Source organism: Ostrea edulis, chromosome 3 (genome assembly GCF_947568905.1).
Source record: "Ostrea edulis chromosome 3, xbOstEdul1.1, whole genome shotgun sequence".
NCBI classification, from domain to species: domain Eukaryota; kingdom Metazoa; phylum Mollusca; class Bivalvia; order Ostreida; family Ostreidae; genus Ostrea; species Ostrea edulis.
This window is the reverse complement of record NC_079166.1, coordinates 59,499,082-59,571,170: the sequence shown is the minus strand read 5'-3', so window position 1 is coordinate 59,571,170 and position 72,089 is coordinate 59,499,082. Positions and strand designations below refer to the sequence as shown.

Here is a 72,089-nt window from a genome sequence, read left to right as displayed (position 1 = left end):
CCAAGCGCCAGGCTGCCGTCAAGCTGGAGAAAAATAGGGTAGGTCGTGTGTAACTTTATTATGAAGATTCCATCGGTAAGAAAGTTGATAATTGTTATTGTAGTCTGTGACGTTTATTAACTTTTTCCACTTTATAAGTTACAATACACGTACCATATGACGAGTTTCTAACATGCCCCCATCTGATCAGGACCCTGGATTAGATTGCCGTTTAAACATATTCTGTCATATATATCCACTGACCTATCTTAGTAATGTTATCAAGAACTCTGCATAATTTAAATATACATATATTTCTATTACTCTTTTAGTGGGCAATATTATTTTTCCAACACGATTAAATGTTAACATTGCAAAGATACCAATTCTGATCAATCAAGTGAAGGCTGAGGGGTGTAGAGTGGGTGGCCTGTAACCCCTGTTATAACTCCTACATGTACAACCTTTGGATTTATACGTTAATGAAAATTAAATTAAATTATTTCCAAAAATGACATGTGATGGAAACCCCTCTTCACTAATTTAATTTACACAAATCATTGGCAGATCCAGGAATTTTGGAAAGAGGGGGGGGGGTTATACCATTATTAAATTTTAGTTGTTAAAGGGGGGGGGGGTTCCACCATCTATATGTGTGGGTGTTTTTAGCAACATTTTCTGATGAAAGGGAAGGGTTCCGACCTTCGGGATACCCCCCTCTGAATGATCAGGACCCCCACTGCAAATTATTTCAATATTTACATGGGGACATTTTATTTCAAAATAATAAAAGAATTACAGTAAATACATTATAAAACAATATCGTAACAATTATTTTATCCTTTTTTATTGGGAAAGGTTGATGATTGCTGCTCTACATTTTAAAGGACACATGACACAAAAAATTATTTGTCTGTAATCATTGTCTTTGTAATCCTTAAGTCAGATTCTCACACTGAATCTGTTAAACAAGCATCTGATAACAAGGCACAGCTGGAAATAGTAATCTGTAAACACCAGCCGAAGCAGTTCTCCGAGCAGTGCCGACAGTTAATGAGATAAGAGTCACGTGTGTGTTATATACGTCAGAGGTGAGCTTCTTGGAAATTCTCACCGTAACGTATTCAATACAATGGCTGAAGACTTATCAGAACTCTGATTTATTTAAGAAATAACAAAATTCAATTGCAGTAAAATATTATTGGAAATCATGTAATAAACTTAAACTTTGATATTCACATTTGCAGCAGATTTAGGTTGTTGATCCTCCTTCCCCCCAAGCTCTAAATTGCTAACCATATATAAATATGTACCAGTATGTATATCATGTATATATTGAAAAAAAAAATCAACAAAAATTCCGTATATGTCTAATGAATTGACATCATGGCATTCTGAACCCCTTATCTATAAAAATGTATGTCACATATAAATAATGTAAGAAACCTACCATAAAACGAATGTAGGAAAAAAAGTCACGGGAAAAAAGTCACGGATGAAAAATCACAGGAAAATAAGTCACAGGAAAAACAGTCACAATATATATTTTGTATAAAAATCACATAGATGTATGAAAAAAAGTCACAATATATATTATATTATATGTATAGGGGAAAATTCATAGTATATATTTTGATAGAAAAGGGTCACATATACAAAGAAAGGGGGAGAAAGTCACAGTATATATATTTTGAAAGAAAACTATATATATATATATATATATATATATATATATATATATATATATAGAAAAAAGTCAATTATTATATAAGGAGAAAAGTTTTACTTAAATTTGATTCAAAGTTAGAAGATTCCATGGTTTTTTTTAATCGTTTGCAACAAACAAATAACCCCAATAAAAATTAACTTTTAAGTATTTACAACAGTTGTTGAAGGGACTGTTGAGATTAATTAGTGGCTTCACAAGGCACCTTTCCCCTTTTCTAGACAGTGTATTCCCTGTATAAGTAGACAAAATGGCATCAGTTTACAATCTTTGAAGCCATACATAGGATGAAGGAAAAAATATGTTTGTTTTTTTTAGCAAATGTTAACTATTCATCGGTGCTTTATTTTTTCTACGTATGGTCAAAGTCACTCTTTATAAATATTGTGACTTTTTTTCCTTAGTATAGGCAAAAGCAATCAAAAATTTTGAACAAAAGAAATTGTGACTTTTTTTGCTAGGTGTGGTCATAGACACTCTTTATACATATTGTGACTTTTTTCCTGTGACTTACTTTCCAGTGACTTTTTTTCCTACCCAGATTGTGACTTTTTTTCCCTGTGACTTTTTTCCCGTTTACCCATATGACAGGGATTATAAAAAATGATCTTTGTTTTCTTTTGGTAACAATTTTCTCTAGCAAATTGTACCCCCTCCCCAAATTTAAATTTGAATCCTGATACAAAATACGAATAGTAAAAAGCAGTTAACTTGCAGCACATATGTAATCATATTGTAAAAAAAATCAGTTTTTTTTTACCTGAAGTTTTTGTCGCTTTCTATATGCACCATACCCAGATGGGTTTTTTCTCTCAGTATTTGATTAAGTTGAATATTCACCTTGGGTAGGCCACTCAGCATCGGGTACAGCATCATCTTTTAACTGAGCATGAGCATTATCATAACCTAATTCAGCTAACCGGGGTGGGTAACGAGAATACTGATCTGGCGTAAAGTGTTTCTCACATATTTTACTGTATTTGGTTAATGTAAGGTCTCTTCTACGACAGTAATGTACCCATGCTTTTTGAAGACCTGCATCTTTGGGGAAGCGAAAAAATGACACATTTTTGTCCACTTTTGAAGAGGTTGAACAATTATAAACAGCACAATACGGCATCCTTACAAACTATATGACTACAGTGTAACTCTTTAGATACAAAGAAATATGAGTGTGCATGTTCTTTGTTTATGATAGCATTTAACCCATTACTGGTAATTAGGGAAACTGTTTGTCTTTGATCAGTGATAAGAAAGATTTATAGTATCTCTTCTGTAGAAGCATATAGCATCTCTGTGCTGTAGCTCATCTCTGACGTCACCCCGACTGTTTCCGATCTCTGGGGTTTAGAATATGCATATTGAGGTCATGCTGCTTATCAGTACAGTGTTACAGCTTTAGCTGTGAAACGGATGCGTGTTTAACAGATTCAGTGTGAGAATCTGACTTAAGGATTATAAAGACAATGATTGCAGATAAATAATTTTTTGTGTCATGTGTCCTTTAATGAGAATTCCTCAAGGCTGCATGACATAACGAAGGAGGGGGACCAACAATTTAAAATCAGCTTCCCGAAGTTCAAGTGTTCGTAGGAAGCCTGTTGATCCAACAATTAGTAAGAATGTACTTCTAAGATAACCCACTATCATAATTCATATCAAAATTAATTAGCATGGCATTTTTACTATTTTTGCATTTGTCGCTTTTCTTACAATCAAGTTTAAAACAGCAATAACAAAGTTAATGATAATTTTTATTACAAATGTATTTATCAAAATACAATACATATAGTAAAGAGCAATTTATTTATAAGGATATAAAGCATACATAAAATTTTAAATAGTGTCCATTTATTCCAGCCCATCACATGATCAGTCCTGATGAAGGAGACGTATTTGGTTTTTCAAGGGTCATCAGAACCATTACCATGCTCATTGCCAGCTCAACCACCTGCACAGTGCAGTGAATTTTTCCATCCTGATAAAGAAGAAGCAGTGCTACATTTTACATCGAGGTTCAGTCGGAAGGATATATCCGTGTGAATGTGAACAAAACGTAATACTAGCTATTTGGACATTCTAGCAAAGCAGATAAAAAATATGTTGGTCATACAGATGTGCTCTATTTTAATCTTGTTTAAAAATGTTAAATCATTGTGAAACACTTTTATCTTTGGTTTTGTTTAAATTTGAACCAAAGTCATATAGAGTAGTAGGTTGTGAAAACAAATTTTGTTATTTTTTACAAATAAAAAAGACTGGGAACAACAATGATATAGGGTCTGACCGTTGGGTAACAATCTGTTTGGTCTTGCATGCAACAGTGTATTTTTGCAAATAATTTATATAATGAAATATTAGCATAGTATATGTAGTATTAGCTTTATAGTATATATAATAGTTGTAAGAGTTAAAAAATGGGAACATGAAAGCAGGGTCCTCGTCCCGTTCCTGGGTGCGGACACATTTTATTTGAAATATTGTTTGTATAGCTGATGCTTTCTAGAAAATTGATGTATTATTTTTGGGCCATTTCTCTTAGAATGTTGTGATTGAATGTTTTTGTATGCATCATGTATGAATCGTACATTTGTTTTTTAAAAAGTTGCTTCAACTAAATCATACAATCACTCAGGTGCATTGAATCCTTGATACTCTTCAGAGGCAAAGGAATTCCGTCACAGCACATGAGGGTAGAGGGATTCGCACCTTGTGCCCTAGGTATCCTTAGCACCATCAAACAAATTGCCAGTGTGTTATGTATCTGTTACGTCTGTAATTCCGGGAAATGTTTGGAATTATTCACTAATGATAAACTAGTAATCGGACCCAATGGTCATGTGAATTTTGTATTGATTAAATCAATAAAAAAATTGACTTGCTCTTCAATTGTTTCCCTCATTTCTCCATACTGTGTATTGGTATTTTGCCGTCTCGATCTCATGCACATCTAAACACACTGATGAAAACCCAGGGTGTTCAGTAAATCAGGCCAGTTCCTTGTTGAATGACTCCCCTCTTCTCATCAACCCTTGGCAATTCAGTGCAGCATACACTTTCCTTGGCAGCTGACATATGGGAATAGAATCCACATTGACACCTAAAATGTTTTGTAAACCATGTGAATTTGTGAAAGAATAGAGAACTCAATAATGGGGAAAAGATAAGACAATTCTCCTCTAGATGATAATTTTTCAAAATTCTTAGAAAAATTGTAAGTACAGATATAACAGTATAAAGGGGGTGTCACATGAGAGGATATAAAAATCAATGTTATTTTTCAGCTCTTTCCCAATGAAGTAATGAGCAAACATGCACCACAGGAACAAATAATTCTGTCTGTAATAATAGTAGGCCTATTGATAATTGAGGGTATATACCATACCACTCCCTAATTACTAAGGGGTGGTATGGTACACACCAGTGCGACCACTAACATTGTTATTACAGACAAAATGACAGATTCCTGTGAATACGACGCGGACAGGCGTAATATGGTGATTGGACATCTGTAATTTTATCATTAAAGTAATTAAAAATGATGTACAGTTAAAAATGATTGATCAATTTCGTATTTCCCAAAATTTATTTTATAAACAAACAGTCTAACGGCGCCTTGTCATTCCATGCTTCCGAGGCGAAGTTCAAGTTGTTCACGTTCAGCATTCTCCCCATTTAACTCGTCGAAATAATCGGAATCTATTGCAGCTGACTCTTAGTGGTAAGGGACGATGTCCTCGTTACGATAATCTTAAAAGGAAGACGCTGCAAATGATATGTGGAGGTCGATTTCGTCCACAGAAACGGAGGTATCGCTCGCATTTACCATACTGGCCTGTTTGAGACTGATGGGTTGTGACGTCACACGTCATTATGGCTAAATATAGTAAAACCGGAAGTTCAGTTGATTGGTTTCGGGCAGGTGCAAAAATAGCTAACTTTGACGGTGAATATCTCGGTATGGAATGCACGAACGATCATAATTTTTTATTCTTATATTTTGAAATGTATTTCTGAACCAATTTACCATTTTTGCACCCATGACTTCCGTGGCACTTTAACAGAATTATATATCAACCCCAGAAAATTGCCATTTTTCTTAAACAGCATTATCAAAACAAACAAAAAATATTATAACGATTTGATAGTATTCATAACTATTTCATGAAACTGTTTCTTAAAGAATATACAAAATATCGCATAATGGACTTGGTAAAGGATTCAACAAGAAACATTAGAACGGCTACCCATGTCCTAAATCATAATGTAACGGTTATGCAAGAAAATTCGTTTGGAGCGTTTCCGGTTATGAGTTAAAAGAGAACAACACGCCGCTTCGACAGGTAGGTAGATCTGAGTTTTTCTTGTTTATGATAATTTAACCACTGTTGACGAAAATCGGGGAAAGTAGTCAGCTGTAGAAATGATTAAAGTACACGAAATAACCACAATTATCCATATCTAAAGCGCCAAGACGACTCGAGATGATTTTCCGAGAGGAAAAAGGGATTGAACTTTGAATATTTCTCACGATTCTCGATTGTCAGGGTCAATATCGTCTCAATCAACTAACCACTCGAAATAAGTTGACCACTCTAGGGACGATTTGTGCAAGTTAAAATTAAAATATTCTACTTTTTTGATGTTGGTGTTTGTATTTTGCCAAAATTTCTATCCAAACAGGTCCGGTAATGCTTTAAGGGATAAGTTATGATTTAATGGATTGGTTAAGATGTAGAGGAACAGTTGGTTAATACACACCCCGCTGCATCTTTTGTTACCACAAAAGAGAAGCAACGTGTAGTGTCCAATTTTTTGCTATTTTCAATGATCTGGTTTTAATATCAAGAAACCAATTGTCATGCAACTAAGATAAAGTTTATATTACTCAATACCGGAAACATTTGAAAACCAAGTAGTATTTCATGTAACACTGCGTCTGTGTTTATTAAACAAACTTTTTGTGTGCGAAGAACACTGTTTGTCAATTACTTCTTAGACCCATTTTCTACAAAAACAGGCACCTGAAGTATGGATATTACTACCCCCCTTTTATGATAATTTTTTTTGTGGCAATAATTTCTCTTTTTATACCATAGACTCTTGTTTCATACACGAGTCCCCCTCCTTAATAATACCACAGACACTTGCTTCATGCATACATGAATCCCCCCTCCTTAATAATACCATAGGCACTGGTTTCATACATAGGTAATAAGGAGGGGGGAATCATGATGTATGAAACAAGTGCCTGTGAAACAAGTACATGTGGTATTGTTAAGGAGGGGGACTCGTGTATCAAACAAGTGCCTGTGTTTTATAGGTATTTTATTATACCGGTAGAAGACCAATCTCTAAAGTTTACAACAAGCTTTGAAACGATTATATGAATCGAGAGAGGGATGAGATAGACCGGGAATTCACACATTTCAGAGAAATGATTGGACCCCCCCAAAAAAAAAAATATCAAGTGGGGTGGGGGGTGGTAGTATAATATCCATACTTCAGGTGCCTGTGGAAAAAATACATGCAAAAATACAAGTACTGATACTATACTAAAGTTGCTTTACCGCTAACTTCAGCTGTTCCTAAGCAGCAACGATTCATTGAGCGTTTTCATTTCCATCCCAATACAACATACACTATTTATCCTATTATTTTGTATTTTACCGATGGAAAGAACTCAGCACCGGTGTGAATATAAAGAATGTGACAAAGTTTATCATCGATTAAAAGGGGAAACTGACTTTGCATATGAAAATTCAACAGAGCTTTATTGACATCGGTCACTTACTTGTTTTGCTTTTGTTGTTTTTGTTTAGTATTTAACATTAAAGAGATATTACTTGAGTATGGTCTCTGGTTATACCTACTTTCGTTCAGATTTATCAGCATTTTACAATCTGAGAGTTGTCCCTTCTTAAGCTCTCTTCTAAAACATTTCAAAGCAAACGTTACAGTAGGTAAGACACTTCACTTTGTATACACGGATGTTTCGAGTGATGTTTGTGTCAACATAATGTTTTACGGGCCGTTATTTCTTTGCATAGAAAAAACCGGTATCAAATTGCAGGTACCTTTCTTAATAGCAGTTTAGAGAGAAAGCGTTTGCTTTGTTTTATAGCAATGTTTTATGATTTTTGAGAAAGAAGTAGGTTTTGTAGGGCATTTACTCTCACAGTTATCTCAACGAATCTGATTTAGAGAAAACAGCAATTCTGGAAGAACTCTACCCCGTTTGGTTAATTTTCATTCAGTGGTTCTCATGTGGAATATAGTTAGTGGACAAAAGACGCCAAATGGTGACAACAATTAATTTGATATTATTGGTCAGATGAGGAGTATTCCGAATGTCCATTTTTGTTAGTTTAGAAATTATTCTACCACGCTCAAAATTAACTAGTATTTTTATTACACATTAGATTCTGACATGTAATCAAAGTTTAGTCCAAGTCTCTGCGGCTGCAACAGCTTAGAGTCGTTTATTCTGTAACCATCATGTTGCCTAATGGGTTGTTCTCTGGCATGTCGATTTGGTGCATTCGATAAATACATTTTTTGGAGGCGATCTCTGTCTAAATGGTCCCTGTGAAGTAGAGAAAACGCTATCATAAGCACAAGACCATATCATGATAGCTTCAATGCTTATAAATTCCTCGAAAAAGATCGACACCTACATGTATATAGTGTATCCCCCTCCGGTAATCTGACTATGGCCTATGACCCCTTAACCAGTTTACTAGAAAATCAATAGATTTCTATATCCTAATATGAACTAATTCCTTATAGACTTTAACATTTGGTGTTCTGAATTTGAAGTAAAGTACTAGATCAGAAAATGCAAAGTAACAACATATTATGTGCAACATCATGTAGCGATTGGTGGACCATTCTTGGCACACTGATTTTGGCTGCGGATAACTCCGTTTGCCTGGGGCTCACGGCGGGTGTAGCCGACTGACGGGGGATGATTACTCCTCCTAGGCACCTAATCACACATCTGGTGTGTCCAGGGGTCGGTGTTTGCCCAACTCTCTATTTTGTATTGCTTATAGGAGTTATGAGATTGATCACTGTTCGTTATCTTCACCTTTCATCAAGAAAGCATAAGCTTTACCTAAGTATTTGACAATCAAACGTCATGCATAAGTATTCGACATTTACATAATCCGTTAATTTTCTACATAGTCATAGATAAGTTGCTTATACACACCTTAGAATATCTTCTTCAATTTTCTGCACCTACTATACGTACAGTTGACATACTATCTGGGTCTAGTCTTAATTGCCACGTCTTTGGTTCCGGATAAGCAGCATCTTTATTTAGTTTTGGTGAATATGTTCCTGAATAAATATACATATACGGGTATGCATGTACATTGAAGAAAAATATCTAAAACTTATACATTTTTTTTGTATGGGAATGAGTAGAGGTGAATTCGCAAATCGAAAACGGTAACAATCTTTTTCTTCCTAACACAACTAATATTTTTCAAATACCTTCGTTACAAGAAAAAAAATTAATTTCAATAAATCTTAAGTCATGCATTAATGGTTATTGCAGATCCAGAATCGTACATACTAATATAAATTACGTCACGTAATACAAACTCATTCAGGTGCGTAATAATACTGTATCTATCAGCGGGGTGTGTATTAACCAACTGTTCCTCTACATCTTAACCAATCCATTAAATCATAACTTATCCCCTACAACATTACCTGACCCGTTTGGATAGAAATTTTGGCAAAATACAAACACCAACATCAAAAAAGTAGAATATTTTAATTTTAACTTGCACAAATCGTCCCTAGGGTGGTCAACTTATTTCGACTGGTGAGTTGATTGAGCCAATATTGACCCTGACAATCGAAAGTTGTGAGAAATTTTCAAAGTTCAACCTCCTTCTGCTCTCAGAAAATCATCTCGTGTCGTCTTGGCGCTTTAGATATGGGTAATTGTGGTTATTTCGTGTACTTTAATCATTTCTACAGCTGACTACTTTCCCCGATTTTCGTCAACAATGGTTAAATTATCATAAACAAGAAAAACTCAGATCTACCTACCTGTCGAAGCGGCGTGTTCTCTAACCGGAACCACTCCAAACAAATTTTCTTGCATAACCGATACATTATAATTTAGGACATGGGTAGCCGTGATTAGTGCAAGCACCAAATCTATGGGCCGGAAATATTTTGAGGTGTAAGAACTAAATATTTTAAGAAAAGGTGTTCCAAAGAATTATAGCGAGCAATAATTACTACACGACGGCTGGAAAAATTTAAAGTAATTTCGATCAAATCTGGAGATGAACGAACTAAATGAAAAGAATAGTTAATTATATGAAGTCACTAGGTTTTGCTAGCTCAGTAATACAGCTAATCTTTTATTAGATTTTAACTTAATTCGCAATACCAAAGTCAACAGCAGGCTATATAAACAGTTCACGCTTGTCCAATTTATCGATACAAAAGTACGTTTGTCCGATCAATTGCTATACATGTACTTAGCCTCGATGAAATATCAGGATCAAGATATCTTTGGTATATCATCAATACTTCATAAGCCACAGTATATGGTAAAAGATTTAAACTACAATATCAGTGGCGGATTTAGAGGGGGCCCCCCCCCTCCTAAAATTTTAAAATTTAAGGTAAATCGCGGTATCTTGTTTCGGAAAATGTACTAAACGATAAAAGAAGCAATAATTTCTTCCACTCCCCGAAAAATAAATGACAAAATCCTTTGATTTCCTGAATTACTTTATTGGGAGAACCAAACATTGTCCAAACCCCCTTAAAAGTTGGGTCATTTTATTAATTTCACCTTATTAAAATGATAGAAAATAGTACAAATGACTTAATAGGAGAAATATTTCAAGCCCCATAAAATCTGTAAAAATCCAGGAGCTTCCGGGGATGTCGCCCCCTGGAACCCCACCAGGGCTTCCCCCTGGACCCACTGCCTCATAAAGTGGCGACCCGCATAACCACAATTCCTGGATCTGCTGCTGAATATAACTTATCATAGTATGCGATATTGTCGCCAATTAAACCTGACAAACTAAAGTACATATGTATGTACGCAATATTACAGACTGCAATGGGACATGACGTCATCTGTTACAGTGAGTAAGACAATCATGACGCATTTTATTCTTCGATAGGCAGATGAAGCATACATTCCGAAGTTAAAACATAATCCTTGGACGAATTTGGCTCCACTTTTTTTGGCACGCTGTTTTTGGCTATATTTAGCTCTAAAACTTCATAGTTTTTTCGGATTTCAAACATTTCGGTTGAACATCACTGAAGAGACATTATTTGTCGAAATGCGCATCTGGTGCATCAAAACTGGTACCGCATAAGTTTTACATTATGACCCCTGGGTCGAGGCCTCTGCTGGTGGACTGTTAGTCCCCGAGGGTCTCTACAGCCCAGTAGATAAGTACTTCGTTACTAGCTTGAAAATACGGATGTATATTTAATTGCTGTTACAAAATTTTGAAATTCATTTGAAAATTAAGGATTATCTCCCTCATGCATAGCTCTTATCCTTGGACGAATTTGGCTCCACTTTTTTGGCAGGATGTTTTTGGCTATATTTAGCTCTAAAACTTCATAGTTATTTCAGATTTCAAACATTTCGGTTGACCATCACTGAAGAGACATTATTTGTCGAAATGCGCATCTGGTGCATCAAAATTGGTACCGTATAAGTTTTCCATTATGACCCCTGGGTCGAGGTCTCTACTGGTGGACTGTTAGTCCCCGAAGGTCCCTACAGCCCAGTAGCTAAGTACTTCGTTACTAGCTTGAAAATGCGGATGTATATTTAATTGTTGTTACAAAATTTAGAAATTCATTTCAAATTTAAGGATTATATCCCTTATACATAGCTCTTATCCTTGGACAAATTTGGCTCCACTTTTTTGGCACGCTGTTTTTGGCTATATTTAGCTCTAAAACTTCATAGTTATTTCGGATTTCAAAGATTTCGGTTGAGCATCACTGAAGAGACATTACTTGTAGAAATGCGCATCTGGTGCATCAAAATTGGTACCGTATAAGTTTTACATAATGAAACAGTAATTTTCCTAATACTTGATATACCGGGTTTTTTTTATGTCACATATGACATCGTTGTACAGATCGAATTTTTCTTCTTCTATTGTTTACTGTAGATGTTGAATGCAACGTTACTTGAAAACAAATACTGGATGTTTTATTCAAATAATGGGATGGGGGTAAGATAATACAATATTCTAGTGTGCACATTTAATTCCGTTGATGTTCAATTTCATACCTCGAAGGTCTATCAACGTAATCGTTCTAAATACTGCAATATAAAATTAGAAAAGAAAAAGTTGTCAAGAGGGTGTACCCTCACACAAAGTTACCTTTATACAATATGAATGGAGTTTTATCAACGTGCTTAGCCAATCAAACTGAGTGTTATTAGTAAACTTGAATTGTTAACATATAATATCTTGTCAATGCCTTCATTGGCAGATTTAAATGGGGCGGAAACTTGCCCACTTTTTCGTGAGAAAACAAACAGTGGAGCAACTGTAATGTTGAGATTATACATTTAAAAAAACGTGTTTAAAATAGTGAATTAATCATTTGTTATTTATTGATTTTATTACGAATCATGTATAGCTAGAATAAACAATAAAGGTAACCCAAATAGCCTCAATTAAAACCCTTAAGCACGCAGGTCGTCACCCTATTGCGGCTGGGGTTTGTTTTTATTTTTTTTATGCTTTCTTTTTTATTTTGTTTTACAAATTCTGGATCCGCCACTGGCCTAATGTGACAAGGAACATCGGTTGTACTTCGGAGATTGATGAAGGAACAATACAACTGATGTGAAACGTCCTAGTTGTGACGTTTGAATTCGAGACATGAACTCGCGACCTCCCGTTTGGAAAGCCAGTGTTATAATCGATTGGTCATTGCGAACGTCATATGTTTATTTTATGAGTTTGAAATAGGTTTATAACGTTTTAAAGACATAGATTCTATATAAAAAATTCATGAAAAGTTTAACTAGACGGAAGCTAGCAGCATCAATACCAATTTGTGGAAGATGTGTGCCGGTGAAGGGCTGCAAAATTTAGGCCTATGCTCGGCGCTTACGGCCTTTTAGCAGAGAGGGATCTTTATCGTGCCACACCTGCTTTGACACGGGACCTCAGTTTTCACGGTCTCATCCGAAGGACCCCCCATTTAGTAGCTTCTTACGACAAGCAAGGGGTACTGAGGACCTATTCTAACCCGGATCCACAGAAGGAAATATTTGATAAGTTAACGATAAAACGGCATTTTAAGTAAGATATACGTACCGTAACACACACCTATCCTTAATAATGCATGTAATAATGCTCCAGTCCGGAATTAATCTAGATAAACAAACGACCGGAAAGTAAATCTATACTGTTAAGGATTTTAAAGTCGTAATTATTCGAAATATCAATCCATGTTTGCCCCATTTATAGATATGCACGTTTTATTTAGAACTATAAGTCATGTTGATGACATACCTAATCAATGGGAAGAACGGCAATATTTCACGGATGTAATACTGGTTTAGCATCGTATTTCTTTTTTTTCATGTATTGACTAAATGCATCACTGATTTAGCATTTTATTTCTTTGTTGTGTATTGACTATAGAAACATGCTTTTTTTTTATATCAACTGATTTTTTGTTTTCAAAATCATGTCATTGAAGTATAAGACTTTGGTTTTTTTCCTGCAATATAACAAAACGCGCAGTAAATTCCAAGAACACAAACTGGGGCCTTTCAATGTTTCCTTTTTTTCTATATATGTTATACTTTTATTTTCATCGGCTCTTTTGATTGTACCCGTCCTTCAAATGCCCCTCATAAAGAACATGTGCTTATTGTGCCAATTCCTCGTATTAAACATTAAATTTCGGACAACGTAAGGTAAAAATGCAGATTGTTCCACTTGAGTTTTCGTCGCACCATCTATTCAGATTGACATGACTAGGAATTAAACAACAAATTAAGCCCACAACCGTCTTATTCATTGAAAAATAGTATTAACTGTAGCGGGAACATTTACAGATGTTCCTTAAACGCACGTTACTAAAAATAGTGCTGATTGTTTTTAGGAATTTTCATTGAATTGTTCACTAGCTGTACACATTACATTCGTAGAAATACCCTTATTCCCCGTATTTAATTAATAACAAGAACAGCTAAAAACAATAGCCAATCAAATTCAATCCAACATACATATACTTCCTGATCAGCTTTAAACATGTCTATCCGTTAAACGCCTCATTATATTGTTGATTCTTTTACGTTTGTAAACCTATTTTTTTTTCTTCTGAGAAGTCCAAAAGTTGTGATATATAAGTGAACAGGTAACGATAACGAACAGTGATCTATATCATAACTACCATAAGCAATACAAAATAGATAGAGAATTGGGCAAACACAGACCCCATGGCATACCAGAGATGGAGCCAGGTGCCTAGGAAAAGTAAGCATTCCCTGTCGACCGGTCACACCCGCTGTGAGACGTATACCTTGACCAGGTAAATGGAGTAATCCGTAGCCAAAACCAGTGTGTCAAGAACGGCCTAATAATAGGTATGAAGCACACCAGACAACTTTTGACCAAATGATAGATTACATTAGCAAACTTGTGAAAAGTTGACTCTAAACAAGTCGATTGAAACTGCTGTAACATCAATTTGTTTGTCAGTAGCTGTCTCCATTTAAACACTGACCTTGCGCAACTTCCGTCTATCTGTTCCTGCATTCTGTTCTGCCGAATGCAATTTCTGCTTAAGCTGCATTTTTCAAAAATAATTTTAAAGAATAAACTTCACCAGTACTTGTTTAGTTCAAGTTGCTGCTGCGAGTAGATCTACACAACTGTTGATTATATGACGTCAAAATATAAATTAATAGACGTCACAATACAGAAAAAAATACTTCTCAGGCAAAATTGGTGTCGCGGATCAAAAAGGAATAAAGAGAAAATATGTGTACATAAAGTATCATTGCTATAATAACCCGATTTATTCTGTAAAATTCACATTATTCATACATTTCTAATTGAAAGTCATCATTACCTTGAAATTAATTGAAAGTCATCATTACCTTGCTCTTGTGTACTTTGATTTATTTTGAAGGGGGTGGGCTTTTCTGGGATACTTCTTTTAAAAGAAATATCACTCCACAAATGTTACACTAAAACACATTTTAATTGTTTATTGGATAAATGTATTTTAGTAACATGCGTGTGCGGTATGATTTCGAAAGTGCATCGGATTTGGTAGTAAGCCATGTATTTAGAGGTGAAATTATTTCCTTTACAAATCCATTAACAAGATACTGTATATGTGTAATACATTCTGCTGGTATGCATATTAATTATACATGTATAAATGTTCAAATTATTCTGTGATATCGAATCAAATTAAAAGTACATGTAATACACACATGCAATAATAATAGGAAATCATAATATGATATATCATGCATATCGTCAATGCATTCGTGTAACAGGTGACATGACCTAAAAGTTGTCATACTTTTTTTTTTTAAAAGACCTTTAGGTAGTTTATAAAATCATTTCTATTGTAATCTAAATATGTACATAACATTATGCTGACATGTGAAAAACTCAAGGAATCAATATTTGCTTCCGATATTACACCCACGTGTACTGAGTTCGTCTTCTACACAGTGTAATATGACATGTATTACTTTAACTAAATAACGTAAACATTTTCTTCTCATTAACGTCTATATCTTTAAACATGTACTTATGCCCATTCAGACATTTAAAAAATACACTGCCCCTACTAAAACATCCACTGTCATTCCAATGAAGCATTCATTCCTTATGTCTATCCATCTTACACCACATTATGTCCATGCGGAATTCATAGATCACTTCCGAATGAAAGATTTTGGTACGAGTTAATGTTTGCTGATATATTGAGTTCTTGATATGTATGTGTATCATCAGTTGTTACTGTTGTCTGATTGCCGTGGCTCACATATTGTGGGGAACACTTTTCGCCTTTCCTCGTGTAATGCCTCCTTCAAAATATTTATAAAAACACTACAACATTTATTAATTGTTTTTGCATTTAAAAAGTCGTGCTTGTAGTGTTCTTCCCTTATTTTCACGTTTGTTGATGAATTGATTCATTTTATAGACAAATAAGACTTTACAGTATTAAAACCATAATTATAAATGTACATAATATTTAAGTTGGGAACATGTACACTATAATATACATGTATCTATTTTTCTCTAGATTCGTGATTTTATAGTATTCAAACTACAATTAGACATGTACAGAATATATTAATTCGGAACATGTAAACTATAATATATCTATGTTTTCCACATTGTATATGTATTTTTAATCTCACTATATATGGAATCCACAAATAATCATTAAACGTTTCGATGTGGTCTTTAAATAGAAAATTGCATTTATTCATAATGCATTTTTATCATGTTATAGGTGTTTATAAGTACTTGGGTATCATTACCTTTATTTTACGAAATATACAATTTTGAAATGATTGTATAGATACCTTGTAGCTATTAATACACCACATAGAAAGACGTTGAAGATTATAGATACGACAAGTCCAGCTATATAACCGTATGGGACATCACTCGCTGAGGAACCAGAGGGAGCTGTCACTAAAATAGTTACAAACAGATAGAATGGAATAATAATCTGATTTTGAGGCATTTCCATTCTAATTTCAATTGTATCTTTAAAAAGAAAAATACATTTAAAATCTTACTATTTACAGTATGAACATAAAGAATATTAGCTATAAAATCGCAGTTTAACTAAACCTTTAGAGATTATTTTTACATCATCTAGAAACACTATCAACAAATATTCAGTTTAGAATACGCTCATAGTTAATAGTTTGTTCCAATTAATACAATGTATAGACGGTAATTTTTTCTATATCTAAAAATAAAAGTGTGTGCAACCAGAACATTTCAGTTATATTCAAACAATATATGTCTTAGGAAGACGTTATAGATTTATTTTATTCACTTAAATCTATGAGCAATAGTTATAACTATGATACGTTTACTTACATTCAAATTCCTTCAAATGTTTAACAAACAGGGGCCACATGTAGTGTAGGAATAAGCACAAATATGTTGTTGTACACGAGTGTACTATTTCAAAATTTAGATTTATCTGCCGAATTCATCAACGCGTTCCTATGATTCGTCTTTGGAAATAGTTCAAAAGTATATCCAAGGGTTATCATGCATAAATATACATCCTTGAGTTATTTTCATTTAGAAAATTAATGTTAGAGTTGAATGTTCATTTTTTTTTTAAAACCATGAAAGTACGAATCGCTTTAACACTGTCATTTATCTGAAGATACTAGATAACAAAATGTTAAATTAGAATGCTTTATTAATTCAGCCTATTCAATAAATAACCGTACAAGTTTGGTAACTTGAAACTGTGCAACGTTAGGGGCATTCATTCATATATGACAGTTAGAGACTCTGATATCTATAAAATTCAAATTTATTCAACGACAAAGTATCTGCATCTCACCATCGATACGGGTTGTTATATATGAAACATTACGTAGGAAGAAGATTATTTTAAAAAATTATATTTTAAAATCATAATATTTGTCGAATCTTGGACTAGAATTATTCCAATTCAACATTGGGTCTCAAAAGGTAAAACTGAAAATGTAAATATAACAAACAGTGATCAATCTCACAGCCTGTAAGGAATACATAATGAGAAGTTGGGTATACATGGACTTCTGGACATAACAGAGGTAGGATCAGATGCCTACATGTAAGGGGGTCAACCGGTTACATCCACCAAGAGTCCTATACCTTGATAAAATAAACGGAGTAATCCGTAGTCGAAATTAATTTGTAATGAAGGGTCCAACAATTTACATGCACCACGTCAGACAGCAATCGACCCAATGGCAAACTGTTTTGGCAAACTAGATCGTTATAACTACCATGGAATTTCCGAAATGTTGACTTAACACGATACTGGTGAAACCTCTATAACATCAACTGTTTTTTCAGTAGCCTGTCTCTATCTAAAACTGATAATATGCATAACAAGCTCTTGCGTATCGAATCAGTTGAGAAACACAAACATCCGATGTAGGTGATAAGGAATATTGTTATTTGAATATGGGAAGCCATCTCATTTGTCCTTTAGTTGAGATGTTAGTTTGACTTTTTATCATAAGGTAACTGGGATTTAAACCTACAGCAGGATATCAAAATTCTGTTCACAAAAGACAGAAGTATTTAGATTCAAAGGCTATAATATTCTAGAAAATGAAGCATATTTAAGTAAAATTGTATCTTCCATTCAATCTTAAATTTCTATATGAGTGACTGTAGAAAAGGAACTTTGACCAATCTCCCATACAGAATACAAAATTAAGAGAAGGGCAAACATGGAACCCCGAACGAACTAAAGGTGAGATCAAGTGTTTAAGGGGAGTAAGCAACCCTTGTTGAATGGTCACACCGCCACGAACTATATATCCTAAACAGGGAAACAGGGAAATCCATAGTCAAAATCAATACGTAAATAACGGTGTATCAGTTAATCCGCCTTCTCTATATCTCCGCCCAATTTTGGACCACACTGTCCTTATATGTCCGCCTACACAATATGTCCACCCAATATTTTTTTCGAAAGTGTCATTATACGCGTTTGTCCGCCTGCACAAAATAATGTCTTCCTTAGTACTTTTTTAACGAACTATCACAATATGTCCATCTACATTTTTATTTATTATTTTGTTGTCGTTGGGTAATATTTCTTCATAAAACAATCGTCAAAACGCGTCTACATTATACATGTATATGCATATAAGCATGAATTAAGTTCGCTTTCAAAAATCGTCGCAATGTGTCAATGTTCGTAAAACCTTTACCAATATGGATATCTAATGCTCATTTTATATTCATATAGGCACTACTTCGGAAACGTGCCTAGAGAAGGAATATTTTGAGGATGCCACTCCGTACTCTTCTGTCACTCCCAGTTCGAATCCAGTTAATTGCATAGTGTGTGGATATTCGACACATGATATCATGTATACGCCAATGAAATAACACTAACTTCCATTGAGAGGCTACATGTGTGATTTTTTTTTCTAAATCGATCATTTTGCTGACCCCCGTCGGTTCAAGATGAAGAGGTGGCGAGTAGCATAAGTATGTGTTAATAACATTTAGTACTCTAAAAATATTGATTGATTAATATGAATTCCCCATGACACTGTTTAAAGACATGAGCTACAAATCTTATGTTATATCTCTAAACAGTAATAATTATTCACAAGTATGGAAATTAAGTAAAACATAAGTATACATTTCTTTTATTGCGTTTAAACGCACTAATCATCATTCATTGCGTTTAATTGCAAAATATTGCGTTTAAACGCAACCAACCTTGCAAACAACATTGCAATTAAATGCAATAATTATTGAGTCTAAACTCAAAATATTGCATTTAAACGCAATTTTTTGTGTTTATTTGCAAACGTTTGCGTTTTGCGATTAAACTTAAGAAAAGAAGGTTCTTTCTGTGTAATGGCCTCAGCAGGCTTCCCTACTATATAAATGTCGAATTATGTCTTTTGTACGGATATAATTCGAAATATTACGTTTTTTTCACAGACGTTATATAGTAATGAAATTCGTATATAGGTGGACATAAGGTGGACATATTGTGACACTTTGAAAAACAATTGGGCGGACATTATAGTGCAGGCGGACATATAGTGACTCTTTGAAAACAAATTGAGCGGGCATATTGTGCAGGCGGACATATAAGGACAGTTTGGTCCAAAATTGGGCGGACATATAACGAAGGCGGACATATTGTGCAAGCGGAAATGTAAGGACTCAACACACGTCAGACAGCCTTCGACTACATGGCACTTGTATATACAAATTAGATCATTATAACAATCACAGGATTTGCGAAATACTGACTTTAAACAAGATTGTTGCAACCACTGTCACATCATTTTATTTGTAGGTAGCTTGATACGGTTTATAAATGAATATAGATAGAACATGATCTGAATTTTCGAATCGGTTGAGATACATAAAAGATAATGTGCTGGTGATAATGGAATAATGCTACACGAATATGTGCAGTTGACGATAGAGAAGCTAAAGTCATAACGTTTGTGATCAAAGTTCAACATCTATGTTCAATAAAATATGCATGCATGAAGCTAAAGCATGCTTCATTTCTAATTTGGACGATTTATGTTTCCATAATAACCATTTCTAGAAATAATGATAAAAGTTGAAATGTTCGAAATAAATTAGCAAAATACCGATATTTCTGTCACATTTTTCCCCGGTGAATGACGTTTCACATCCCTCCGGACAAGTCCCGTTAAATCTGTTGCACGTTGTGTTTTCAGCACAGTTTCCACTACACGCCTCTAAGCAATTTTCCCCATACCATCGGTATGTACATTCTTCATGAAATATTAAGCACAAATAAATACAACAATACATGTAACCTCATGAAGTGGAAATTCATATCTGAAAATGAAATATATGAATTATTTAGTTAATCGCTGATACGTTTTCGCAGCAAACGTTTTATTCCCATCTTTATTGAAGTTGTAATACTTATATTTTAAATACGACTTTGCATAGTATTTCAATTCTAAATTTACATATGAAGTATATAGACAATTATATATCCAACAAACACTCGAACATGTGTAATTATTGGCTGACCACACAATACTGCAAATCACTAAGGAATATATGCATTTATTGGGAAGTTTCTAGTATACCGGTCCCCAGAAGCACGCGTCTGTGTATGGACAGTTATTTCCCTTGCCGTTGCTTAGCGGAATGTAAACACGCCGCCATTTGCATTTTCGCCTCGGATGCCGAGCAAAGAAAATCGTGCGATAAAAATAAAAACCCAACGGCGTTTGAGTATACTAAGCGGGGGCTTCGGAGCGGCAGCCCCCGACTAGTCAAATATAGTTAAAAATTGTCTTACCTTACGTCATGATATAGGGCTCACGGCGGATGTGACCGGTCGACAGGGGATGCTTATTCCTCCTAGGCAATTGATCCCACCTCTAGTGTGTCCAGGGGTCCGTGTTTGCCCAACTATCTATTTGATAACTGTTCGATATCTTCACCTTTCTTACAACATAAAACCATCTAAGCTGTTGCATTAATCAGATCGAGGGGTTGGAGAACTAGTCGTTGTATGACAATCAAGGGTGCCTTTGGCTTTGATGAAGTAAGGTTGGGTACGAGTATCGAGGGGTCATATACAGATTTAATGAGTTTAGAAATTTAAGGAATGGATCTTGGCAGTCTGTAAGATATTTTTTTTTCGGATGCAGTACTGACTAAAATAAGTATCGTACAGAGATGTAACTGCCACTGACCAGGAATGACTTTTTAAATACACGCCAAGTAGATTCTATAGTATTGGTGTGTGTCCCTGTATCGGGATCTACAGAGTTTACAGAATGATTTACTTTTAAATGTTCGAACCCTTCTTTATCAAGAATATCATAAGCTTTCCAGCAATCGCTAATTATAGTTGTGCCGGGCTGTATGTTGGCTTTTATTCTTTCAACCAGAGTTTCTCGTGTTCGACAGTAGTAGATCCACTGTTGTAAAAAAGCACCTTTTCGTCTCTCTTTCAATGCCCCCCACCCCCACCCCCACCCCAACCCAGACACCGTCAACTTTCCGTCCCTTGTGAGATATTCTTTTACCAAATTTACTTTCGTCAATTTCAACAAATGTTCCCACTCCTCCTATTTTTTTTTTAAATTCTTTTCTAAAATGCAGATACACACTTCTCTGGAATAATTATACCAATCAACAACAGTTTGACTCGCAATTTCAAGTTCGTGTCTCACGAAACTTTCACTAGCTTTGTATACCCAGAAATATGTTATTAACAGAACTTTTTCAAGCGTTAATTTGTGCTTTTCAAACCAGATACCAGTCTTGATGGAAATTTTTATTGTTGCAGGTTTTGTTAGAACATCTCCATACAAATCCGTCGCTTGAATATGACGAATCCTTTCTTGGTCCGTTGTCACAGCTGCCACATATTTTGCCGTCCAAATTTATCAAAACAGATAATCCTATTAACCATTGAATCAGCTCTCTTACATCAATACAAATTTTAAAAAAATCAGTTTTAGGGGCATTGCATCGCCAATCAGCTGTTCAGTTTGTTTACATCAACACCAGTGACGTCGTATCATACGAATATTCATGAGAATTACGTATATAAAGCACACGTGACCATTTTGCTCAACAACGGATTCCATTTATTTTGGAACAAAAAATGTACGTCTTTTTGCATCATTTTTCATTTCGGATTTAAAAAAAAATATTTAAAAAAAACCCCAGTTTTTTAAACTTCATTTTAAAGAAGGAATTCGAATTTGGGCTTATTTTTTGTGATTTTTTTTTTCCGTTTTAGCAATTGTACTGATTCCTAACACGATCGTATATATATACTAAACCGCCTTCGGCGACACACATTTTAGCGCCATATTTTGCGGACCGGTATACTATAAGTGTTCCTATTTTTTATGATTTAAGTTTACCCGTTGAACAGTTAAACCCCATCCATCCAGCACTACACCCATGTGTACAATTACAATATCTATGGTCACATGACTTGACTTTACAGTTCCCACTGCATTTTTCAGAGCAGTTTTCACCAAACACACCAGAGTCACAGACTTGAAGAAGTAATGATCAAAACATCAGTCTTGATGAAAGGTAAAGCGTAATTCTGCAAATGATAATTTTTATCCCCGAGAATCCCCTATGATGATATTCAGGATGAAAACTCCATGATACAATAGTTCAATACTATACAAAAGCGGGCAAAGTACGACTGGTAGGTAATGGGAAACTTCGTATATATAAAGGTAAAAATAACAGCGATTGATATCATGTGTCGTATAAAGAATATACAATGGAAACAAGGAATTTGGACCCTTGGAAACGCCAGAGGTGGGATCAGGTACCTATGACGAATAAGCATCCCCTATTGACCGGTCACACCAGCGTTGAGCTTACTACTTTGATCAGAAAAATGGTGCAATCCAAAGTCTATATCAGTATATTAGAGATAAAGAACGGTCTAACAATTGGTATGTAACCGGGGCGACAACGATCGACCTAATTGTGACAGATTTTATTTGCAATGGAGATCATTAACAACGAATATAGAATTTGTGAAAGGTTGACGTGTGATGAAACGTTGTTTACGACATAAGATAAACGTAAGTTTGCTTAAGATAAAGTGAATGGTCAACTGAACTATCGTAAAAATACATGAATGAGTGTGTACGTTTATCACATCGTTGACCTGTGCATCCATCGTCACATCGTCAACAGGATCGCATTTATCGTCTAGACAGGAGGAACATGTGTAAGAAAAGTGTTGAACAGAAAATCCATCCACACACATAATCCATGTAACAGATATAGAATTTCAACATATCTTTTTAAGTTTTCAGAAAACTGTATTGATAATAATTTGATTTCCCTGAAATATTGTAGGTGCTGTAAGAAAAAAAAATAGGTGTGTTTCCGATTATATTTTGAAAAACAAAACTAGGGTCGGGGGTAGGCAACACCTTGTTTTAAATTTTCTTTTCTTATTAAGTCAATATTTGCCTTGTATCACTGGGGGAAAAACTGTTACATGATACATATAATTGGGAATACTGACATGTAGCATCAAGTGTTCAATATTGGGTAAAATACTAAAATAAAGCAAAAATTATATTTTGACAACTGATTTTATCCTATTTCATACATGATTGTATGTACATCTGTGTTGATCTACTTGTAAAAAGCATGCAAAACGTCATTTTGAAAATTTCGGATAATTTTAATATCAGGCCCGAACTTATTATTTTTTTCTCTGAGAAACGAAGTGTACGTACATTAAGGACTGGAATTTATCCAGAACATTAGGGTCGGGATAAAAAATTAGGGTCGGTCTAGTAACAGGAAACAAACCTATTTCTTTGTAGGGGTATAGAAGATTTAAAAAATGTTCCTTTTGAGCAGTTCGTTCCCGTCTAGCCAGATTTACAACCAAACGTACATTCACCACGTACGTGATCATATGACTGGTTTACACAATTCTCGCTACATTGCATTGAACATTTTTATCCTTACCATTGATCGTCGCAAACTTTAAAATAAATTTTAAATCTGAGTTTTAGTCTTTTATCAAATCAGTTTGAATTGCTCCGTTAACAGGATTACATTTATCGTCGAAACAGGAAAAACATGTGTAAGAGCATGTGTTTTGACCATAAAATCCTTCCAAACATTCTGAATGAAATATGATACTATATAATAATACATATGAGTAAGAATGGAATTTCTAAAGAAAACGTTAACTTTTCAGAAAATGTATCGAGATTAACTTCATCACCCTGAATTTCACGGGAGCAATTTTGTACGTGCTGCAAAAAAGATAATGAATGTACCTTGTGAGCAGTTCTTTCCCATCCAACCAGGTGTGCAACCACAGCTACATTCACCATATATATGATCACATGACTGGTTTACACAATCTTTGCCGCATTGTATTGAACAATTTTCGCCATACCATTTATCGTCGCAAACTTTAAAGTAAATTTCAAATGATAATCTAATTTTGTTTTATTTCATCAAAATCAGCTACTTCACTTTTGAAATTTGTTACTTTGAAAGTTTTGCATTTATACTTTCTGAATGATATTTCTAACTTACTTCTATCGCATTTAGACCCAGTGTATCCGCTTCTGCAGCCGTTACTACAGTTTCCATCAACGTGGTTACAATCAGTATCGACTTTGCAAAACTCACTGCAGGTTTCTGAACAGTTAGGACCATACAATCCCTTATCACAGGCTACAAAAATATACATTATATATACATGGTACCGACATGTATGATCTTCTAATGATGAAAGTATTATGATGTTCTGACTAATTTTGATAAAAGACATATTTCCTTTTCTTACTATTGTTGATAAAAAAAATATCCTTTTTTTAAAAAAATGTGTGTCCTAAAGAGATATCTTGATTTACCTTGACTACAATTTGATCCTATCCAACCGGGTCTACATCCGTGTTGGCATTTACCCGTGATATGATGACAGGATTTGTTGACACAGTTTGTATTACATTCCATAGAGCAGTTCTTTCCGTACCAGCTATAATCACAACCTTAAAGAAAATGAAACAAAATTGTCAATACTCAACTTCAAATGTAATTAGAAGATTGAAGTTTTATGATTGAATGTAAACAGTATGGTATTCAGTATATCGATATTTTGTTTTTACTTGTTTCATATTTCATTTTATTTACGTTCTCTACACGGTTGCCCTTTGTACCCATCCTCACACCCAGAGACACAGATACCGGTCACATGGTCACAATTGTGTGCTACACAATGAGAGTTACAGGTGTCTGAACAATTCACGCCGTAATGTATTAAATTCATCGTAATAGAGTAGTATTTCATTAAAATTAGAGGTATTAATAAAAAATAATATCCTTAGACTGAACATACACTAGAAAGGGTGATGCGTAAAGTTTCATTTGAAAAGCTAGATACACAGGCTGGTAATGGTAAATTGAATTAAACATGCGTTTTTGAAATGAGCTATCTGCTTTTACATTAAATAATTCATTTCTCATAATTTCAGTTACATGCTATACATTGACTGCAGTTTGAACCTATCCATCTCGCATTACACATATCACTGCAGTAACCCACAATATGGTAACAGGAATTGTTTATGCAGTTAATACTACATTTTTCAGAACAATTCCCACCAAAGAATCCTTGATAACAACCTTTCATAAAATTGATTAGAATTCAATATTATTTTAAACAGATATCGTTATATTTTGCACTATAATTTTTCCCGTGTAAATTAGTTTAAAATTCTAATTGATTTCAGAACAAACCTCTAAGGATGTTTTCGAAATAGAAACTGGTAAAATGTTTTCACTGTGATTGATATTTCATGTAAGAACTACATATTTGCAAATATGGAATCACCATCAAGTGTTTTTATCACAAGTTGGGTCCTATGGTAGCATAATGATAAGCAAACGTTCCAAAGAAAATGAAATAAACTACATGTATGTACAGATAAAGGTAGATGAATAAGTTGTAAATATATGTTTAAATATTTCATGATCCGTGATAGAATATCATAAAAGTTGAACATACTTTCGTTACAGAATGGTCCCTGGTATCCGTCCTTACATCCATTGTTACACAAACCACTTTCATGGTGGCACTCGTTATTTAGGCATTTATCATTGCAAGCCGTGGAGCAATCATCTCCGTAGAATCTTTCAGGACAGCCTGCAAATAATGATGCAGTACTATACGATGGTAAGTATACCTATTTATCATTCTAATCTTTATTAGAAAGTTCTTTACATTCTGTAAATCTACCACTTTAAAAATTAAGGGATCGTATCAAATCTTACTGGTTAAAACATTTTTGATGACAAGATGTCTTCATTTTGAAAAGTGTTGAGATTGATATTCGTTACATAAATTTATTGCATTGAATGGACACCTACTATTGTTACAAAGGTTTCCTGCATACTCAGGTTTACAGCTCTGACACGTTCCATTTGTTTTATCACAAGGTGCGTTATTCCGACAGTTGCCACTGCATGTGTAGATACAATTAGGACCATACCATCCGTCTAAACACGCTAATTGATTAAAAACAAGCCTTACACAATATCGAAATAATTGAAAATTCAAGACAAATATAATTCAAATAATGCGGTTTTAAAATCAAGTTATTTGTTTGAATTGTTACCAAAGAAAGAAGGTAACGAACAGTGATCAATCTCAAAACTCCTGGTAAGGTTGCAAAATTAATAGTAAGTTTAAAATCGATACGATAACGGAGAACATTTAATTAAACTTCGACTTGTCATACTGTATTCCACCTAAAGTTTCATATCAATTCAGTAGTAAAACAGAGATATAAATTCAAACAAGAAATCTTTTCTAAGAAAATTATGTTCCTTTATAAGAAATATCAATATAATATGCTTCCCGACCCAATAACTGTTCGAATCTTAAACTGTATATGCTGCCAATCTCCATACTCACGCATTTATTAAAACATTTATTGATTTATTACCATCACTTTCATGTAAATACTAAATATATGTATACAATTGTGTAATTGTGGCGAGATAAATAAATTCAGTTCAGTTCAGGCCCTATAATTTGAGGGGTTTGTATAAATATTTGGCTCTAAAGACTGCACCCTTTAATACAAGATATACATGCATGAGAAAACCGGCACCTTGATCACACTTTGCTCCTTGCCATCCGTCTCCACATCCATTGTCACAATTACCACTTGTGTGATTACACGATACTCCGTCCCTGCAATGTCCCAGACACTCAGACTCACATTCCATACCGTAGTATCCATTGGGGCAAGCTGACGAGGGAACACATTGCATATACGTTGTCTGAATCATTTAGTTTTTAAACTGCAAGCAGTGTAATCAAGGTTATAAAAGAAATTGGAATGGTAATGAGGCCATAATGAACGGATGAGTCATGATATATGCGTACAAAAACTCTTGTTTAAGATAAATTTTAAAAAGATACTCTAAACCTTTGTTAATGTTATGTTTAAGATAAATCAAATTTCCATGATTTTACATGCATTATAGCATTATGATTAGAAATAATCTGGTGCAGATGAACTGTTGTTTGTCTGGAATTCATCTCAGAAAAGCGCTTACTATGCACATATTTCAAAGATGACATGGAGATGTCAGCTGTGAAACGGTGAAATTGAATTTAAAAAAATCAAGCTTAATTTCTTGGAATTATGGTTAATGACGCAGGAATACTTGACACCAAAGTTGTCAACAATCAAATAGACATTGACCACTGTATTATATACATTTACAGATACAATGTATATAACAATGTCAAGATTATGTAACATACAGGAAAAGTAAACTTGGAATATTTGATTTACATTTAATGTAACACCCTACTATCCATTCTTTAAACGAATACAAAACGATGCTGACAATATAAATTCCCGAAAACATTCTCTTAACATTTAATATGTGTTTGAGGTCATTTTTATACATTTTGTGTTTGCAGTATAGGTATTCACAATATAATATTGCTATTTACAGATATGGATATTATCACTAAGAATATTAACTTTCCAAAGAATGATATATTACCAAATTTTTCACATCTCTAGAGATTCACAAATTTATGTGTAAGGTATTTGTGATCAATTTTAAATTAATAATTGAGGTACCGAGTTGATAGAATATTTGAGAAATTCACATATTGTGAATATATATGGAAGGCGAAGATAACTAACAGTGATCAATCTCATAATTCCTATAAGCAATACAAGATAGAGAGTTTGCAAAACACGGACCCCTAGATATACCAGAGGAGCGGTCACACCCGCTGTGAGCCCTATGTCTTGAGAAGGCAAATGGAGTTATCCATCGTCAAAATCAGTGTACCAAGAACGGTATAATAATTTGACCCGATTTGAAAAACTGACCATACGCAGAACAAGCTTTTGCGTATCGAATCGGTTGAGAGATATTTAACACCATATGCAGGTGATAATGAAATATTGCTACATGAATATGGGAAGTTGATGATGGAGAAGCTTAAATCATCCCTTCGGGCGTTATAGGATCTGATCACGTGACCAACTTCATGTCATATCCCAACAACATTCAAAAATGATATCTTATTTCTTAAATAGCAACAATACATGCCGTTTGCAATTCAAAGGACAGTTAAAACTAAACAAAGTCAATCAACAAATTCAAAATTGTAAAAAAAAGTAAGCGTAATTATATTGTATATTTTTATCTAAAGAAACTCAGAAACTCATTCATCTATTTAGTCGTATTACTGCTTTTCTTTTTGATGATTTGTTAAAACCTGTAACAATGATAACTATACCATTCATATTTAACAAGCTGAGTATTTGGATTACTAATGGCGTTTGTCTTGTATTGTTGGCATTCAAAATTAAAAGACGAAAAATTGTAGAAGCAACAAAACAAAATGGCGGCGCCCATATGGATCACAAAATTTTCAGTGAACGTATGTAGAGATTATCTCTATTAATTTACTGATTTTCTCATTTTTTCTTTTACATGTGTGTTACCTTTAGAGCCTTATTCTGCGAACAGGCCTTCGGCCCGTCCGAGTTTCGCTTGGTATGAAGTACCAGGATGGGTCTCATCAGCACGGAACCTTAACTTCTGATTTAAATATCGTATTTGGAAAAATCGTGTTGAAGGAGCGAAAGGGGTTCCAGGCGAGTATAAATGATGTGCATAACAATTGATCAAAGTCTGACAGCTGATTAATATAAAACAAGTAAGGGGACTCATTCACTTATTTTACAACTAATTATTTGCCATGCAAGTGAAAACCACTGTGTGTTGTATCCTCGCACCCAAACATGTGATTTATCATATAATATATATACATTAACGGTCAAAATATATATCTTTATTACATATAACACCTAAAAGATACAACAAGGTACCATTAGTTTGCTGGCTTTCAAAATGCAATAACAATGATAATAATAATAATGATAATAGTAATAATAATAATCATAATAATGATAATAAAACTTAGTGTTTGAAACATTCCTCGAACTTTTAATTGGGCTCGATGTCCGCGTAAGCTATTTCGTAAAAAAAAAAAAAAACAAGTAGCAAAGCTTAAAATCAATCTCAATGTTTTTATGCCACAAGAAAATGTTACCGGAAAGTATTGACATTGATACATGCACGGGGCGCGCCGAATACAACTTGTTCTATTTCGTCCATCTAGCTGATAAGCGATGCCATTTTTTCTTTCTCGTGTGGAACTAAAATCACTACCGCGGATATTTACTTAGGAAACCTAAAGTGAAATAAATGCCAAATCTACCCCATGTTAGAAGATATTCTGCTTACATATAATTACAATAACAAAGTCTCAAGTTCACAGCTTTATACTCTTTTAAAATGGGATACACATTATATACATGAATGTTTGTTTATATGGATGTATTTTCATTTTCATCATATTGGGAATTTGCTATTTTTGTTCATCGGAACTGCAGTCGTATTCGATACATATTGTGATAATCTATATTGACTTTGGAAAGATTACTTTTTAATTTCAATCATGACAAAACGCAATAATAATATCAAATTCCATAACCAATTACACCACTGAAAAAGGTAATACGGAAAGCTACAAGGCAAGTCAAATGCAAAATGGACAAAACTACTGGAGGCAGAATTAAGGACGTGTTTAGAAAAGCTATGGGTATTCCGAAAATATTATATTAATAATGCAAGAGCAAAAAGATCAACAGCTTTTGGATATATGTGTTTCAGAGCTGGTCAAAGATAAATTCTGCTAAAGATAAAACCAACCCAGATTTTTATTGTGAACATATTTGTTATAATCCAAATATTACTATTGATGGAAGATCAGTATTGCTTAAAGGTCTGCATGATTTAGGGATTATATTTATTTATGACCTGACGAAAAAAGTAACTTGTACAGTTTTGATTATGTACAAAATGTTTTGAAAGCTAAAGTGAATTTCGTAGAATATGTAGGATTGAAGAAAGCAATTTAACAAAGACAAGTTAATATACAAGACCATACAAGAACTACAAAACCACTTCTGCCTATTATTCCTTCTATTATTTCAATATATTTCAAAGATGAAGAAAAGGGTTGTAAAAATATGTATAAGCAATTGATGATCCTTAAAGCATCCACGATTAAATCCATATCAAAGTGGGAAGAAACGGGAGGTTTTGAGGGGTTAGGATGGAAAAATATATTTGAACTTCCTTTTAAAGCAACCCAGGAATCTAAATTGCAGTGTATAAATTTTAAAATCTTACACAGAATATGTCCATGTAATTACGTTTTACATAAACTTATAATTGTTGATTCCCCAATCTGAACGTTTTGAAAGAGGGGTTTTGATACTATTTTTAAAATGTCCATCTGTGAAAAAGATCAGGTATGGGATTTGAAGAATGACTTTACGAAAAACTGTACAGACATGTTAGTTTTGATAAACAAGCAATTCTTTTTTGGAACGTTTGCTATTAAGACTATACACAGCAGTGGCAAATTTGATAATTCTTCTGATATAACAACATATGTAATACCAGTAAAACATCAAGTATAAGTAAGATAAGTATATAGCTGTATCCAGTAAAATTGTCATTGATAGAATTACAGTCGAAACATTTTTGTTGCTGAAAAACTACAGGTATAGGGAATTTGAGAGATACTGGCTAAATATTTGCGATAAATTATGACTGTATTTGTGTATTAAAGATTTTTTAACCTAGGATTGTGTAAGATGTCCTACTATACTTTATATGCTCTTTCTTTCTCTCTATATATTTATGAAAATGGTTTTCGTATATGAATATTGATGATATTACTGTGTGTATTGTTAAATTACATATATGTATATAATGTGAAAGTCAAATAAAAAAAACAATCAATTACAAAATAACCGAAAGTTTCAAAGATAAAAAAAATCATCAAATAAAGTAAGGCACCACTCGTGAACCAACAACAGGGACGGATCCAAGAATTGCGGTTAGAGGGGCACAACGTTATGATGCAGAGGGTCTGGGGGCTGTCTTGACGATCCTTGACTTTAAATATTTTATAATCATTTTTATTGTTTTCTGTCATGTTGATAAGGTGAAATCAATAGAATGACGCTTTTAAGGTCGATCGATCCTCATGTGACTTATCAATAATAATGGTTAAAAGTGCAAAATCTGTATTAATTTCCATTCAATATAGTTAAATTTAAACAATAACCATAGAAAATGTGTATGTTGCCACATTTTTAAAGATGTCAGACATAAAAAAACGGAAGTATATGTTAACATCATAAAATCACACATTTTCGTTGTACAGAATAATTAAAATAGATAAAAAAAAATTGAAATGACAAATTTTAAATGTCAACAGTTTAAGAAAACTGTTAATTCATAAATATGTATAAATTAATTGTGGACATTGGGGAAATCATGCATAATAGACATGCAGTAGAAGAAATAGCAGTATAGGAGTTATTGCCCTTGACAACATTTTTTTAATTATAAAGAATTGATTATCAATAGAAAATATACACTTTTTCAATATCAATAGTTTACCAAATTTTTTATTTTATGTAGTAAATAAAATTCCTCTGAAGATATATTTCTTTCAGGCGCAAAGTTTAATTTGATAAAGATTTTGCAAAAACCTATGACATCACACGAGGATCGATTAACCTTAATGGTTTTTAGAAGAAATCTAAGTTATCCCAATAATTCAATAAATCAAAAGATTTTGCCATTCATTTCTCCGAGAGTGGAATAAAATAATTCTTTTTTATCGCTTACATTTTCTTTAGACAATTCATCTTAAGTTTGAAAATGTTAAGTGGGTGCCTGCTGCGCTCTTCCCCATAAATCCGCCAGTGAGCACACATTCCTAAGATAATGATGTAAACGTTTATGGTATTTCATCGTGGTTCACGTTTAGCTATCATAGCAAATTATTAAATAAAGTTTAGAATTTCTATCAAAAATAGGTATTTCTGCTATATTGCATCCGGTTTCAATGCTTTTGATTACGCTCGTTCTGTTTCTTGTGAAAAACTAATTCATTATATATTATCAGTGGAATGAGACATTTTTTTTTAAACGTGAATAAATAAGCGTTCTTTTGTAATGATAGATGTAGGTAAGCTTCATGAAACATAAAACAATGTAAAAAGAGACATCATAGATCGAAAAGAAATATTTATTCGAGGTTCGAATGTCCTCCATTGTACACTTGTAGTATCTGGGGTGTCTTTCCCAGTACGACTTGTTTATTCCCGGATTGCAGAGGAGCGACATCCAGCAACACGAAGATATTTCCCGCGGTTATGGAATATACCAGGCGTACAACAGGACCTACCTAAAGCTGAGACCGACAGCAGGTAGATCAGTTAGGTCCGTGGACCCATGTATATGTAGATATATGGTAACAATGCCTTAGATACTTTATAGGCGCCCAACTCAAGGCCGCGGACTTACCTGGGCGGGCTATTGCATTTTTGTTTTTTGCTTTCCCCACATCACGTTGTTAGGTCGTCATATTGTCGGTTAGTGTCAGATTTGGGATTTTTCTATTTTCTACTTGGGAATAGATTTCGATTTTAGTGATTAACAGGGATTCTTATTAATTACTGAGTGAATTTAGGCATTACTTGATTGCATTTTTGATACATTTTTGTGGGTTATTTGCATGTGAGATGGACATGTCTGTAGATTAGGCGTTATCCGGGTTGAGCTTGCGCCCTCATTCGGACATACTTGATGTCACGCGAAACGTCCCCGCGTACTCCCATGTATCCTCAGGCGGTGGCGAACCGTATATCACGCCGTCCTTGCCTTCCTGTTTGAGTGAGGGGGAGGTAGGTTCAGGGATGCCTCACGTGGGGGGTGAGGTATACTGGCCCACAGTTTGGCTGTAGAGAAGGTGGTAGCCTAGATTGGGATGTGCAATGTAGGTTTGACTCCTCGGGGAATAATATGGGAATATATTCATCCAAGAAATGATCTGGACATGTGACGCCAGGATTTAGCGATTGGGATAGGTGGGAGGAGGATTTCCTGTCCCCTGGTGAGGATCAGTTATTCCTAATGTCCCGGTGAGGCCTACTCCAGTCAAGGGGGTGGTTATGTACCCAGCTCTAGTAGTTTCCCGGAATATCATACCCCTTCTCTGCATTCCTACACTCCGGTGTCAAGGAGGTCAGCCCCACCCCCTCATGCATGGGTTGATGATCAGGCCATAGGCCAGCTTAGTCAGGGTTTGCCCTAGATGGGCTGGGGTTCACGCTTGCAGTACCCCACACCTGGACCATATTCCCCAGGTGCCCCATTTTCGAAACCAGGGATTACCTACGGGAATTAACAGCCTCCACACCCCAGTCAGGGCTATGATCTGCTTGTAGGGTCCCCAGCCTCGCATGCCTACCCATCTCATATGCAAGACCCTTGGATTGGGGGAATGCCCCCCCCCCCCACACACTCAGCCGTTGATACATCCCATGTCTGGCGGTTATGCTAGCACACTTTTGCTCTACCCTACCATGATGCCCCATCCCCGTATAAACAACATCGATCCTTTGCCTACCCTGGCACCACGGCTTGTGGGTTGGGGGATGAGGGGGTAGAGTAGCGCACATTCAACTCCAGTTAGGTGAACCAGAACGACACACCATCCTCTGGGCATTCTGCCCAGGGACTAGCTCCAGTGTCTCACACATTGCACCAGGTCCCCTAGTACTCTTGTATAGGGGAGCTGTCGGTGGCATTCAGTAGAAACGCACCCCAGTACAAGGATTTGTGGTACGATTTAGAATCTAGCTGGAAGTCCTTCCTGCACAAGTTCTTCGCCTGGCTCGCAGCCAACAGTGGACTGAGATGGAACAAATCGACCAGTTCTCCTTTTCATTAGAGGTGACGGCAAGCGACTACTACACCCTGTTGATGGAAACAGATCGCAGTCTCTCTCTGGCTGACATCATTGGGCGGTTTGAGAAACGTTTTGGGTCATCTGCACCAGATTTTACGCATCAGTTGAACTTTCAGTCAGCATCGCAAGCTGTGGGCGAGTCATTGTGACATTGGGCAGACAGGGTGCTCACCCTGCCGACCCAGGTTTTCCCGTCTGTGCCGGATTTGCTTGTCTATGCCATCCCACGGCTGTGCTACGGTGCTGAGGACGGACGCAGGACTTTATGCCCTGGACGACAAACCCAAGACAGTCGAGGAAGCAATCGACATAATGCAGTATATCCAGCATTTAAGTTTTCAGTGCTGAAAAGGGAGGTGAGGCAGGTAACACTGGGGGAGACTTAAAATCTCAAGAAGGAGCTCAAGGAGATGCGCCAGTGCCTTGAAGAGTTTGAGGAGGAACTCCGAGGACGGACCCTTTCTCCTCGAAGACCTTCATCACCACCCTTAAACAGCCATCGGAAGCCAGCAGGTTGCTCCAAGTGTGGGGCCGTGGTACATTTTAAGCGGGAATGCCCGGAATTGCGGGGAAAATCAGATGCAAACAAGAGTAAAGGGGCGAAGGCCAAACGTAGGAACAATCAGGATGCTAAACTGCGTTCATCAGAACCAAGGGGGTGGGGAACCAAGACCTGCCAGCCACTATCCGGTGGAGAGTCTACACAAGGTTAGGTCAGGACGCTGACACCAGAGCGCTCCCCAGCTAGGCCATGATTGTATTATGCTCGCACGGGTAGAAGTCGGACTGCAGGAGGGCACAGTCAGGCGCCCTCTTGCATGAGCCGCTCCAGTAGGGACACACTCTAAGTGGTGTTCAAGGAGGCAACCGAGGAGGAGTAATCCGAAGAGTAGGTTATAGGTTGGGAGGACGACAGGTACGAGTCCTCTCACAGGGATATGTCGCAAGGATTCAAGCGCCCTAAGGTGCTGGAACTGCCGAAATCTGCGGCAGAAAACCAGGGGAATAGGGAGGACTTCCCAGGGTATTCGGAGGACTAGTCGGATATACATCCCTCGCCCGTTCAGGATTCCGCTTCCAGACCTAGTGAGTGTCTGGAGCCAGTGATGACACATAATCTGTCCAAGGAGGAATGTGGGCTGGAGGTGGTCAGAGGCCGAGCCGAGAGCGGAACAGGGGACATGCCCTTACCGGCTTGCGGGAGAACCCAGTGGAGACTCGCCTGTACCAATCGGGCAGATACGCCCGACCACTGGGTTTATGGTTGATATGGTGGTCCAGGGAGTGAGGCTTCAGGCAATGGTAGGCACTGGGACGGATGTGAGCGTGTTATCCTCCCAGGTCTACGAGGAGCTCGACCACCAAGCCTCCCATCAAACAACATGTGACCTTGGTACAACCAGGGGGAAATTCCAGGATGAGGGGCGTCATCATTGACCCTGTAGGAGTCCGCCTTGGAAACACAAAGCATAGTGTTGATTTGTATGTGTCCCCTCTGCAGGACAAAATGCTGCTAGGCATGGGGTTTCTCTATCAGCAAAAGGCTCATCTAGACCTGGAACATGGCACCATGACACTTGGAGAGGAGAAAGTCCTCATGACGTTCAGACATCCAGGAGAAGGACAGATTGCCCAAGTTTCTGTAACCAAGTATAGTCGGGTCCCAGCTGCTTCAGTCGTCCTATGCCCTTGTCGTTTAGATAAGGATTTGGAATATTTTGTAGTCGGCCATCAGATCAAGCAGTGGAGAGCACGGTGATGACCAGCATTGTCAACGCCTCCGATGAGGAAGTGTTTATCCCCGGAGGCAATGGGATAGGATCAGCCTAGGAGGCCGAACCATGGAGGCTGGCGTCAGATTTAATCAACTATGTGTACAGTATTGTCCCCCACACTAAGGCAGGGGCTAAGCTCAGCACATTTACAGCAAAAGTCGATGTTGCCCCCTTAGCTTGCCCTGGGACTTGGTCAAATTCCAAGGGGCGCATATTGGACGGTGGGGAAAATTTCTCCCTCGAGTCAAATAATATTGCTGAGAAAACCAGTGTGGTTGAAGCCCCAGCTGTTAGCCTTACTCAATGTGCGCCTGGTGAAGGTGTTCCGAATGGTTACAGTGCCTGCGTTAGCGAGGTGTCTTGGAACTATGTCTCCTGAGAACTATTCGGGTTTCCAGGTTGGACCCAAGGGGCGGAGTTGGACTTCGAGACAGATCCTGTGGGACACGACTCATTCAGGACCGAAGTCCGACATTTCAGAGACATCAGGTTAACTTGACCTCCACCTGCATTCAGAGTTGTTGGGGGGATCTATTCATCCTTTTCAGCTAGGGGTGTGCGACCCAACGCTCGCCCTGATCCACACCGGGTGGGATAAGATTAGTCCCAGTCAGTTTTCTCCGGGGCATATACCTGGACCTTTCCTGCCAGAGTCCTTTCCGGCATCCTCGGATAGTCCCTCCGAGAGGGTGTGTTGCACCCACCTTGACAAATGGTTGTACCCGTTTCTCCGTCCTTCAGGACGACTTGTTTATTCCTGGATTCCAGAGGAGCGACTTCCGGCAGCACGAAGAGATTTCCCGTGGTTATGGAATATGCCAGACGTACAGTAGGATCTACCCGAAGCTGAGACCGACAGCAGGCAGAGTAGTTAGGGCTGTGGGGCCCATGTATATGTAGATACATGGTAATAAATACCTTAGATACTTTATAGCCCCCAACTCAAGGCCGGGGATACTTTCCACTGTAGGTTTTAGTGTAATATCCTTGACCTAGGCGCCTATGAATGTAATGAAGGACGAACGTCCTCTACCCCTACGAGTTAATAAAAATAAATTTGCGGTGGTGGATCCAGCGCCAGGCGCACACCTTTTACAAATATGACCCGTTAATAGAAGTATCTTTCAAAAAACAAAGTATTGCTGTGTAATATAATGTACTTGATTCACGCCTGTGACCTAGAAAATATTCTAAACGTTCTATTTTTAGAATGATGTTGGTCAGAGTTCAATAGAAAGATTACATTAATGATTGTTAGTTTTACCGCTCTAAGTTCTAGAAGAAAAACACTATATTACCACTCTACAGAATTACAGGTACAGCTCGACTTTTACATCTTTCTATATCTATTCATTCATTATTGCTTGTAAAAATTTTAAACAATTGTGAAGTCACCTTCAGCACCGGATTGACTCCCACATTTAAAAAAAAATGATGCTACGTGCCTGAGGATGTTTATCTGTAAAGTAACTATGACCTCCATATAATTTATTCTGGTCCCCGTCCCGCCACTCCTTAGTCACTCGTACTCGTATATACGAGTGATCAAGGAGGGCGGAGACCAGCCTACATATCTTTTCATTTTCATTTTCTTTGTACGAATAATGCTGATTGGTTGAATAATACTGTCATCAAAAATTGTTTCCTCCGGCAATGAGATTTATGGACTTCGCTGTTTTTACCGTCGATGATGACAAAGGCCCTACTAAGTTGCGGAGTGCAGAGTTAACAGATGAATTTTAGACAATATAAAACTTGTTTGTAAATCGACCCTTTCACGATTAAATGTCGCCCTCTGGCGGCACATGTACAGAAACGTCACCGAGTGGCTACGCAGACATCCATATGAACAAAAACAGTGAAACGACGAGATGGTAAAAAGCTGTTGTGTATACAAGTGCACAAACATGCATGCAATTAATTCGATGAAAACATATAGTGGTATTAATTTCTTTTAATCTCCAAAGGACAGGATGCAAAGGGGAGACTGGATGAAAGTTTTCTATTGGGAGAAGTTTGTCCTAAATGAGAATGAATGTACTGGGATCTGTTTAGATCATGCCATATATGGGTGATATTGAAATGACCCATCACAGGATGATAATGCCTTGACAATGTTTTTTTCAATGGAGCTATTCCAAACGTGGCACATATTGCATTCTTGATCAAATATTTTTTTTCAAATTAGCCTCATATTCTGAAACACAAAGCTGGCAATAGCATAGCTTTTCTTTACATTTACCAGAAAACATTTGTTAAAGATTATACGGATTTCTAAAACCATTGAAACATATTTTTGTACATTGTGACAATGTAGTACTTTCCAATTGGAAGTTTTAGTACATTTTTGCATGCAATGAAACATTAATATTCTGACAAGGGTGAGACGACTTTCAAACGTTTGCCTTTTCTTTGCCAATAAAACGGTCATCACATTTTGGTTACCGATGTTTGGATACGTTTTCTTAAAAAATAACAACGCAACTATTTTGTTCTTTACATATTCACGAAAGGAGAAACAAATTTTGATTATTCTAATTAAAGAAAAAGAAAAGAAAATTAATCAAAAACACATTAACACGATCCCCCCCCCCCCCCTCACTTTTACTGCCATTATCATTTACAATTAGCTGATTCTTGTCCAAATATGCAATTCAATTCGGAATTCCAGGTACGTGTATGAAATTTCTTACTGCATATGAATTATTGTTTGCATAAAGTAGACTGCGTCAAAGCGTCTATATATTGATCCAAATTAACATTTGTCCTTGAACTTTTGCTTAACGTTGACCTTCTGTGGTAGTACGAAACACAACACCCACGTAATTCTATCCGATCATGTGACGAACAAAAATAACAATAACAACAGTATAAATGTTAGAAATGTGTCATAGTAAAGCATCATATGTATTTGATGAGATCTATTGTCAACGTGTCTCAGAATCATAGAGTGCCCTAATTGTAGTGCGTATCAGAGACGCAAAGAAAATGAGAGAACTCAATTACATGTATATATATATGTTACTTTTGTTACAGAAATTCCCTGTCCATCCGGCAATGCAACCAAGACAGGTTCCATCAACAATATGACATCTTTGTTCCTGACAGTGAGATGAACAGATCAGTTCACATTCTTGTCCATAACGTCCGGTTGTCATACAGCCTTGTAAAATATAGGAGAAAAAATATCAAAGGGATGTGAAGCAACTACTTTTTACTTTTGACAGAACCATATAAATAAATAAAATGTCAGAAAAATACATAAAACACTATCATTATACGCTTTTCGCTTCAGAAAGTGTGAACCAAAATCAACTTAAAACGTAGTACACTTCTTAATTTACTACTACAGTGATGACGCCCTTGAATTTAAGACAGATACAGAGTTTCAGCAATTGACAATTTAGACAGTTTTCGTGAGTATTTTTAATAATCACCCTTTTTCATTACGTCATATTCAAAATCATAGATTGATACCGGAGACTATGAGTTTTGTTTTCGACTCAACATGGAAAATGCTGAATTTTACATTAATTGAAGATTGCTCAAATTCTAGGATCGGTACTGTATATTGTTGAGCGTAATCAGTATATAAGCAAAATGGAAAGCATTAGAGAACAAGCATTTATTTGATGTATTCTTGGAAGTACATTCGTGACTCAAACTTTGGAAACGTATAGAATCACTCATATCCAGAAATGTTAGTTTATGTTGCATTTTATATGTATTTTTTTTTAGAATAGACACTTCAATTATATCAAATGAGAGATATCGGATTTACGTTGATGCACATGTATGATTGTACAGTTATTACCCAGAACAGTCACTTCACATAATTCTGTAACAGACGTCAATTCGTAACCAGCGGGATACTGTACTCCTGGTTGTCTTTCGTTGTAAAATATAACATAACGGCCGTGACTGACACAGGTGGTGCTAAAGTCCAAGGGAGGTAAATCTGGTCCGGCCTTGTAACACAGATAGCCGTTCTCAATGTTAGATGTGTTTGATAGATACAAAGAAAATCCTGCCATTCTTCCTCTTTGTCGCATTTCTTAAATATATACATTGACACTGTATGAGTTCTGTCTAAAATTGAAAACAAGAAGAAATTAATCAATAATAACATGATATGAATTGTTGTGCGTCAATTATGCAATTATGATTTCATTTCTTTACTGATAACTTTCCTGTAAAATATATTGGTCATTTAATGTCGTATAGAAAACTTCTATCACTATAATTACTCTTAAGTTCTCTGAAATGTGAGAATAATCTTCATGAGCATAGAATCAACATTTCTATGTTTAAACTATAAGTGTACGGGGAACAAAAATTTCCACCTGCAACCTATAGTTATCTTAAAGACAATCACAAGGTCACTAAGTGTGGAGATCCACGATGCGGGACCTGTCAATACATCACGGAAGGATCACAATACAACTTTAACGGACGGATATTTAAAGTTAATGCCAACATGTCGTGCGATAGCAAAAATGTCTTGTATGTTATTACATGTCCGGTATGCAAAGAATTTTATATTGGGGAAACAAGCAACCCGCTTCGAGCTCGCGTGCGGGTCCACAAACAGCATATCCACAATCTGGAATACAGGCAAATTCAATTAAGTGAACATTTAGGTGTTTGCGGACAAAAACGATTCAATATATTTTCATTTTACAAGTTTACAGGTGGAAGTGACATTCAGAGATTTGAAAAGGAAAAACATTTTATTAATATGTTCAAACCTTACGGTGGCGTAAAAAGGCCATGTAAAAAAAAATAGTATTCGTTCGGACGAATTAGCTATTCGTTCGGGCAAATTAGTAATTCGTTCGGACGAATTAGCAATTTGTTCGGACGAAATAGAAATTCGTTTGGACAAATTAGCAATTCCTTCGGACGAATTAGCTATTTTTTCGGACAAATTAGTAATTCGAAGTAGAAATTCGTTCGAACGAATAAGTAAATTTGTTCGGGCAAATTAGTAATTTGTTCGGTCGAGTAAGCAATTTGTTCGGACGAATTTGTTATTACCTATAAGGCAATTCCATAGTGAAACATCGTAAAGTGGTGGGTGGGAAGCACAAAACTTAAATTGGGGCACATGCTAAAATGGGATTCAATTCCAAAATTTTCCATATAAACATCATGAAGATGACGACGGTAAATACAGTAAACTACATAACCACCCCAACCCTTGAAATAACAAGCTAAAAATGGTGGGAATCCCTACACTTTGCTCAGTGGTGGATTTAGAGGGGGCGCAGTCCTAAAATTTTCAAATTTAAGGTAAATGGCGGTATTTTGTTTCGTAAATGTACTAAACGATAAAAGAAACAATAATTTCTTCCACCCCAGGAGAAATAAATGACAACATCTTTTGATTTCTTGATTGCTTTATTGGGAGAACCTAATTTTTTTTTCCAAAAAAACCTTAAAAATTTTGTCATTTTATTAATTTCACCTTATTAAAATGATAGAAAATAGTACAAATGACTAAATAGGAGACATATTTCAAGCCCCATAAAATCGGTAAAATCCAGGAGCTTCCGGGGGCTTCGCCCCCTGGACCCACACCAGGGTTTCACCCTGCACCCACTGCCTCATAAAGTGGCGTCCCCCGTAACCGCAATTCTTGGATCCGCCCCTGTTGCTCAGTCTTAAAAGTTTGAGGTAGGCCTCAACCCCACTCCCCGGGCAAAAGTATATTAAATGAAAATTTTCTGTACAACGGAGTGTAACACATTCAATAAGAAAATCAATTTTTGAATATGACGACAATAATGCAATTACGCGCCAATCAGAGCCTATCAAAGTTTTTTCAACGCAAATCTGGATATCCAAATTTTATACCAATTTTATGATATACTAGTAGGCTTACCTTTCTTTATAGCAAATAACAATTTCAAAACAGAAATTTCTAACTCTAAAATTAAGAGGGGATGTTATCAACCAACAATTATTATAAAGATGAGTATCTCGTTTGGGATCCCAGAAGTGTAAGAAGGGGGCATAAACATACTCTTGTCCCCACCTACTACTTTTGAAAGTGTTAATGGGGTACGAGCAGGCGCGTAGCATCGTTTTTGAAAGGGGGAAGCTGGGGGCCAGCCAAAAAGGAGTGGAGGGGGGGGGTCAGCCGGACAAAAAAGAATTGTAACATGTAAAAAAAAAAAGGGGGTGTTAAAAAGTGGAGAGGGGATCAGGTTCTTCCTGTCCCCCTCCCTCCCTGTTGCTACCTTCCTGACGAGTATCCACTGCCAACCCTCCCTACAAGCTTATAAATCTCTGTATATGTATGTATACCTACATGTACATGTATCTACAGAGCTCTCTATAAAGACACGATGAAAATGTCCCTTAAATTCAGCATATATCATTTTCTCCTATCGAAAACCTTTTTTGTCAGAACAAAGACGTTTTTTGTTCGGACAAAAAACAATCGTTCGAGCAAAACAATTTTTTGTTCGAACAAAAAACTTTTTCGTTCAGACGAATTGCTATTTATAACTTTGTTATCCGGGTGTTTGATCAATGCGCCGAACAATGGCGGAGAGTAATCGTGGTGATGGTAGTAGCATAAAATTGTCATGGATCTTTTAATTGAAAGAGGATACAGCCAAGAATATATATATGAAAGAGGTTGAGATGTGGAAGCCGACTTAAGGTTCCCATTATATTCAGGGCAAAACCCTAGTGGGGGCCCAGGAAGCGAAGGCCCCGGAAGCTCTTGAGTTCTGATGCGTATAGAAAGAAGTCTAGCCATATAATGAAAATAAACTTGGGGAATTTTAAGGGGGAGGCTTGTCAAAGAATTAATAATCTACAAAAAACTGCTTTTATGAGGATGTTGCAAAATTTATTGATTTCTACAATAATTAAAGGACAGGTATTATAAACTTAGCAAAGGTTTACAAATGCGTGAAAAGATACAGGAAATGCTAACTACTTTTTTTTAAAAAGTCAAAAATAGAGAGTAAAAAATAAAAGGCGAAGGTTGAAAGTGCGAGGTCCCTCGCATTCTCGACGCTCGCCTATTATTTTTACTCATTATTTTTTTAAAATGCATTTTATATCTTACAATCTCGCGATCTCTACTTTCTTTTTTTAAACGCTTAATGTACAATGCAATATTGTCGCAGTCACACTGTCATCCGGAGGTTGCAGGTTGATCTCTTCCATTAAAACACAGCATAGCTCAAATACATATCCGTGGCATGAGTAGGACCCTTTGAAGGTACATTCCTCTTTGCAGTTACGAATTTTCTCCATCGATACGGGGCATACATGGTGTTCTGCGTCGTACAGATGGAACAGTCTGTAAATTGTAATAGGTTTACCGCTTGTAGCGATTTGTTGTGGATTTTTACGCATTCTATGCGTGTTCCAAAGATGAATGACTTCATTTAGTTCCTCCTATTACAATAGTGATGTTCATAATTATCCATGGCAATGCAATGGCGTAGTCACACAAGAAAAAGTTGGGAGGGGTGGGGGCACAACCCAGAAAGGTTGGGGGATCAAATAAATACAAAAAAGAAAATATACTGCAAAACCTAACATCCAAACCGTCAAAATCCTAAATTGTGGGAGAGAGAGGTTAGTCGTGGTGGTGCTCTTGCCTTCCCCTCACTTTGTAGAGTGGAGGGGTTCCGAGTCTCCTCTGCCCCCCTCCCCCCCGACCTCTTTTATGCAATGATGAAACCAATTATGAGCCAGCCCCATACAAGATCAAATTACATGCAGCGTTGGTTTGTTGCCTGTCTGTTCATTTTTCACATTTAAGTCAAGATCCAGTTTTACCCACACAGGACAGCATTATGTTTAGGTGAATAGGGTTTAGGTTTGGTAAATAAGGGAATAGACTTCTTTCCAAGAGGAAATAAAAAGAAAAATATTTACAAGTAATTTTCATTAGTCTTTAACAAACAATATAAAATAACTTATAAACAAAAGTATCTTATTCAAATCAGGTCGTTGCCTTCTGAAATTAGGAGTTCGCCATGTTTTTATTTTTATATCCCCGTCGTCAGATTATGTTATGGCGCTGTCCATGCATCTGTCTGGCTGACTGGCTGTCCGTCCGAGGTCATGTTTTCCGGAATTTTCTATAACAGATGCATGTACGGTTTTGAAATTTGGTCACAATTTTTCTCTCAAGAAGCGTAAGAGTGAGTTTGCATTTCAGCTGGATTGGTGCACCTTGACGTACTTTAGGACTTTAAGTATGTTAAACAGTTTCTTGGACTTTTTTTCATTGCGGATACAGATATTGCCCTGCAATTTAGTTATAAGCTTCATCTCAGAGGAATACAAGTTCAGTTTGCATTTCAACTGGATTGGTCCGTCCGTCAATGGCCTATGTTTGAACTAAAAGTAGGTCAAACAGTTTTCCGGACTTTTTTCAATATGGATGCATATATTACTCTGAAATTTAGTCACAAGCTTCCTCTTGGAGGAATACAAGTTCAGTTGGCATTTCAGCTAGATTGGTGCACCATGACCTATTTTGGGGGTAGAAGTAGATCATACTGTTTTCCAGATTTGTTTTCTTTATGGATACAGGTATTGCCCTGAACTTTTGTCACAACCTCCCTCTCAGAAAAATACATAAACAGTTCACATTTCAACTTAATTGATGCACCATGACTTGTTTTAGGGCTAAAAGTAGGTCAAATAGTTTTCTGGAATTTCCCTCATCATAGATACAGATATTGCACTGACATTTTTTCACAACCTCCCTCTCAGAGAAATACATAATCAGTTTACTTGACAGATAGATGGCACTTAAACCTACTTTAAGGCTTTTACAAGTTGAATTTCACTGTCCGACGGGCGTATGTTTTACAGTTTGCGGTACTCTTGTTATATGAATGGGATCAAGTGTGGAATTGGTGTTTTACTTTATTGTGAAAGACTAGCCAAAACGTTTGAACAAAGTTCAAGGAGTAAATATTTGTCGAGAAAATTGCTAGTGAATTTATCTTCGTTTTTTAATTCCTGAAAATGAGATATCCAGAACTTGGCGTTGTGACTTCTCAGATATGACCACCAGTCCTCTATCCCCTGATTATGGTTACTTGAACCATACAAAAGCATCAATTAGAGAATTCATCCTGATGTTCATATCCTGAAAAAGTCTGCATATTTTCAACATGACACGGCTGACATGAAATAACTTGCTATTGCAGCAGGGTCACTATTTGTTGTAAACGCCTCCAGCCAAATCACGTATCTAGAGTACCTATCAGTGCATCCATTACTGCAGATACCAAAGGGTTTTATTTTGTCGTAAGAGTCTATATGCCACATGAAATCCAAACCAGGATTTGTATAAACACGCCGTCTTAGTATCCCTCTACTACGAAGTTGCACACCTATAACGGATCAATTTTCTGAAGCAGAAGTCGAACAGTTTCTTGTGTCACGGTATACCCGGACTGTTGAAGATGCATTAATTTATATCCACGAAGTTTGTCTGATGTCTCCATTTTTCCTTCAATGAATAAAGCCAGTGCAAGAAAATCAGAATATTGCTTTCTTCTAAACAGTCGAGCGGAAGAAAGGACTCTTTTAAGCGTTCCCTTGCTTATCACAATGTTATTAAACTTTTCCAAATAATATAAAATTTCACCTTCATTCAATCAAAGAAAAAGGCAGAACTGTACCTTTTCCAGTAACGCCATCTTTATCTCATGATTCTTTCATATTTTCAACACAAAAGAGTTCTAATTAGTATTTTGTCCGAACGAATTCTAATTCGTCCGAACTAATAACTTATGTGTCCGAACAAATTGCTAATTCGTTCGAACGAATAGCTAATTCGTTCGAACAAATTGCTAATTCGTCCGAACGAATTTCTATTTCGTCTGAACAAACGGGTAAATCGTCCGAATGAGTTGCTAATTCGTCCGAACGAATTGGTAATTCGTCCGAACGAATTACTAATTTGTCCGAACGAATAATATATTTTTTGTATTTGGCCTTTCTACGCCTCCGTAAAACCTAGTAAACTCAATATCATATTTGAAAATGAAAATGTTTTCACGCATTACTTTATAATGACACCACTGTAAACACTATGTTTTAACGTTCAGTGTCTTATGACGTCGAAATTTATTTTGCTTTACTATGACGTCACAATCAACAATACGTTTCAACAGTCAGTATGTAATGACGTCTAGATTTGTTTAGTTTTAACGTTCCAGTGTTTGTGACCTAACGTCGCTATGTTACTAAATGTAAAGCTTCTGAAGATTTGAAATGAAAGCGCTAAAGCTTTACTAAACGTCTTCGTGTATCTTTTTTATTTTTTACCTATACTTTTACCGATCATTGCGAAAAGTAATTATATATATATATATATATATATATATATATATATATATATATATATATATAGCACAATAATCCAACAACACTCAACATCCAAAGTCCCCGATCTATTAGTAGATACGAGGTCAATTAAAAAGGATATAAAGAGTACTAACAATTACCAACCACCCGAACAACTGTGAATTGTCGAATTTTCAGGACAACCTGTCCCTTCCTCAGTACGATAGAACCTTTACATCGAAAAGAAAACTAAATATAAAAGGAACTACAATACCAATTACATTACAAAAGCTCATAATAAACAAAATGTCTGCATATTAAAATTATTGAGTGTAATATATGTTAATAGAAAAGTGTTCACATCGAGCGTCAAGAGGGATCCGAACAGATATCTAAATATATATAACAATATATATATATATATATATATATATATATATATATAGAGAGAGAGAGAGAGAGAGAGAGAGAGAGAGAGAGAGAGAGAGAGAGAGAGAGAGAGAGAGAGCATATAATAATGATTAATGGTACATTGTTCATACATCCCTTTGCGAAACACGTGTTCATCCTTACTACATACATCCAAAACCTTTATTCCTTTTGATAATATTTTGTATGTATCTATAATCATGTGCATATCTGACATGCGTATTTAATTATATATATAAAAAAATATACCGAATACATTATGTTCATGTTACACCGATTTTCACAAGTAGAAAAGATTATTACCATACTGTTGACCGTAGTCCCTGAACTGTATCCTGATGTTGTATACACTTTTTATGTCCCCAAGGTCTACATACCACCATACCGTCTTGTACTGAGACATATAACCAATCCACTCAGTCCGTATACATGTACTGATGTCTCCGTCTACTGCATTGCTTGGTAAGTAAGTTGTACATGTTGGATCATTAGCTGGACAAGTCCACGTTGTACTCTGTACAGCTGTACGATCCTTTGAGAGATTTTCTTTATAAAGAAATACATTAAATCACCATATAATAAAAACCCAACATAAGAATTTTAAGAAGCGGTTTTTTGGTGTTGGGGTAAGATAAACACTGATCTAATCAATACATCTGACGAGATGCATAATAAAATCGGAAGTAGATGGATAGTTGCGCGATCATTTTACTTTGAACCAAATCGCTATAGTATAATATAATTCTTTGATATGTTTAATCGATTAATAATTACATACAGTGCAGATGACGCATTTCTGTAAAAACGTTTGCTAAATAGATCATGTACTTTATAAAATATAAAAAAGACAATTGATTTACCCTTATACTTCGGGATACATTATGCGAAGTTTGAAAGAAGGCTGAACTTTGCTTATTAGAAAGTAGCCAATACAAAGCTTACAGAAACACACAAATGCAATGGGGTTAATGTGATGTCCGTAACTGCAGGTACGGAGATCCCAAGATGGATGGCATTAACTCAACTAAAATATATTGATGATTTTGAAATTATTTAAACAATAAAATGAAGGTAGCTAGCATTGCAGGGGAAAAAATCACAACCCACGTAAGCAATGATTGCTACCTTCATTACCCCATGAAACAACAAAGAAAGACATGTTATTGTTTAAATTTATTTGTTTATGGATTGTTTTAAAATTATGAACTAGATTTCCAGTACTAAAATAACATGTGCTTGACCCATTTGTATTACGCTCCATATTTGGTGATGATTACGCAGGTGGTATTAATCAAAGTACTTAAAGTACTGAAAGTCGGGCTTTTATGATGACATACTACACTGCATAGTTAAGGTGAATTTCTACCCCTTCATTGCTTGAGTTCCCTAATTCTGTAGAACAGATTTTAAAGCAGAAACCTTGTAAACTTGTTTCCGTGATTTTTACTTACATTTTCAGTATTGTAAAATCCAGTAATATATATATTTAAATCCGATACAATGCACAACAGTTTTACGGTAAAACAATGAACTGGGAAATGATTTTACATCGAGCAACAATATCCATAAAGAATCTAAACATTTTGGGTAGTATTTGCGCATTGCAATTTCAAGTTTTCATGTTCGAGATTCTTAGTTATTTCTCACATGGTATAAAAACTCATTAATTTGCACAGGGAGATTTGAACGTTGGAATGAACTGTTAAGTTGCGTCAAATATATGATTAATTGATTATTGTTTTACGTCCCTCTCGAGAATATATCACTCATATGGAGACGTCACCATTGTCGGTGAATGTCTGTAAAATTTAGGTCTATGTTCGGCGCTTATGGCCATTGAGCAGGGAGGGATCTTTATCGTGCCATACTCGCTGACATGGGACCTCGTATTTTGCGGTTTTAGCTAAAGGACCGTCCCATTTAGTCGCCTCTTACGACAAGCAAAGGGGGTACTGCGGACCTATTCTAACCCGGATCCCCATGGGAGGATTTAATTTCATATTGGTGGGATTGGTTAACTATATATTGTTAACCGAATGGTGTCTGTATTATCAGCCATTATACTATCCATCTCATTGCTATCCAGTCACACCCTCCAACACCTCCCAAATGCACCAACATAGTGAAGTTGAAGTGTGTTGTAGTAACATACATATGCTCCATATGGGACGTATGGGTTGTCCCATGGTTTAAACATAAATAAATATAAATGAATGAAGACCATCGTCTATCAACACGTCTGATGACTGTGGCACTGTCTCTTGATGGCCGGACACATGCATGTGATCATAGGTCATAAATCATAATGAAATAAAGAAGTAACTTATGTTTATTAAAACTAAATAAAAAAATAAAGATAATAAAATAATTTTTTTTTAATTTATTCAATGATTTTCTAATAACACTATCTTATTTAATTTATTAAATCAGTAAATTAAAAAAAATATAAGTAAATCGAAATTAAATATTGAAAATATTTTTTTATTTATTTGGATTTTAATAGAAGGTAAAGATTAGTAATATTAATAACGGAGTTATCCGTAGTCAAAATCAGTGTGCCAAGAACGGCCTAACAATCGTTATCAAACACGTCAGACATCATTTGGCCAAATGATAGGCTGTATTGGCAAACTAGATCGTTATAATGACCATATAATTTTCGGAAGTCTGACTTTGAATGAGACTGTTTGAACCCCTGCATCATCAACTTGTTTGTAAGTAGTCTGCCTTGATTTAAAAACTGATTATAAGCAAATATTCTCTTGCTTTTCGAATCAGTTGAAAGATATAAACACCATATGCAGGTGATCATCGAATATTACTACATAAATATGGGAAATTGACGATTGAGAAGCTGAAATCATCCCGTTTGTCATAAAGTTGAGTTGTTAGTTTGCCGTTAGTGTCTATATTTACTTTCAATAAAATATCTAATTATGAAACATAAGTGGTCGGCTTTGTTGTGTCATTTATTTCGTGTTTTCGGGGATATATCGACATATCATTATGTTTCTGTTGAAAATTAGATTGCTTTTACAATGAATGTATGTTTGTTGCAAACTAGTGCGATACGCTTTCTTTTATGCTGTGAAGCCCTGTCTATAGGCACGCAAATTGTGAGTTTGTCTATAAGATAGCAAAACAGAGAAAATTAAAGGAGAAAAACCACACAAAAACCTAACAACCTCAAAGCAGAAGCTCTCGGTATAAAAATAGTCACAGATAGGGACGATATTTTATCAAATATATGAATGAAAATGAACGTTTTGATTTGGAATAGAATGTGAGTGAAAATATGAATGAAAGGTGGAGATAACAAACAGTGATCAATTTCATTGGTTTTATTTTAAAGCTGATTAGGATCAATGATGTTGTTTTCTACATGATCGCAAAGAAAAAAAAATCCCTTGATACTAGTCGTTTTTCTGTGAGAGCCGATACATACCATGGGAATTTAATATCGAGATCGTATCTCATAATACTATTATGAGAAAGCAAAATTACTGATCTATGTTGATTTTCCATGAAAGCTGATAGCCATCAAGGAAGTTTATCTCTACGCGAGAAAATAAATCCTTGATTCAAATCCGTGTGAATGTATATTTGGCCTGTATACCGAGTTTTAAGAACATTTTCTGCCTTCCTTTTAAAGAAATGTTAACGAAAATGATAATAAACTAAAAGAATAATGGAATGTTAGATGCTCATTATAAAATAATCAATGAAAATGAACAAATGCGTTTTGATACCAAATCATGAAAGGTGAAGATAACGAACAGTGATCAATCTCATAACTCCTAACTCCTACAAGTGATACAAAATAGATAGTTGGACAAACACGGACCCCTGGACACAACACAGGTGAGATCAGGTGCTTAGGAGGAGTAAGCATCCCCTTTTGACCGGTCACACCCGCCATGAGGCCTATATCCTGATCGGGTAAACCGAGTTATCCGCAGTCAAATTCAGTGTGCCAAGAACGGCTTAACAATCGGTATGAAACACGTCAGACAGCATCTGACCCAATAATAGGTTGTATTTACGAACTAGATCGTTATAAAGACCATATAGATTTCGAAATGCTGACTTTAATCGAGACTGTTGAAACCCCTGTACCATCAACTTGTTTGTCAGTAGCTTGCCTCGATTTAAAAACTGACTATACGCAGAACAAGTTCTTGAATATAGAATCAGTTGAGAGATATAAACACCATATGCAGGTGATAATGGAATATTGCTACATAAATATGGGAAGTTGACGATGGAGAAGCTTTCTTAATTTGATTTCATATTACAAAGACAAGAGTACTCATCCTGCGCACATACAACACGGTATCTCTATGGATATAATCAAGCTACTGAACCCGAGTGGTTTCGCCCCATTGCATGTTCGCTCTAAATCCGTTCGTCCAACCTATCTGTTCGCTTTGAATTATTTCGTCCCTGTTCAGTGAGTAATGAATACGATGTTTACGTAAGACAACTGAGGTCGTGAATATGTCAAGCATTTTAATTTCAAAGGGATAAGTACATTTTTATTTTAAAAACTTCTTAACCTAGACATGATATTATTACAGTTTACAAAATCAAAGTCTTACATTTGAACATATATTACGTTCGCACATATTTCTTGTTTAATGAATAAACTGAGTATATTCCATACCTTAACTAATTTAGCTTCCATGGGTAAAATCAATAGAACTAATTTTGCGCATTTTGTTACTTCATTAGAATAGTTCACTATGCAAAATGTTACATCACTGTCGGCTTATGATAGCGGATGCGATAAAACTGGGGATGCTTACTTCTCCTACACACCTGATTCCACCTCTGGTGTGTTCAGGGGTTCCGTGTTTGCCCAACTCTCTATTTCGCATCGCTTATAAGAGTTATGAGATTGGTCATTGTTCGTTATGTTCACCTCTCATAAGAGAAATGGATTCAGTGAATGTAAATATAAAGGATTTTTCTCTCGTGCATTATGTTTTAATTGATGTGTTATTAGATATAGAAATAACATACACGGCAGCGCTTTCATTCTTTGAAAAATCAAAAACGGATTGATGAGAGTTACTATGAAAAATGTGACCATGCTTGATAAGGGAGTGTAAATAAAGGATTTCCGTAACTGTTAAACTACGTTATTTTTTGTGCCCTTTTCCTACGGTCAATATGAATTTGAATCTGTAACCTAGTGATTAGATATCGAATTATTTCGCATTTGAATAAATTGATAAATAATTGTAGATTCAAATGTTCTACATATGAATACCTCCTCCTTTCCAATGTTGTAACGGCATGTTGAGATCCATTCAAACGCTTAGAATCAATCAAACTGATAATGACCATTGTATAATATGTATCAAGTATAAATAGCACGTAATTTACTATCAAAACAGCATTGGGCTATAAACTAAAACAATGTCGATACAAATAATGACTGAAGAATGCCGAAACGGAAATTTTGCTGATTGTACTCTCCGTATTTTGTAAACTGTACTGTACGCGATTATTTACAGGAAGGTAAATGTATTTAAAAGAATAAATGGAATCGATTCATATATTTCCAAAAATCATGAAAAACAAGTTTGACCTAAAAAAGCAAATACTTTGGAGTATAACTTCATATTTTGCTAATTATTTTTGCAAAAATAAATATCAAATTCTAGGCAATGGACAATGTGTACTGATTTTTATCATTTGTACTTTATTTACATTAAAATCGTAACATTTTGAATATTTAAGCTAAAGAGTAATTGGGAGGGTACTAATTTTTGAGTTTTCAAAAATGAAATAAGTCACCTTATACGATTTATTTCATTTGTAAAAAAAAAAAAAAAAAAAAAAACAACCATCAAAACAACAAGAAACCAATGGGCCACATCGCTCACCTGAGTCACGTTAACCCATGTTTGAAAATTGTCCTTATATATTTGTATGTAAAACTTTGATCCCCTGTTGTGGCCCCAACCTAACCCCGGGAGTCATGATTTTAACAAACTTGAATCTGTACTATGACAGAAAACTTTCATGTAAATGTCAACTTCTTTGGCCTGATGGTTCTTGAGAAGCAGATTTTCAAAAAGATATGTATCTATATGTAAAAGCTTGTGCAGATTCAAGTTTATTAAAGTTTGCAGTTTGCGCGTTTTCCCGTGGAGATCAGGGTTAGAATACGCCCTTCGTAACGCTAGCTTGTCGTAGGAGGTAACTAAATGGTCGGTCCTTCGGATGAGATCGCAAAAACCGAGACCCCGTGTCACAGCAGGTTTATCACGAAAAAGATTCCTCCCTGCTCAAAGCGGTGAGCGCCGAGCATAGGCTTACATTTTGCAGTCCTTCACCGTCTATGATCCCGTCTCCATATGAGGGGGAAATTATACATCTGTATGCAAAACTTTGTGCAGATTCAAGTTTGTTACATTTGTGCATTGTGCGTGTTTTCCCGTTAGGATCCGGATGCCCCTTGCTTGTCGTAAGGAGCAACTGAATGGGGCGGTCCTTCGGGTGAGACCGCAAAAATTGAGACCCAGTGTCACAGAAAGTATAGCACAATAAAGATCCCTCCGTGTTCAAAGACCGTAAGCGCCGAGCATAGGCCTAAAATTGGCATCATTGAACACCTACTCTTACACAATTTAAATGCTCTTCAATCTGAAGAATTTGTCATCTTGAAATAAGCTTGACGTAAAACATGGACTTCGACACCCACGTTTCTGTATGTTAAAAATTGTATACATTAAATAGTTGATACAAGTACAAAACATTATATCTCAGTGAGTCCAATAAAAATGAAGAAAAATGCATCATAAATAGCGCATAATCATCTCAAAATAATTCCCCAAAATGTGAGATATCTATCAGGACATCACATTTAATTTTCTTTTGATTTTTGGGAGTTGAAATATGTTCAATCTCCCTGGGTCATCACGCACTTTTCTGCGCAGTAATTTGTATTGATTTGTATACTGGTCGTCAGCGGGGGTTCTGTGTCAGCTGATTTACTCCTAGGTAAATCAACATAAACTTTTATAAACATCCGCCATTAAATAATCCATGTAACTTTTCTGAATTAATCTAATTTTGATAATTGACATGTAAATAAATGCAATGATATTGTATTCAAATTAATTTGAATACAAGATTTCGATCAAATTGATACTGATAGACATAGAAAAATAAAAGATAAGGTTGAAAATTGTCGTTTGTAGCGCAGCGTCACCTATAAACATTGATAGGGAAACGAACGACAACTGCACACAAGCCCTATTGACACCGTGGCGCGAAATATCGAATATGGTACGAAACCTCAGAAAATTTACAAGAAATAACTCTACAACATTGTGTATGTATATATATTTGGTTTTTTTTTTTAATGTGATATAAAAAATGCTTGATGTTACATGTAGATTGAATTAAAACACGTCATTCCCAGTCAACAACTTTCGATTGGGATCGGAATACGAAATACAATTTCTTATATCCGGTGGCAAAGTGAAACTGCTTCATGCTTCAAGTTATTGAATTACGTAGTAATTGCACGTTACACATTAGAGAACTGTTCCTTTTAATAAAGAAAGTCACAAAATAGATACAAAATGAGTGTACCTTATTCATTACTGTTACCGAGCTTTCGTCGACTATAATCTCGAAATGGCGTGTTTCGCTGCGCTTGATGACGGTAAGGTCCACATTTTCTACGTGAGTAGTGTGATATTTGTTTATGAATTTTTTGCTCATACATGTTATGTCTCGGCTAGGAATAATGGAAACTTTCTCACCTATGTATGTAAAGACATATTAATCTCTATTTTTAAAAATGTAGAACACTTTTATCAAATGACAATGTTTGAAAACGCTTAGAGCCCCGATGTCAGAATTTCCTTTTCCAAGACATCAATATGTCAAATTCATTATCCTTTTTTAATAGTATGTAACATATTTTGTACCAGTTATCCATTTTGAATCCCCTATTACAATGGGATTTTGCTGCACTCTGTAATGTTTGAGTGGATGTCATGAGTGTGTGTCAAACAGAAATTTTAAGAGCATGGAATAAGGTGCTGCCATGTATTACTTCACTATCAAAGTTTAACCCAGTTGCCACAATGTTGATTTTATGCTGCAAAAAGGATTGGAAATTGCTCTGGTCAAAACACATTGTTTATTTGTCTACAGATGAAAGAGACATGAGGATTCTCCCTCACAAACTGAAGGAAAAAAAATAGTTATGGATCTTGTACATGTATAGTTTATCAATCACTATAGATTTCCAGCATCACAAGTCTGATTCCACTATATGCTTTCCATACTGTCAGGTTCATTCACCCCCTGTTTGAGCCACAGTATAATATCCCAAATACCTTGGCAATAAATAACATTATTTGACTAGTGTTTCATTTTTAGCGGAGTTGCGATGAAGTCGAACTCGGCTTATGATCTGATGAAGTGCCTTTGGGCGGGCAGGCGGGCACGCAGGCACGCATCAGCATTTCATTTCCGCACCATAGCTCTTGAGCAAATTATAGGATCTCATTCAAAATTAGATGGATTGTCACCCTCAGTCAGATGAGGAAGCCTATCGATTCTGGGGTCACTAGGTCAAAGGTCAAAGTCACTGGCTATAAATAGACTGAAATTTGGAGAACATTTTGTTTTCCGCACCATAGCTCTTGAACGAATTATAGGAACTCAATCAAACTTAGATCGATTAAGTAAGACAAGAAGCCTATCGATTCCGCGGTCACAAGGTCAAAGTCACAGTGGCTATAAATAGACTGAAATTTGGAGAAAATTTTGTTTTCTGCACTATAATTTTTTAACAAATTATAGGATCTCAATTAAACTTAGATGGATTATCGCCCTTGATGAGACAAAGAAGCCTATTGATTTTGGTCAAGGGTTAAATGTCAAGGTTACAAAGGATTTAAGTCGGCTGAAATTTATGTACGCAAAATTTTGCTCCCTGCTTGATAATTCTTGAAAACTTTTCTGCCGGTTCCCTCTATGCCCATTCCTTGCGCAACTCGGCTTGTGCATTTCCGATGCCCGACAATTTTTAATTTTTTTGCATTTCATTTATTTTGAGTTATTATACAATTATTTACCATTCCATTGATCCTCTACAGGACTGTAGTATACTCATGTGATAGTTTAGCATATTGGACTACCTTTTCAAGTAATGAATCCTTAGAATTAGCTATAACTAGGATTAAACTTGAATGTATATATACAGGGGGAAAACTTCTCCATAACTGCAAGGCATTGATAACCATATTGATTTGAATGTTTGGGCCATAATATGTGGTCACATTTTTCATGAGAATATAAAGGGGTTAAATTCTAGAAAACAACAACACGACTTCAGTTACTCATTATCCATGTTTGCTGTTGTAACGCTTTGAAAAACAACAACAGTTGATTTGTATCTAAAATCATGATAATATTCAGTCATTTATCCCCCTACCCTTCCAGTACTATCTTTTCTAACTGAATTTCCACAATGTTCAACTCCCACGAGTACTTTAAGTACTTTGATTTAGAATGTGCGTCGAATGCCCAGCAATTCTTACGTGTCATTATACCTGCGCATATATCAACACAAATTTCTTAACGAATATATGTGCATTAGGATTAGATTTCAGGAAGTGAAGCTAATTTGAAAAATCAAGCAATAAAACAGATTTACTTACCGTAGCACAGACTTATCCCTAGTGATACATGTAATAATGCTACAGTCCGGAATCCCATAGTCAACAAGTCACCGAGAGCAAGATAAACCAACAACCCGGAAGTAAAGTTATGCTGTTCAAGGTTTTAAGATAAGCTGTCAGTAATCATGTTAAAGGTTTTAAAGTCTTTTATTTCGTAATAGCATTCCACATCTGTCCCATTTACAAACATGTATATTCCTTTTATTTAAATATACGTGCTGTAGATAATATGTATAATGTATGAAAAGAACTGCAATATTTATCCAATGTATTACTGGTTTACCAACTTATTTCCAAAATGATGTTATCACAATACGTATTTTCAGTTTAACAACAAGTACAAATATTTGCAAATAAAACACAGGAATTTTTTTTTTCAGTAAAATCTTAAATCATCTATTTTATATCGCTTTTGTTATTTGGACACGACGTGTAAAGAAGTTATGACTCTTTTGTACTTTCTGTTTATAGTCATGCCATCATGTTATTTGTATCGAACACTACTTGGATAATTACATAATGATAGTTAAAGCTTATGTGCCAGGCAATGAAGTAAATATGATGCTTCAGAATTTTTAAATTTAGGCTTTGAAACTTACATGACTAAATCACAGGGACTTGTTTTTGTGAATATGTCATGTCGTCTGTATAATAATATTAACCCAAGGTACATGTGGTATGAAAAATATATTTGTCAATTGTAAGTTGTATGCAGATCTATGGAAAGTCAGTGAAAATACAGAGTGAGTTGAAAGATTATCTGTAAGTATGAAAAAAGAGCAAAGGAAAATTTTAGTGTTGTGTTATTGACTTTTAACTGTATAGTTTATGTTTTGAAAATATTTACTTATAAAAGTGTGGAATTGAATTAATTTTCACAAAAATACCCACCAGACACAACATAACACCTTAACAGACGTAGAAAGTAAACCTTGTGTTGTGCGGTATGTCCGGTGCATTAAGGTCTGTTCTGCTTTGCTTTGAAGTATGCAGCAGACCAGATTCATTAGACGTGACCATATATGCATTCTATAGTGATACATGTATGTGGCAGAGTTTGCTTTACCCCATCATCGGTGTATTATAAATTCAATGTACATATCACCATCTACTTCTCAAGCCAATTACGAGATAGTGTTGGATAGTTCAGAGAACACATCAGTGAGAACCGGGGACCCAAAGTGATGATGGATTTCCCAAAACTATTCGACATCACCGAGTTGATCATCTTATGAACATTCCCTTAATTTATCCCTCTGTTGATTGAAACCATGTTATTATTCAAGTACCAAAACGATTTCAATGAATACACATTCAACACAATCAGAAGACATATATGGATGATTGCAAAGAAGCAATAATTTATTTAAAAAGTGATTTAGGGTGTAATTGCTCTTAAATAAAACTGTTCTCGATTCATTTCATGAAAATAGGGAAATGGATTCAGGCTGTGAATAATTATCGAGCGGGAGGTTAAACAATATTAAACCAACCATCAAACCTTCTCTCGGTGGAAACACTAACTGAAGACGACTGGTAGACAGATGCACACGGAAATTAACATTATTCACGATGGTGTAAAGAACAACGACTAAATGGGATTTGATTTCTCCTGAAATGGGTTCGCACATGATATTTTGGTGATATCAGTGGGTAGTGTATTTTTGATTTGTACATCGAAGAATTAAGAAATTAAAAAGAAAAACGGGGGTCACAAAGCTTGTTGTTGTGGTACAATGTTCTAAAAATGAACGTTTTCCACTTACAATTGATTCAAGATTTATTGATTTGTTTGCTGGTGTCAACACTACATAAGCAACACAAATCAATCATTGCATAAAATAGATACATAATCATGTCTTCTAAAACTGCAGATAAAACTGTCCAATGCTAGTAATGGAAATATATAATGACCTTTTTGCATTTGATATGCGAAAAAAATATGATATCAAATTTATGAGAATATAAGGATATACATGGAGTTATGTCAATTTCTAAAATTTCACATTATTTTCTAGGTCTTGCCTTAAAATTTGAATTGTAAATTAAAAAGTGGGGGTTAGAGATCAAAGTTTTGAATTATTGGCGAAAATACGGAATTTTTATACAAAATTTGATGTAAATTGGTTCAATCGGTTTTAGAATCGGCGTTCTGTTAGGAAAACATGCAGTGTATCAACCAAATTTAAGAACTTATAGCATTTGAATGAGTTCCAAGTCTCAATTACTTGTATCATAAATCATAAAACTGAAATACACGTATAGAAGTATAAAATAAGAATATATATTTAATGAAACAGAATGTAAAACCCATACGGTACCAATTTTGATGCTATATCGTGCAGATTTATAACTTTTTTGATTTATCAATCCTTACGCCACACAATGCAGTCCCTACCAAACCCTTTCAAAATTTAAATTGACACAAAGCGTTTCAACTGGATAGTGTTCAGTGATAGATGTGCAATGTGTTTGCAGCAATGTAATCAGTATTGAACCATTAAATGCGTCGATGTAGCATCCTGTGTAGTTGTGCTCAAATGCTGAGGAAATAACTTCCTCAACATTTATTAAAAAATTGTAGCCCCTATATTGTATACCGCCGCTTTTTTGTGAGTAAATGTTTTTATTAGCATTAATTTTACAAACCCCTACATTCCAACCAGCGGATATTGGTTATCTTATAGGTAAAACTATATTTATACAACATATTGAGAGATAATGTCGAGTCACACTTGAGTGAATCTAATATAGGATTAAGCATTCTTTTTGAAGAATTTATCAATGTGTCAACTCTGGACATTTTACTCACAAACTTAATAGAAGTGCGATTCTTATAATTCTAATTCGCTGTCTGTATTATCATTTTCAAATATTTAGATAGTTTCCCCACACTGTTATTTGTTTTCAGGTGTGTACATATGCATAGGGTTTTTGGATTTATGGATGTTTGCAATTTCGTTTAGATTAATGTTGATCCAATCAAAACAATTGTAATATATAACATTGGAATCATCAATATCAAACTATGGATTATTAATGATTAAACAATGAGTTAAAAAAATGTAATCATAGCAATTTAATCCTCAGGAATGTACCACAACAGTTATAAATAATGTGCGTATGAATCTTAATAAATGTATTACGTCTATTTCAACAGTCGGGAATTCCGGCAAAAGTGAAAATACGGAAAACAAATTTCCTTTTTGAAAACATTGATGAAATGAACTACAATGCTTCACGTCGGCATACTTTTACGAATTACTAAGGACTTGTATCTGATAATGATCGTTCGGTTTATCAGTGCAAAGGGAAATATTGAATCAGATCATTTTACAATATCACATGTTCTGTAGGCAAACGGAGATTTTTCATCCATCAAATTAAGAATCGATGGATGGATCCAATCTGCAGCTGGTTTTGACCTGATTTATTTGCAGAATCCATTTTATCTTATTGCAGGCAGCTCTATTTTAATATGTGCAATCTAACACCCCCTTAAGGGATTAGTTGCATAGATTATATCCACGCTCTGGTATGATTTTCTTAATCCTTCCAATTCCCACCGAGTTGGTGTATTGTTAAAAAATAAGACACTTTTCAATTCACATCTATATCCTGTTTTATGAATTTTATCAAGTAACAAGTAAAACATTTAGGTTTACTTGGCTATATCATATTGACTATGAAGTCACATGCACACGAATCATATCAGATAGGGAGATAATTCAAATGGGAAAAAAAGCCAGCATATTCTTCATGTTTTTCATAAAGCATGAATGAGGGAATGTTGCATAAAACACTCGGTTTGTTAACATCTACAGGTCTATGCGAGTTCAATAACTTGATCACGAGTTTCTCTATTTTGTCGACAGCTTTTGAAATATCGAAGACAGGATCTGGGCAGAGAAAACATTAGATAAATGGAAAATCCGAATATCATCAATACTGACAGACAGATAATGGCAATCATTATGTGTCGCTGATGTTGTGTCCATCCTTTTATTTCTTCTATTGGAATTCTGATGTTGCTCTTGGAATTCACCGTTGACATTTCCTTTTGAGTGTTAGTCGCATTGTACGAGACATCAAAAGAAATTACATGTGATTCCGAAGTGTATATTTTCTCCTTTTCCATCGTTGTACCTTGACGCAAGAAGAAACCAAAATCGCTATTACATTTCCTAAAATAGACTAGAAATCCCTAAACAAATACAGATAATCGCAACCCTTACCCAAAACAAAAATTATAACATGAATGCAACAACTCCCCACTCCTCTGATTTAAGTGCCACTTTCATATCTAAATCATTTGATTTTTTGTTCGTAAGTGAATCAAGGGAAAAGTGTGACACATATATATGGTGCACATACATCATCATATAAAAAGCACAATATATGTGTGGGTAGATTCCTTATGCAAGATTTTCTTAACAAGAAGCCAAAGCACCGGCATGTTCTCTATCCTTTTCTTCTCTACATGGAAATTTACCACTTAATGGCCTAGTTCAATCATCAACTAGCAAGTATGATAGAACAGTCTTTGAACGAAATGGAAGGGTGTCACTGCGCATGCCTGGTTTGCCATACATTAACCCGCGCTTACATAATGTTGAGCTTATTTGACTAGACATGCGCACTGAAGGTCTGGAAGAAAACGAGGCTTGGAAACTTAAAGTTGGGAAGCAATTAGATAACTACTATGGTGGTAAACTGAGTTAGGCCTACGTGACTTTGAGAAGAATATGACATTTTTCCAGCATCGAACGAAAGATAAATTGGACATTTTCAGACCGAATACATTCATTCGTATTTTTGGTCGTTCTTTGAAAATTTGCGGTTTTACTCAGTTCCGAATAGGAATTGCACTTAAAGTAGCCTGGATTATACGACAAATCTAGAGCGATCATCAGACAATTGATATACCACAGAAAGGAGATAATGTTCTTCTCGGTACTGAACTATCATTTAATTATTCATTGCAAGAGTTTAATTGTTCATTAATATAGAGTAGTGATATGCATTTCTTTCTGCAATTCTTGTTTCTGTCATTCGATCATTGTGGATGTACAGGTGATAGCCTTCTGCAATTCTTTGGAACAAGAAGAATGATTATCAATTTTCATGTATAAGCTGACAAGTAGTGCAATTTATTAAAGGACAAGGTACGGTTTTAGCCAAAATCTGCCCTGTCAAGGAAATTCACCAAAATACTAAATCTGGTATTTGAGAATGTGCCATTTATGAAAATGACCATTGTTATTCTTTATCTACCATAGTAGCTGTAATATATTCAACGGAAAACTTTATATTAACTTGACGACGTCACCACATTTGACGTTAATTTTGACGTAATATACGAGAGTTCTCCCCAAACGATGTTTTGAGTAGGAAAATATAAACTGTATCACACATAGAAGTATTGATTCTTAATAAATGTGAAATTATTGGTTTTTGTACTGATTTGAATGGGTGTTAAATGGAAATTGAAACCACATCAGATATGACGCACAGGGGCAAAAACTGCGGGTATTCGCGGAAAGCTTTTCTGGTGCAGAAATATAATGGTTTGAACACCAAATTAAAGAAACATTTATATACTGGTAACAGTGATTTCTTATTTCTGTCTCCAACTTCCTTTATTGTGGCGAATTTTAATAAAAAAAATTAATATATTTGTTAGAGTCTCGCGTGCATTCGAAAAAAAATGATGACATCAAAGGTAGCTCAAATTCAAATCACTGAATTTTATGCGAAGTTTGGGTTATCACCAATGTAATTCTTCACGAATCGGAGCACAATAGAATTCATCGGTATTTGTTTTTTTAAATTGGCACACGCAATATTTCGTATATGTATATTCTCAATATTATATGCGTGGTATTAAGTTGGAGCAAAGTTGGAGCAAAATGTCATTTCATAGGTATACTCGGGAAAAAACGCTGAGAAACTAGAAACACAACTTCAAAGGGAAGATAATTATGAAACAGTTACGGTTATCAGTGGTAGGGCATTCGCTTCGTAATGGCCCTGTCACACTACATCACGACCTCACTACGTTCTATCATTTTTTTTTTAGATCGTGGTGAGATCGTAGTGCGAACGGCATGAATTTGTAATTTTGTCTGTCTTCACGATGTTACTGCGTCCTCACTACGCTCTTATCACGACTCCACTACGATTAAACTACGGCTTTGTTACGATTTCACCACGTTCTCACTACGTTCATCAAGTTCTTACTACGCTCCCACTACGTCCATCACGTTCTAACTACGCTCTCACCACGATTTCCATGACTGCAACACGAGATTCCTACGCTTCTGCCACGATCTTACTACGATTCTACCACGATCTTACTACATCAGTTGATCATAATGGCCAAACTGAAGTCTTCTTTCAACAGAAAGCCAAGGTCGTACCCAGCAAGATCTACGCTGCCTTACGATTATCCTCCTCCTTCGCCTAAGTAACAATATAGCAGCTTGGTCGTTAAGTGCCATAAACTGAATATGCATCAACATCTCCATCAATATTTCTTGGTCTGGCCTTTCCATGATTCCAAAGAAGCAATGGTCATATGCAACCTTTGTTCAGTTTTTATACCAGTGTGTGGGGAAGAACATAACTTGATTCGGTCGTGGCTTGCGCGCAGTGAAATCGTAGTGAGGACGTATTAAGGACGGGATGAGCTTGGTAGAAACGTACTACAGTCTTCAACAACATAGTATGGACGTGCCGTGATCGTAGCGGAAGCATGAAGAAAACGTAGTGCAAACGGGATGATCGTAATGACAACGTAGTGGAAACGGGATGGTCGTATAGAGAGCGTAGTGGAATCGCAGTGCAGTCGTTTTCTTCTGCATCACGATCCCATTACGATGATACTATGACCATGCCGATCTAAATACGACCTTAGTACGTCCTTACTACGCTTCCACTACGATCAAATTTGACCACGACCGCACTACGTTTGTTTTGAGCATTTTCATAGTTGCTCCACGACTATAAAGACCTTACTACGTTCTTACTACGACCTTACTACGACGTACCCGACCGCACTACGATCATCGATTTTTACATGGTCGTAGTGCGAATGTGGCCTAGTGTGATGGGGGTATAACCGGGAGGTATAGTGTGTTCGAACCCCGCTCATGACATGCCACGTCGAACCTGAGACGTAGACATACAGTGCTCTTCGACAAAAGTGAGAATCACGGGTCTTTCAGACAGGCACCTGATGCCACCTCGACTGTGTCCAGGGGTCCGTGTTTGCCCTACTCTTTATTTTGTATTCTTTATAGAAATTACACAAATTCATCACTATTCGATATCTTCAGCTTTTCGTGACCTTAAAAAAGGAGGTCCTGTGTCACAGCAGGTGATGGCACGTTAAAAAAAGCAATGCTATAGCCTTTTAAGTTCTAAGCATAGGTTTTATATGTGGTACTTCACATACAGCTGATGATTTCTCAAAACATGAAAAACTTTTTAAGTCAAAATACTCTCAAAAGTCTCTCACTCTCTCTCTCTCTCTCTCTCTCTCTCTCTCTCTCTCTCTCTCTCTCTCTCTCTCTCTCATAAATATACCATGCCTCAAACAGACCATCTTTCATACACATATTCACACACACTCTCACTCTCCACTATCAGGATCAGATTTATCCACAAAAAATCGTCAATGTGTTCGGTACTGTACAACTAAGCGATACAAAGCTTGTACACCCCAACACTTGGTTTTCGCAATTTAGTGTCATTGTATCCACTTTTGCCCAAAGAAATCCTTTAAAAGTTGTAAAATACAAAAATCATTCAATAATTTATACAAGAGAAATAAAACTTAAAGATTTGCTAACCAACCCCTGCCCCATGATAAAAGAAAACCATTCAAATATAAACTGCATTTTCTCATTATGAAAGTATATACATACATAGTATATTTATATCGAATGGGCCTTCCGCATGCGGGGCGAACGCTCTAACCTCTCGGCCACCGCGGCGGTGTATATTTATAGATAGTGTGCGAATTTTTTTTTATTATTCGTGAATAACCATCGTATACTTTCTCACAAATAAATTGTTGTCTTTGAAAAATATAAAATTTTACTCTCGCACTAAATACGTCACTGATGTACGTTTGTACCTAGGTGGATATTGTCGTCTGCTGTTACATGTAATATACCACATGCCGTTTCCCATTTAATCAAATGAATGCGAATGGTAAAAAATAATGCTTGAATCTTCAATGAATATATTATTTATTGAAAGAATCGTCCATCGTTATATAAACTATTTAAATGTAATTTGCCTAGTATGTTACATGAATTCTCACGAATCGTCGGTTGGTGCTATTTATACACCGTTCTGTTTACACTATAGTCATAACAACAAAAATGGGATCCGGTTTGTAAGATAGGCTTAAATTTATCCGGATTTTTATTATCATGATGATTTTAATAAATGTCAAAGTGTTTAAACAAATAACTATATGAGCATATACTATTTGAAAATATATTTACTACTCAAATGATTCTCGTTTCCTCTTCCACCGCCACGATCAACGCAAATTGCGTCACGATGGCGAATTTGTTAGCATCTTTCAACCGATATTTTAACCCCTCTTCCATCGTCGACCGGGATGAAACTAAGAAGAATTGTAAGTTATTTCGTAAATTTTTAATCCATATAAAAATTATTCCGGGCGACGAGGAAAGAGGTGTTCAATTTCACAAGTTTATCAATACAAAAACCATGAAAACACCACAAACAGCCTGAAAGCCCTTACTTTATTTGATTATGTACTACGCATGCGCGTAGATGAGTTGATTTTCATATGCTTTTGAGAGTTACTATAAGTTACTCTTTTAGGAATTTGACAGAAAAATATCTGCAACGCAAAATAATTTTCCTCCATAAACGCCGGGCAGAATTTGGCCCAAACCGTACCTACTCCTTTTTTGTTTTTCATCGGTCCCATGGGAAATACATAATTTTTGTTTTGACATTTTAATAACAAAACATTCACTAATGTCCGCAAATGAAACCGGGTCAACATGTTATGTAATCGTCAAAGTAAATCAGGCTGCCAAGTAGATGTTATAAACAAATGTGCCCATGGAATTCGATGGCCATTGTTGAACTATTATCTAATTAAGCAGACTGTGACACACTTCACCTTTACCATCAGGATGAAATGTGAAAATAAGGAAGAATGACCAATCTCATAATTTCTACATAGAATACAACATGAAGAGTAGATCAAACAGTGACCCCCGGATATATTATAGATGGGATCGGGTGCCTAGAAGGAGATAGAAATAACAGAATATTAATTGAAATAGTATATGTACGGGGTGAAAAAGATGAATAAACTACATTCATTTCCTATACGTACCGTAAATCCGGTGGAAAACATACTTACCTGTAGTAACAGGGCATCCTGTCACAACGTTACAAAACATTATCTTGCAGGCGCAGACACTCTGACAAGCAACTCCGTATGTTGGATAAGGACATTTTGCATCGCACGTCTCCCCTGTGTACCCTTGAGGGCAGGCTAAATCAAAAAAATGTTCAAGTGAATGTTCTGGTTTTGCTTTTTTGCCAGTGCTTAAAAACAAAGTATGAAGAACGTACGAGTGCATTCTCCTGTTGTTGTGTTCCATCTGTAATGCTCACAGCACTGGCCGTTCGGTCTAAATGACGAGAAAATGTTACTTTTGTTATTTTCAAATCAAACGTACTTACATCAACAACAATGTAGTGACTTTTAATTTTCTTTATTATGGTAAATGTAAAAATGTTTGCATCCATCACAACAAGATATCACAAAGTCAACAGAAAAATAGATTTAATGTTACCCCTATAATATCAGATATCTATACCATTGGTTTGAAGAAAAAACAAAACATCTGACACTGCCCCACTTGCTAATTTCAATTTCTCAACATAGGATGCAATTCTTCACCAAATACAATGTCTAAGAAATAATTTCTTATGCGTCATTCATATAATGAATATAAGTGTCATAATTACCCCGTTTGATTGCAGGTGTCGGTTCCTTGTATACACACAGAAACAACGATCAAATATAAGACAACACATTTACGAAAAATCATTCTGTAAATAATGAATTTTGTAATTTTGTTCTCTAATTTGGATTTCCGGAACTTCGCAAATTAATGTTTGATTTCCTATTTTAAACGGAAATTGTCACAGCGTAGTACCATTATAATTGATTAGTGAGATAACATCATTGTTATAAGTTCTTGATACTGCCGATGTATTTTTGGCATGACGGGTTTACCCATAATGCTTATATAAGTACATGTATTTGTCAAAGTTATGCTCACTAATTCATTAAAATACTTATATTATTTCTATTTCTTTATAATGTTATAAATACTTAATCATAATCATTGGTGTGTGTGCTCGAAATATGAAATATTTCCTCAGTATAAAGAGGGAGACAGGTTTATAGGCTTTTCCCATTATCAATAACAACAATAATATTCTGCATGGAGGCCGATAAGGAAATAGAGACAACCAGCAAAACTGATACGGAGAATACAAGTACATGTAGAAAAGGAGCTAAAAATCCGAAACATTATTGCATTAGCAACAATTATATTGTACTGCTAGTTCTAATGAGTAAATCGCGCGCAAAAAAAAAAGAAAAAGAAAAAGACAGTCATGGAACTATTCCCTAGTCAAGGAAAACAAGGTCACCAAGTCCAGAGGTCCCTCATAAAAATGGCGCAAATTTTGCAAAGATTGTGATCGAACGTTGATTATCTTCTTAGTATCGGGGTCCACTAGCTCCAAAATACAGTGTACCATTAGAACCATTTTTAGCGAAATGGAAAGACAGACTAAGACCATGCTTGACATAATGGCTATGTTTTGACTTCATAATACATGTACAACTATGATGATGGCAGATTCAAGGTTTATTGAAGAGAATAATACAAGCAATTTTTTGTTTTTACGTCTAAAAATATCAACAGCTCAAATCAAATTCTCAGGCATATCCGACAATGCAAACCGCGGTAATACCCCCTTCCCTTTATTGTAACCAATCGTTCCACTTGCTAATTTGGTAATTAATACTACACTTGTGGATATATTTCAACGTATTCTTACAACAACAAGTGGGGGGGGGGGGCTCAAATATTTAGCAGTTACATGTAATTCAATAATCAAATGCGAGTGTTAAATTGTTTGATTTGATTTGTTAAATCAAGGTTTCTGTAAAATATTATATTTTCATATTTTCTTCATCATCTACATGTACAGGAATGTTTCTCTATTGTTTCACATTGGAAAGTATGCATTTGAAGTACCATTATATTTAAATGCGTTTTATGGCTACATACAGTGCTGTTCTCAGGGTTTTACAAACTTGAAAGGTTTGCGACAAGACTTCAAGGACATTTTGGGGCATTTTTATCACACAATTAATAGCGTTGAAAGATTGAGAGTAGAAATAACAAAAGCAATCTAGAGCATACCCTGTACAATTCAGAACAAGTTGTTAACGGTTAAGGAAGTCAGTGAAAGCAGCGCAATTGAACATAAATATATCAGATATATAGTACCTGTATATAAATCATTCAACCACGTTAATGAATGTAACAAAAAGTCAGGTAATAAACAGGGAACTCCTACATGTGTATAAGGAATACAAAATTAAGAGTTGGACAGACATGAATCCCTAACCGTGGCATCAGGTGTCCAGGAGGAGTGACTATCACCCGTATTCTTTATGGGGTATATGGGTTTACCTGATCAGGATATAGGGTTCATGGCGGATGTGATCGGTCGACAGGGGATGCTTATTCCTCCTTGGTACCTGATCTTCCCTCTGGTGTGTCCAGGGATCTGCGTTTCCCCAAGTATCTATCTTATGTTGCTTATGAAATTTATGAGATTGATCACTGTTCGTTATCTTCACCGTTCATCGATCACTGTTCGCTATTTTCACCTTTTCATTGTGCATTTTCATTCATTTTGATTATATTATCAAACACTTTTTCTTCAAAAACTCATTGGTATGCTTCATTTATTCCACAAAATAAATTTTCCATTTAGTATGTCTTGATATAAATTTACTGCTGCCATTATACATAATACGTTCTTTTTTGTTGTTGTGAGAATTATATATATAAACAAATACATTATAGCAAAACCTTGTTCTCATACTTTTAGGGAAATATTTGTTAACTTCATAATTCACTGTTAACTTATCAGCTATAATATAACCTTCAAATCAAAATAATCAAAGCAGCGGGACTTGGGGAAAAGTTATGCATCTTGAATCCCTTAAATCGCTTTATTCTACTGCGTGCATGGCTCGTTTTGCTTTGCTGTCAGTCTTTGTTTAGCACACTTTGTGAAACGAGACATTTCATCGTCTGACATGGTCTTCCACATAATTCATAACAACAGGCAACGTTATATCACCAAATGATATACTGGGATTCTATGAATCTTGGACTTTTTAAATTAAGTGATTTTAGATTCTTATTTTCAACTACCGATATTACCAATAATGACATGTGTAAGTATACTAGAATTGAATTGCTATGGAATACACTAGACAGCATCCAACTCACATGTAATGACAGGTTGTATTTGCAAATAAAACCACTATAACGAGCATATAATTTGCAAAAGTCTGCCTTTATAGCACTTTACACACCACTGAAATATCAACTAATGACACAGTAGCCTGTTAGGTTCAGAACTTGATCATATCCAGAACACAATATTGGTATCGAAAGCGTTGGGAGGCATAAACAACATACACTGGTAACAATGTAATATTTGTAAGTGAATGTCAAAAGGGCATAGGGTTTTACCGTTATTACGAAAATGGGAAGAAAATGAACTGTGCTTAATGTCATAAACCCTATGTAAGACGAACACTGAACCCTGTGCAAGCCAGAGATGGGATACTGTTTTAAGGGGAGTAAGCATCCCCGTTTTACAGGCCACATCTACCGAGAGATAAACGGTGTGATCTGTAGTCAAAATCAGTCTGCAAAGAACGACTTAACAATTGGTATTAATCAAGGTGGACAGCACTTGACCTCATGACGTATTGTATTTGCAAAGTATGCTATTTTAACAAACACTTTGCAATATACTGACTTCAGACGAGAATGTTAAAATACCATTAATATCAATTTAACTGTCACTACCCGTTTTAACGAGTTATTTCTGTCGCGGCCGGGATTCAAACCCCGGCCTTACGCATGTGGGGCGAACGCTCTACCCTCACCAAATAATGGGCTTGCTGCGAATATTGCTGTTAATACTAGCCACATAACAATGAATTATTCATTACAGCTTACTTGTTCAAAACTTGCAGCAAACGCGCAGCTATGATTTTACCATGAAAATGAAAGTTGCTGAAAGTTTGCTGCAAACGCACACATTCCCATATTTGGGGGCTTCTTGCAAACTTGCTGCGAACATCGCTGTAAGCTTGCCGCGAACAAAATAGCTAAATACTCCTGCACGCTTACTGCAGACACATCCATTTATGCATCAACAAGATTGCAGCAATGCTTTTTAATCATGGATTTTTATTTTCTCAAAGGGACAAATGAAAGTAACAAACAATTAACAAACTAAAGGTAAAACATTCACATTTATGACCATAGCAAATCCTTTGCATCTTTCATTTGCTAGATATTTGGTCTGACAATTATCACAGTTTCCTCCGCAGTAACTCCACCGTCAGTACAGCCAATGATCATGTTACACTGCAACGTTTTTCACTTCAGAGCGCCAGTACACAAAAATATATATAGCCAACTTATCAGATTTATTTGGACACAGATTGAGTTGTTCATTTTAACTGGATAAAGCTGTGTTGATATGTATTCAAAATGACTGATGAAGAAAACACTTTGAAATAGAAATACAACTGCACATAATTAAAATCACAAGAATCCAATAAAAATGAATTAAAGTAATGAAAGGAACAAAATCCCAACATTGATATGTAAGAGGTTGTTCTGCGTATTGTCAGTTTTTAAATCGAGGTAAGCTACTGACAAACAAGTTGATGGTATAGGGGTTTGAACGGTCTTGCTTGTCAGTATTTCGCAAATTCTATGGTCGTTATAACGATCTAGTTGGTCAATACAACCTCTCATTGGGTTAAATGCTGTCTGACGTGTTTCATACCGATTGTTAGGCCGTTCTTGGCACACTGATGTTTACTACGAATAACTCCATTTACAGTACTCGCCACATTTTTCTTGACATGATAAACGATAGGACACGATACATGCACGATATAATAGGATACATGCACGATACGATAGGATACAAGAATAAATCCGATAAACGCAAAACACGATAAACGATCTTCACGATAAACGGAAAATCTGATAGAAATGTTGTAAATTTAGAAGCAATTAAGACAGAACGAAATTTTGATACCTACAACATAATTACATTATGTTGATAAGAATGCTGAAGGATTTCAATATTCATTATACACCTAAAACGTACAATTTCTTTAGTACACGGTCGTCCTTTTAAAAACGATATTCTTAATTCATTTTTTACGCCATCACAGCAACATGAAAAATCAAAAAACAAAATTATATACGGTTTTTAATTCATTATTTGATATTTATATGAATTTTTCCAGCCAATGATTCTAAAATTATATTGTCACCTAATGTTTGATATATAAATTACAAAGGGAATTAACTAAAGGTAATACAATCTAAGTTCACCGGTTATTCAACAATTACAAGTATTTTCATCATGACCGTTTTAAAAACAATCCACTGGACTGCACCAAATCTTCATACGTTAGATATCTCTACACTCGGAGTGATAATTGATAGTCATAAGTAATTGGAACATATGTATTTGAATTGATATCTTAATAACAAAAAATAAAGAAACTATGGAAAAAAACACTCCGGCTTTTTTTTTTTTAAATTCACAATTTTAAACGTTTAAAAACCTTTGGGTTTAGTATGTACCAAAAATTCATATAATCATCAAAACGGGCATCAATTTTCAGTATCTACCCGTACGATTATTGGTACATGTACAATTAAAAAAAAACAACGACTCCTGCCCCGTTGAGCAGACGTTTGGGAGATGCAACATCATTGCACCCTTTTAAACCTTAATCTTCTAAATGTGTGAAATACAACGTCCCTGAGAATGTTTGTAGTCAAAACACGGGTGATACACAGACGCGCACAAGTTCAGTAGTTGGTATATAAATAGAATACAGATGGGAAAAAATCGGAAGAAAACAAAACTTTAATAAAATATATGTAATAAACAATGTAATTTACGGGTTTTTCCTTTCAAATCAGAACTTCCTATTTCTCTGTTAGTGTTAATTACAAATAACTGTTTCTAGACAAACAAAATGTTTATGAACTTCAGATGAAG

At 35.6% G+C, this 72,089-nt stretch overlaps 2 protein-coding genes across 3 annotated transcripts; both read right to left on the bottom strand.

Annotated features, from left to right (window-relative positions):
• Window positions 1-14,671: 14,671 nt before the first annotated feature.
• Window positions 14,672-56,742, bottom strand: LOC125673259 (multiple epidermal growth factor-like domains protein 10). 2 transcript variants are annotated; one of them, XR_008801057.1, is made up of 14 exons: window positions 56,637-56,742; window positions 47,248-47,490; window positions 39,992-40,231; window positions 39,203-39,340; window positions 27,135-27,275; window positions 26,389-26,526; window positions 26,027-26,164; window positions 24,873-25,010; window positions 24,553-24,693; window positions 24,288-24,425; window positions 20,103-20,249; window positions 19,340-19,363; window positions 16,305-16,426; window positions 15,661-15,797 (listed from the first exon to the last, which is right to left on the bottom strand). XR_008801057.1 is itself a non-coding variant. In XM_056158367.1 (13 exons), the coding sequence occupies exons 1-13, from the start codon at window positions 56,692-56,694 to the stop codon at window positions 15,638-15,640; spliced, it is 1,932 nt and encodes a 643-aa protein (XP_056014342.1). In that variant the 5' UTR covers window positions 56,695-56,742; the 3' UTR covers window positions 14,672-15,637. The 2 variants fall into 2 exon arrangements, 1 of the variants encoding a protein (XP_056014342.1); XM_056158367.1 differs by lacking the exon at window positions 19,340-19,363 and having other exon boundaries at window positions 14,672-15,797; window positions 16,305-16,416.
• Window positions 56,743-60,237: 3,495 nt separating this feature from the next.
• On the bottom strand, window positions 60,238-66,792 carry LOC125673267 (uncharacterized). Its single transcript, XM_048909778.1, has 4 exons — window positions 66,690-66,792; window positions 66,291-66,349; window positions 66,076-66,210; window positions 60,238-60,803 (listed from the first exon to the last, which is right to left on the bottom strand). Exons 1-4 carry the CDS (start codon window positions 66,770-66,772, stop codon window positions 60,484-60,486), a joined length of 597 nt encoding a protein of 198 aa, XP_048765735.1. The 5' UTR covers window positions 66,773-66,792; the 3' UTR covers window positions 60,238-60,483.
• Window positions 66,793-72,089: the final 5,297 nt, after the last annotated feature.

Coding starts and splice junctions, on each gene's coding strand:
- LOC125673259 (XM_056158367.1), bottom strand. CDS start 56,694: ATGGGATTCCGGACTGTAGCATTATTACATGTATCACTAGGGATAAGT. Junction 27,276..39,202: donor AGGGAATTTCTGTAACAAAA/GTAACATATATA, acceptor TTCCCTCGTCAG/CTTGCCCCAATGGATACTAC. Junction 26,165..26,388: donor AGGAAACCTTTGTAACAATA/GTAGGTGTCCAT, acceptor CATTATTTGCAG/GCTGTCCTGAAAGATTCTAC.
- LOC125673267 (XM_048909778.1), bottom strand. CDS start 66,772: ATGATTTTTCGTAAATGTGTTGTCTTATATTTGATCGTTGTTTCTGTG. Junction 66,211..66,290: donor AACAACAGGAGAATGCACTC/GTACGTTCTTCA, acceptor TTTTTGATTTAG/CCTGCCCTCAAGGGTACACA. Junction 60,804..66,075: donor AGGATGCCCTGTTACTACAG/GTAAGTATGTTT, acceptor TCTTGCGTCAAG/GTACAACGATGGAAAAGGAG.